Consider the following 70,576-nt stretch of genomic DNA (forward strand, 5'->3'; position numbering starts at 1 on the left):
GAGAATTTAACACCCTCTCCATATCGCAGTTGCGACCCTCCTCTCTCTCCCTCAAAACCATCGATTTTGAATAAACAAGACATCAAGCTACCTTCAACGTACTTTGGTGTCAAGGTTCCAAATAGCATCCAAAAGTAAATCAGAGTCCAAGGCAAAGCATTCCTCAAAGTTCCAATTTATTAAGAGAGCCATGTTGGCACATCTGGGAAAACCCGAATCTGAAAGCTTCCCGGTTTCCTCCACCTAACTGAAAGTTCACAAACTTGCCCCACATCCACCAGCCCATCATATGGTCTAACTTTCCACTGCCATGCTGGCAGTTCCACCTATCCAGTTCCGGTTAGGTGCAGAGGTGCAAAGACAAAGGCTGACCTTGGTTTTCTAGAAAGGAATTTTGTTTGGGCTACATAGCATCTAACTCCGTACAATTCCCCCCTCCCATTTTCCCACAATAGAAAAGGCATAGTAGAATAATAGAAAGTGTAGCAGGCCAAACATCCAAAAGGAATATGGCTGCAGGCCTGACATTTGGTACAATTGTCTAAGAAGCATGGAATTGTCCTCACAAATCCGGTAAAAGGTGGTTATTTTTATTGGAGAATTTTTAAAGCTGTGCTGATAAAGCTGGCATTACAACAGTGGGTGTAATTGCTGGGGCATGAGGGGCACAGCCAGGAGAGATTTAAACTAAGTTAACATAAGCAGTACATTAAGCAGAAGAGTTGGGTTGCCAGTTGCTTCATTCTCATAGCCCAAAGCCAGAATGTGGTTTTGTGAATTGCAGCAAATCCAGCCAGCCATGATTCATGGCTTAGTATATCGATTGTGATTTTGCAATCTTTGCCATAGCTAAGTGAGATATGAGATTTCAGCCTTTGGAATTGCTGAACTGTGGGTTTAGGCTGTTGTGTGAAGTCATCTAACAGTAACATATATAGCAAATATGGAGATTCTCAACCATCCAAGTCATGGCCGTCCCAAATGTGCTTTTCCAAAAGGCAATTGGACTTTCTTGGGGAGGGGGGGGGTTCCTTTGAAAATGTTTCATTTCTCATCTAAGAAGCCGTTGTGATCTTCCAGTGGCCAGCGGAGCTGGCAGCAGATTCGGACAGTGAGGAAGTTGGGGAGGAACCTGGGCCAGTCCTGGAGTCTGGGGAAGGCTCTGATGAGGGCTCTGTGTCGGAGGCAGAGAGGGGGCCAGGGCCATCTGACAGTTATCAGCTGCCTTCACAGTCAGACATCAGTGAGGCAGAAGAACAGCTGGAGCCTGTTCCCAGTGTCCGCATGCGCAGAGTTGCCAGACGAAGGGAACAGCTAAAGAACAAGGGTCGGCTTGGGAGTAAAGCCACAGGTGGATGATAAATAACCCCTCCCATAAAGGGGAGTGGAGTTTGCAGGGGACAATTAGTTTGCTTTATTGGTTCATGACTCTTCGAGACTCCTTGCCAAGTGTTGAAGATATCGGCCTGGCAGCTCTCCAAGCCAGGTAAGGTCTATGACTGTATAGTCACCCTTGAAAAACCTCGCTGGGTGTGAATGAAAGGAATTCACAGTAACTTAATAAAAATGGTTTGTTTGTCAGGAGTCTGTATCGTAGTTTGGGGAAACCTAGGTCAGAACAGAAGCAAAGAAGTTTCTTGGATGCAAAGCTAAACATTTTCAAAGAAAATAAAACTAAGGAAACCCAGTTGCCTTTTGGGATAGCAATTCACACTTAACAAATCCTCGTTTAGCTTAATGAGCAGCAAACTCACTCCCTGGCTTAGTCTTTCTTGATGGCAGAGCTGTAGAGTCTTGCGAAGTGCGTCCTCATATGGATGGTTTCCAGGCTGGACCTAAACAGGCCTTCACTCCATCTCCTGCTGCCGGACCCCTCCTTGTAAGGAGAGAAAGAAGATTTCCAGGCCACAGCAGACTCAGCTTCCAAGGGTGGGCTTTGAGGAGGGGTGAGGGGCTCATCAAGATTGAGGAAGGGAAGAGGATAATGTCCCCGGCTAGACCGTCTTTCTTGCAGCTTCTTGCTCTCGGGAGTAACAAGCTGGACACCATCTTGTTCTAGGCAAGGTTCTGGAAGACCCATCACCATTGTTTCCTCTTCTGTCATCACAACTCTTGGGAAGGAGAACTAGTGAGTGGAAAGTGGAAGAAAGAGAGGGAAGGGGGGGAGATCCCTGGTGATTCAAAGAATTATTTTCTCTTCCCCAAATCTATGTTTTCCACCCAACTCGAGGTCATACTATCAATAACAATGGCATTTCCGGGACTTCGATGCAATTCAAGGTTTTCGTCCTTCGGGAACATTGTTTTCTATTCTTGGTTGGAAGGGAGTTTGAAGAATGAGCGACCTATGTACATTTCTTTGTCTGGATTTCCCCTGAATGTTTCCTTTAAGAAAAGGAAGAAGAATAATGGCTGATTTTGTTCAATCTGCTTGGCGAAAATTATATACTTTGTGGGAACTTAACATAAGGCTGTGATGGTGAACCTCTGGCACGTGTGCCAGAGGTGGCATGCAGAGCCCTCTCTGTGGGCATGCGTGCCACCGCCAGCCCCTCTTCTGGTTTAAAAAACAGGGTGTTTTTCTGGCTGTTTTTCTGGCTGTTTTCAGAGCGTTTTTCTGGCTGTTTTCAGGCCCAAATAAGGCCCAAAAATGGCATGAAAAACGGCCTGAAAACAGCCCCAAACAGCCTGAAAACGACCCCAAATGGCCTGAAAATGGCCCAAAATGGCCTGAAAATGCCCAAAAAACAGGTATGCGCTGGTCTTTGGGTTTCCAGTGCTCCTGCATGCAGTGGTGGGTTGCAGGCGGGACGCCCCGGTACGGGCGTACCAGAGCCTTCCCGGAGCACCAGATACCGTTCCGGTATGGTGCTCTGGAGGGCCCGCCCAAGCTCCTTACCTATCTTTTAAGGCTTCCGCACTTCCGTGCAAGCGCATGGCACATAGAGCCTCTGCGCAATGCTCCGCAGAGCAGCTGGAGCTTCCCAGAGGCTCACAGAGGCGCTAAGACACATCTACGCACATGCGCGTGGACTGCACACATCCATGTGGACACCGCCAGGCCCGTTCCAACCAGTACGGTTGGAACGGGACCCGGAACCCACCACTGCCTGCGTGTGTGTTCCGGTTTGGGCAGCCGGTACCCAAAAGCTTCGCCATCAGTGCCATAAGGTATGTTACAGTGAGTCAAGCCATTGTGGTGAGCAATCACTTTGCCTAAGCCTCTTGGGTATAACACAGGCATTGTCCTTGGTTCCTCTTCAACAAAGAGGTAGCATGTGGTGTCAACTCAGCCACCAGCTGCCAAACTCAGTAAAAAAAGAAGAAGCTGTTATTAATAGTTGTTGGGGGGGGGGCGTCAACTGCTCAAGCTGACACCCCAACAGCTAACTTGCTTTTCCGCTATAGTCTAGGATCCTGATGGGCAAAGGGTAACGGTTGATTGCATGCATTTTTTTTATCAGGTTGGGGATACTCATGGCTTAATGGTTAGTTCCTGGATGAAAGTTACTTTGGACTAGATAAACATTAGGGATTAGAAACAGCTCGCAGCTGAGATGTAGGCATGCGTTGCTAGATTTAGTTCTCAGCAACCCAAGGTGGGACACTCCTGTCTGAAATGTTGAGAGTTGACAGCTGTGACTTAAATTCTATTCTATTCTATTCCATCTCAACCCATTCCATTCTTCTTTCCTCCTCTTCCTCCTCCTCCTCCTCCTCCTCCTCCTCCTCCTCCAGAGTTGAGTTGAGTTGAGCTCTACTCTACTCTACTCCATTCCATTCCATTCTCCTTCTATCCTCCTCCTCCTCCTCCTCCTCCTCCTCCTCCTCCTCCTCCTCCTCCTCCTCCTCCTCCTCCTCCTCCTCCTCCTCCTCCTCCTCCTCCTCCTCCAGAGTTGAGTTGAGTTGAGCTCTACTCTACTCTACTCCATTCCATTCCATTCTCCTTCTATCCTCCTCCTCCTCCTCCTCCTCCTCCTCCTCCTCCTCCTCCTCCAGTTGAGTTGAGTTCTACTCTACTCTACTCCATTCCATTCTCCTCCTCCTCCTCCTCCTCCTCCTCCTCCTCCTCCTCCTCCTCCTCCTCCTCCTCCTCCTCCTCCTCCTCCTCCTCCTCCTCCTCCTCCTCCTCCTCCTCCAGAGTTGAGTTGAGTTATATCCTATCCTATCCTATTTTCATTTCATTTCCAAGGTTTCATAAAGAGGATGCTAGAGGCTTCCCCGTTGAGCTACTGCCTCCTCCCACTTCAGAATGTAGGGAAGTTCTTCTTCACAGCAGGTTGGATTAGATTAGAATAAGAGTCCATCTTGTTCTGTATTCCTTGCCAGAAATGGCTGAGCAGACGCATCCAGGAAGTTCCTAAGCTGGAACTGGACAAGCTCTTCTCTTCCACTCTTCCCTTTTAGACACTGACACTAAGAACACAATGCCTACGATTCAGAAGGTGGCATTCAGCCATGCAAGCTGTTCCCTTTGCATCTGCTGAGTCCCTTTTTCAAGTCAGCCCCTTCAGTGGCCACATCTTACCATTAATTATGTGTTGATTAAAGTGACATCCTTTTAATTCAGTCTCAAAATATCTCGAGTTTTAGCTTCAATGGAGCAAATTCAAGAAACTCACTCATCTATTTTTCCTTCCTTCCTTTTCCTTCCGTCCCTCCCTCCCTCCCTCCTTCCTTCCTTCCTTCCTTCCTTCCCTCCCTCCTTCCTTCCTTTCTCTCTCACTCATCTATTTTTCCTTCCTTCCTTTTCCTTCCCTCCTTCCCTCTTTCCTTCCTTCCTTTCTCTCCCACTTGTCTGTTTTTCCTTCCTTCCTTTTCCTTCCCTCCCTCCCTCTCTCCTTCCTTCCTTTCTCTCTCACTTATATATTTTTCCTTCCTTCCTTTTCCTTCCCTCCCTCCCTCCTCCCTCCCTCCCTCCCTCCCTCCCTCCCTCCTTCCTTCCTTCCTTCCTTCCTTCCTTCCTTCCTTCCTTCCTTCCGGTCTCTCTCTCTTTGTGTGTGTTTACACATTTTATCTTCCTGTTTCAAATCAGTAGTCCCAATGGACTTTGAGAAAGATGTTAATCAAATCCATGAACTCCTATATAAAGCCAGTTAAAAATAAAACAGCCTTTTCACCTTCACCTCCAAATTAATGTCCCGGAGATGGAAAAGGGATCTTTACTAGAGATTAGACTCTCAAAACATGAGGCAGCTTGAGTTAGACTTTCTTCACCATGATTTTCCTTCAGAAAAGAATGTCAAACCTCTTTCTGCAGGGAAAACAAAACCTATAATGGGGAAAGAGCAGAAGTGGGCCTCCCATAACTTAACAATCAGTTTGCCTAGTGCAGAACCAAAAATGTGAGCACTGAGGCGCTTCGCTCGTGCACATCTTCTGCGCTTGCGTGGGGCTCAGTGGTGGGTTTCAAAATCTTTTAGAACCTCTTCTGTAGGTGTGGCCTGCTTTGTAGGAGTGGCTTGCTGGCCATGTGACCAAGTGGGAGTGGCTTGGCAGTCACGTGGCTGGGCGGGCGTGGCCAACTTGTAAAATGTGGTGAAACTCACTTAACAACGCTCTTGCTTAGCAACCAAAATGTTGGCTCAGGAACTCTGGCATTGAAGTGTGCAAGTCTTAAAGCTGTCAAGTTACAAGACCCTTGCACCCCTAACCCTTTAGGAAAAAACCCTCCGAGGTGTTCAAACTTGACAGCTTTAAGACTTTAAGGTTTAGATAGGACTCTTAGAGGTGGGCGGGGCGATTGGTGAGCCAGCCAATCAGTGAGCGCTGGGCGGGGCAAGTGTAGTGTGGACGGGTGGAGGGAGGGAGCTGGAACCGGTTCTAAACGGCACAGTAGATTTGTGGAACCTCTTCTATACAAGCGGTTAGAACTGGCAGGAACCCAACCCTGGTGCGGCTTCAAACACATGGCGATTTCATGTGCGTGGCTTCCAGCACACCTTCTCGGGCAGTGAGTAGAGCGGGTGAGGCATGGAAATCAGCTGGGCTGCATGGGTGGGGCGAGCGAGCCAGAGAGTGAGATATATAGGACAGGATAGCACTGGGGCGAGTGGTCGGATTTACCCGATCACCCAAATCTATCCAAACTGACAGCAACTCACCTCTAGGAAAGAGGCACATAGGACCTATCATTGGTTTCTAAGAGGTAGCTTTGTTAGCCAGGACTTTGTCCTGATTTCTGAACCAAGAATCCAGACTTATTTTGTCTGCCCAAATTCCGGATAGTGGCTCAGGAAATGGAATGCGGAGAATCTAGGAAATAGCTGAGCAAGGATTATTACGACATCAGAACCACCACCGACCTCCGCTCCTTCCGTCAAAAATTAAAGACTCACCTGTTTCAATCAGCTGGCCTGGCACTCTCTTAGTTTTGCCTCCCGGGGATATATTTTAATTGGGTTTGGGTATTTTAATTGGGGATGTTTTTTAGGGTTTCCATAGCATATTTATTTCTTGTACAGTCTTATCTCCTCCATCTAAATGTTTAGTATTTAATTGTTTTTACATTATTTATATTGTTATTCATGTATTTTATCTGCATTTTATCTGACTGTACACCGCCCCGAGTCCCTTTTTGGGAGAGGGGGCGGTTTAGAAATCCAAAGAAATAAATAAATAATAAATAATACGTTGTTCGTCAGCCAAAAAGGATCCAAACCTCACTAAAATCCTGGTTCGGCCTTCTTAGATAAATGCAAACTATTTTTTTTTAATTTGTTGAATTTGGATACTGCCCAACGTGCTTGCATTAAGTGCAACGTGTGCAATTAAAAACATACAAATTTTAAACCCATATAAAATATAGTACCTCCAAAAAAAAAAAGAGAGAGCCAGTTGAAAACAAGAATAAAATATGTGAAAAGTTAAAAGGTGAGGAGAAGGCTATCAAGGTGTCAATTGGACCCAGGGTTGCATCCTGCTCAGTGAGCTCCGTGCTGATTGGCAAAGCCAAGTCCTCAAAGACCAATGAAAGACCAGGAGATCAGAGGCCTCCTCACCTCATGGGGTGAGGGTGGGAGCCATAGCAGAGACCTGGACCCTGCCAGTTGAAATTCTGTCACCCAGGGGTCTTCAAACTTGGCAACTTTAAGACTTGTGGACTTCAACTTCCACAATTCCTCTGCCAACCCAGGGAATTCTGAGAGTTGACATCCACAAGTCTTAAAAAGTTGTCAGGCTTGGAGATCCCTGCTTTAACCGATGTGATCCATAGTATAAAGGTCTTAGAAGACTTAGGATAACTTTATTGTCACTTTGAATGTACGCTAATTGGCATATATTAAAATGAAATTTTGCTGCATACAGCTCTTCAAAGGGTCTCCACCTCTTATTTACACTACATAAACATGACTAAATAAATAAATAAATACAAAATGATGCATATACCCAGTGGTGGAATTCAGCCTGTTCGGGAGAATCGGTTGTTAACTTTCTAAGCAGTTCAGAGAACCGGTTGTTGGAAGAAATCTCATTTTGTCTTTTTCCCCACTTTACAGGGCTAATCCTGTAAGGAAGGCAGGAAGGAAACATTCTGGTGTTGCTTCTAGCCTCATCTTGATTGCCCTGCTTACAGAAACTGCCTCTCCGGTTAACCCTCATTCCATTGTAATAGCTAAGGTGAAGCGCCCATCATCGTGAGTGACATTGAGTTGGCCACGCCCATCCAGTCACATGACCACCGAGCCAAGCCTACCCAGCTGGTCATTAGGGTAGAGAACCGGTTGTTAAATTATTTGAATCCCACCACTGTATATACCCACATATATTATATGACCTTCCCTATTAATCGGATGAGATGGGATGACATAATCAGGATAAGATGGTTTCCAAGGTAACTTGTCCCCATGACATGTAGGACGTTGACCAACACCTTGAATGAGACTGGAAGCAAAATGTAGCTCCTATAGCCAAGGTGTTAAATGTTCCTTCAAGTCCTGAGAAATTCTCATTCAATATTCCAAACTACTGATGATAGATAGATAGATAGATAGATAGATAGATAGATAGATAGATAGATAGATAGATGATAGATAGATAGATAGATGATAGATAGATAGATAGATGATAGATAGATAGATAGATAGATAGATAGATAGATAGATAGATAGATAGATAGATAGATAGATAGATAGATGATAGAAAGAAGAGATGGGTGGGTGGGTGGCCGAATTACAGACGATCACCCTTGATGAAATGTAGGAGCAGCCATCAATCAACTGGAGTGTTTTAATAGTAACTTTCCAGGATGGGAACTCAATCTAAGACACAAAGTTCATTTATTTCTCCCACTTTTTTGTGCATTGATGTGTTAATATATGTACGCAGATAGATAGATAGATAGATAGATAGATAGATAGATAGATAGATAGATAGATAGATAGATAGATAGATAGATAATAGATAGATAGATAGATAGATAGATAGATAGATAGATAGATAGATAGATAGATAGATAGATAGAAGATAGATAGGTAGAAAGACAGACAGATACCGTTTTTCCTTGAAAATAAGACAGAGTCTTATTTTCTTTTGACCCCTGAAATAAGCACTTGGCCTTATTTTCGGGGAGGTCTTATTATTTTTTAGGTGCAGGAGGTGGCGAATGTGGTCACCTCATGGCTGCTGCTGTGTTGCAATATTTTCGGGGAGGGCTTATTTTCAGGGAAATAGAATAGATGGATGGAAAGAGAGAGAGAGAGAGAGAGGGAAGCTGCTTACTGCTAAGGTACTTCTTGGTCCAAAAACCATATGCAAATTTGTCAACCCAATGCTATGGCACTTACCAAATATGAGATCCACATAGCCAGTTTCAGTCCTGTGTTCTTGGTAACCTGGATGGCTTGGGATGTCTGTCTGAAAGCAAGCTGGGAAAATGCAGCAGCTAAAGATTTGATGCTTGCAAGGGCGCTGGAAGGAGGCATCTTTTCTGATGCACATCTCGCTGGAGACTTGTGGACTAAAAGCAAGACATTTGGAAAATTGTATAATTAATAAACCAGACCGTTGTTCTCCTATAGATTAAAATAAGTTAAACGATTCGATATGTTATCTGCCCATGGCGCTCAACCTGTGGTCTGTGGACATCTGGAGGGGCCATGATGTCATCACAGGAGGTCTGCAAAGGCTTGAAGAAATGTTAAATCTTAAGTCTTGGGGGGTCCATGGCCACAAAAAGTGTTTATAAAGTGTCCATGGTGAAGAAAGCATTGAGAACCGCTAATCTATGTCACTGGAACATCTCTGCCTATGAGTAGACTTCATTACAGACGATTGGGAAGGAGCAGATATTTTGGTATCTCAGGTAACATACATTTAATTTCATCTCTTTAAAGATCCCAGGCTTCTTCCAAGCAGCGTACCCCACACTGACCTCTCAAGCATTTTGAGTAGGATAGAATAACAGAGTTGGAAGAGACCTTGGAGGTCTTCTAGTCCACCCCCCTCTCACTCAGGCAGGAAGCCCTATATCATTTCAGACAAATGGTTGTCCAGTCTTTTCTTAAAAACTTCCAGTGTTGGAGCATTCACAACTTTTGGAGGGAAGTTCTTCCATTGATTAATTGTTCCAACTGTCAGGAAATTTCTCCTTAGTTCTAGGTTGCTTCTCTCCTTGATTAGTCTCCACCCATTGCTTCGTGTTCTACTCTCAGGTGCTTTGGAGAATATTTTTTAAGAATACATCCTAACAGTGAGGAATCAGAAGGAGACTACCTGGTGATTTTGGAATCCCGATACGGGATGTGGCTGCTTTTCCGGCGGGGGTCTCCCAGGGCACTGATGACGTTGCCCAAGGCCAACAGGCTGGCATTGATCTGGATGCTCTCCTTCAGCCTCTCCCCAGTACATAGTTTGACTCCCTCTTCTTTGTGGCAGCCCCTGAGATATTGGAGGACTCCTATCATGTCTCCCCTAGTCCTTCTTTTCATCAAACTAGACATACCCAGTTCCTGCAACCGTTCTTCATATGTTTCAGCCTCCAGTCCCCTTGTTATCTTTGTTGCTCTTCTCTGCACTCTTTCTAGAGCAGTGGTTCCCAACATGGGACCCATGCCCCACAGGGGGCAATTTGATTTTTAATGGGAGCAATTTGAACCTTGTTTAAACCAGGTTAATGGCCTTTAAGACTTCCTCCACATGAGTTCACTTTTTGAGTAAAGTAAGAATTATATGTCACAGAGGGGGCATCAGGATTTTAGAGATGCTCTGGTGGGGCATGGCCAAAAAAAGGTTGGGAACCACTGTTCTAGAATCTCAACATCTTTTTTTTGGGGGGGGGGGTCAGTGTCAATCCAGGAACAATGAAAGTATGGAACATCAGCTTTGCACTTCTGCAAAAATACAAAGCTCCTTCCACAATTCTTATAACTTGGATTTTGAAAACGTTGGCTGAGGTACGAGTTTGTGTGCGGTGTTGAAAAGGAATTCAGCAAGTTCTTTAACAGCCTCAAAGAAAGGGAGATAGGAATGTTTCTAGCACCATCTTGTGGAAGGAGGAGTACTGGAACGTCAGAAATTGCAACCATTTAATCTGACTTCGTTGACCAACCCGTTTAAAATTATAAGAAATGAGGACTACAACATTCTAATTCCGAAACCAGAAAGTACCCAGATTTAATTTCCAATAAACGAAATGAGTTTATGAAACTAACAAGACCAGCATCTCATAATAAGGGAAAACTCTGGCTGCCCAACAACATATGTTGTTTCTTTTTTCTTTTTTAAAGCAAAAATAAAAGATGTTCTCTCTCTCTTTATTTGGAGACAATATTTGGAGTGAAACCAAAACAACCAAGCACAAATGATGACAGATTATATCCTCAATCTGATTTGTGTCACTTTTTAGGTCAGACTTTGGCAGGGAGGCAAAACTGCCTAATTTACATTCCAGATACTCTCTTGTGTCAGGAACAACTAAGGACCGATCTACTTTTTTAAAGCATTATTTCTTTGCCGTCTGCCCAGTTCAAAGACAAAGAATATGAAGCTAGTAGAAGAGGATCTTGAAATGGTCTATTAGGAGGGCAAATGTGGCGTTATAATCTGTGCTGGCATGCTCCTTAGAACTATTAGGTGATGGAGCAAGCACTTTGAGATATTTATGGAGGCCCACCTAGGTTCAGCTAGACCAGGGGTCATCAACCTTAAACACTCAAAGAGCCATTTGGACCCGTTTCCCGCAGAAAAGGAAACCCTAACTGGAAGCCCCCCGTTCAATTCTGGAGCTGACCGGAAATTCCGGTCCCCTACCGTAGAGTCTCCTCCTAGTGCGACATCCTTTTTCCTCTACCTGTCATAACAGAAAGCCCTATCGGCTGTGGAGCCGACTGGAAAACCTGCCCCTTACCATTGAGTCTTATCCTGGCACATTGTGCTTCCCCTCCAAAAAACCAGAAGCTCCTCTCAAAATTGTGGCACTGACAAGCAACAGGGAGCCGCAGCAGAGGGATGAAAGAGCCGCATGTGGCTCCAGAGCCGCAAATTGCTGACCCCTGAGCTGGGCCAGCGATGGTTAATCTTTTTGTTGTCGCGTGCCGAAAGTAGGTCTGCCCACACCCATAATACAATGTGCGTGCCCCGCCTCCGTGTGTGCTCCCCATGCATACGCGCACGACCCCCCACAGATGTGTGTGTGAGACCCCCTCCCAGTGCTCCTGTGCCCCCCTTTCATGCCCCCTTCCCCCTCCCATTTTTGGCTTCCAGGTTGGGGCATGTCCAAAAAGGGGCACGTGGAGGGGGGGCGCTTCCCTGTTCCCTGTTTCCAGAATGGGACTGCAGGCCAGATCTAAGCACCCCCCCCCCCGAGGGCCACATGCAGCCTGTCAGGCCTTGAGTCTGACACCGTTAGAGCAGGGGTGGGAGACGACGACTCCTTTATGACCTGTGGCTCAAGGAATTCTGGGAGTCAAAGGCCACAGATGGTAAAGGAGCCATCTTCCCCCACCTCTGCTTTAGAGAGTAAATTCAAAATGCTAAATTGAAAACGGTGCTGCAGATCGCCTTCAACTTACAACTGGTTGCTTAATGACCATTCAAAGTTACTACGGACTTTCCCTCCCCCCAAAAAAAGCATTTACACCCTGCTTTTGAGATTTGGATGTTTGCCCTCCCCCTCAAGGTCACATGACTGCATTTTGGATGCTTGGCAACCAGCCCACATCCACACAATCCTTTTCGGTAACACTATTGGGTGTTTCCAGCACCAAACACCCTCTAGTAAACAATGGCTTTGCTTAAAAAAGCTACTGTCAGGCCTGTAGGATTTTTGGCCTGCCACACTTTTTATTAATTTCCTATGCTGTTTCATTAGTGTAGTAGTTGGGAGGGGGGATAGAAAGGAGTAGAATTGTGGAATGTATTGTTGTCATTCTTTTATAGAAGCTCAAGGTCATCTTTTGTCTCTGCACCTCGACACCTGACCGGAAGCAGAGGGGTGTAGATGCCAGCGTGGAAGATGATGATTGGAACATGTGATGGATTTGTGGGTGTGGGGATAGGATCATGAACTTTCAACTGGGTGGAATTCCAGGAAGAACATTAGAGTTGGAACTCCATAGACGTGCTAACTTGCCTGTATGATTAAATTGGAACTTTAAGGATGATTCTGCCTTGGACAATGATTTAATTCTGCATGGTATTTAGAACGCCTGACAGCTACATTCACTTTTTGACTGTCACGTTTGCTACTACTTCTACAGTTGTGTCACTTCCAGGTTGAAGGGATTAGCATCATCATTGCCCAGGGAATGTCCCCAGGGGAGGTCCCCCGTATGCATCCTTCCCCTTGCACCTGCGTGGCAGAGACCCAAAAGCCAGCTGGCTGACGGGAGGTGCGCATGCATGCGCGGTGGAAGCTGGGCTGGGGCGACGGCTGGCATACCTGCAGGGAGGACTCTTTAGAAATCAATAGGAATGACACTGCCAGGAAATTGCCATTGAGGAGCAAATACGACAGCCTTGAAATACCTTGCTAATCAGAAAACTGGGGTGCACAGGTGAGGTTTTTCAGCTCCAAGATGAGATTTTTTTTTACAATAGTTCAATGAAGCATTATATTCACCTGAATTGGGCTCCGTTTTCCGATCCACCACTTTCTCCAGCTTCCCAACTGCGGAGGTTTTAGCCACTTGACTGACTTTCGAATTTTCTGCCTTGATCTTCAGGCTGTTCTTGGGCTGCTCGTTATTTTCAGCAAACAGTCCTAAGACTTTGTCCAGGATGCTCCCGACAGAGCATATAGCATAGTGAAGGTGAGCGAGAACGGTGTCCTTCAAATCAGACGTAGCCTGAGGAAGAGGAGGAGATGACAGATTAACAGACTTGGAAGGGAATTTGTTGGTCATCTAGTCCAACCCACCCCCACTCAAGCAGGAGCCCCATACACCATTTCTGACAAATGACAGTCCAGTCTCTTCTTGAAAGCTTCCAGTGATGAAGTTCCCAGAACTTCTGAAGGCAATTTCTGATCCATGGGTTGATTGCTCTCACTGTCAGAAAATTCCTCCTTATTTCCTGGTTGAATCTCTCCTTGATCAGTTTCCATACATGATTCCTTGTCTGGCATTCCTTGGAAAACAGCTTATGGAAAATGGAGAAAGTGATTTATGACCATTTTACATTCTCAAGCAAGACAATAGATCTGTCTGATATATTTAGCAGAAAGGCAAATAGGAAGGAGGAGATGTCTAAAAGTTCACCAGGCTAGTATAGTCCTAATGGAAAGTTCAGCAGCTTCTAGTTGTTGTTGTTACTTGTGAAATCATGTCTAATCCATCTTTCACAGGATGAGGCTCTTCTCCAGTGAGCCCTTCATTCTCATTAGATGGCCAAAGTATTGGAGTTTCATCTTCAGGATCTGGCTTTCTAAATAGCAGTCAGGTTGATCTCCTCTAGGACTGACCGGTTGGCTCACCTTGCAGTCCAAGGGACTCACAGGAATCTTCTCCAGCACCATAGTTTAAAGGCCTCAATTCTTTGGCGCTCAGCCTTTCTTATGGTCCAACTTTTGCAGTTTCTAGACAGACCCCAAATTTAAGTCACGAAAGCCTACATTTTTGAGATGAAAGCTATACTTGGAACATGGGTCCAGGATGAAATAAATGCAGCTAGGTTATAAATCCTGATCCAATTCAGCAAGACAGTTTTCTTCTACTTTTTTTTTAAAAAAAACTTACTTCCTCCACCGGTTTTTGAAGGATAGGTATCTTCTTCTCCAAATGATCCAAACCCTGACAAGCCAAAACATTGGCTGCTGCAACTGAACGAGAGAGAGGGGGGTGGGGGGAGGGAGAATGTCAAAATAGTGATGGAACAAAAGGGATGGTCAGACACTGGACTACTTGATTCCCCTGTATCTTCACAAAAATTTCACCAAGATTCATAGACTATGTTTGGGTGGTGCATTAAAACCACAGTTGCAAGACATGCTGCCATGTTACAAATTGCATTCCTCATCTTATAGTGTAATTATGTGCCACCCTCAGTTTGGAGAATGGAGCATTTTGGAGAATTCGAACATGTGCCATCCCTCTTCTGGACTACAGTATGTCCTTCCAGAGGTTGTTTGAGGGTTATCCAGCAGTCAGGTTTGCAATTCTGGATATGGCATTCCACGGCATGAAACAGCTGGGCTGCTGCTAGAACACTTCAATATTATCAGTTTTGAGCTTCTTGACGAATGTATCATGTCTTTTTATGTACACTGAGAGCATATGCACCAAAGACAAAGTCCTTGTGTGTCCAATTACACTTGGCCAATAAAGAATTCTGTTCTGTTCTGTTCTGTTCTACTCTACTCTACTCTACTCTACTCTACTCTTGGCCAATAAAGAATTCTGTTCTGTTCTATTCTACTCTACTCTACTCTTGGCCAATAAAGAATTCTGTTCTGTTCTATTCTATTCTATTCTATTCTATTCTATTCTATTCTATTCTATTCTATTCTACTCTACTCTACTCTACTCTACTCTACTCTACTCTACTCTTGGCCAATAAAGAATTCTGTTCTGTTCTATTCTACTCTACTCTACTCTTGGCCAATAAAGAATTCTGTTCTGTTCTGTTCTATTCTATTCTATTCTATTCTATTCTATTCTACTCTACTCTACTCTACTCTACTCTACTCTACTCTACTCTACTCTACTCTACTCTTCTGGAAAATCTCTGAACTATCTTGGAGTGGTCCAGTAGAAGCATGGTTCAGAGAAAGAAGAGAACAATATGGAATATTGTATTTTCAACAATGTTTCCCAAATGTGCTTTTCCGGGAGGCAGCTGGACTTTCTTGTTTTTCTTTTTCTTTGAAGACATTTTGCTTCTTACCCAAGAAGCTTCTTGAGCTCTGACCAGATGGTGGAGAATGGAAGGATTTCTATTCCTTGCAGACAGCTGGTCATTTGCATCCTTTTAGAGAGTCATTGAGGCTATTTGGAGACTCAGCTGACCTCAGGATGACCTGAGTAGAAGCTGAAGAAGCTTCTTGGATGGAAAGTGAAGCATCTTCAAAGGAAAACAAGAAAGTCCAGTTTCCCACTGAAAAAGCACCGTTACGACAACCATGATCTGGATGACTGAGAATCCCCACAGACATTTTCCGCAACGCGTCTTACATAGCAATACTTCAAGCCATGATGGTTGGAATTCAAATGTACGAAAGAATTGTAGTCAAAGAAAACGAAAATTTTACTTAAGGAGTCACAGAAATAATAGACTGTAATTATTTAATTCTCCCCCAGAAAATCCAGAATACGTGTCAGTAATGCACCCACCTGGGGCACTACAGAGTGGACGTAAAGATTAAAGCAGCTGATACTGTAAGAAATGAAAATGTTTGTGTGTGTGTGTGTGTGTGTGTGTGTTTGGGTCTTTTCCAAAATGAAGCTTGTGCGACACTTACGTTGAGGCTCCAGCTTGTGTACCACAGGCTTCACACTCCACAGAGCCAAGGAGCTGGCATCCTGGAGAACTCGCTCATAGGTGGCACATATGGATGCCATCAAGGGGTGAATCTCTTTGGCACTGGCATAGGTCCTCTGGAGACTGGTGAGGGCTGAATTCACCGTGGGAAACTGCAGAACTCTCTGTAACACACTGCTTTGCTGTTCAAGGGAAAAAAAAAGTGGATGCGGATATAACCAGAGTTGCATTATAGTCATCATCTTCTTTTAAAGACCCCATCATCCCTTGCAGTCAAGAACTGCCTGTACATTACAACACGAAAAAGGCATATAAATATTCTTAGGGCTTGACATTTAAGCTAGGGAATCTTCTCTTTTGTCATTTCACCAGCAGAGGTAGAAGACCTGGCTCACATCCCATTTGATTGTTGCCTGTATAAGAGGGCGAGAGATCGGTACCTTGGTCTATGTACCAAAGGAAGGACCCATTGGGATCCCCATATCAAAACAACTTACCTTATGTGCACTCAGAACCAGAAAATAACATTTAACACAGCACAATATTTAAGCAAAATGGTTCGGTTGAGTTCAGCATATGTGGGACTGATTGGGGTAGATTGCAGGGGAGACACCGAAATACAATTTTATCACATTTTATCTATATCTTAAATTATTGCATTCTATTCCAATTTCATTTAAAATCATATTTTATTCCAATTTCATTTAAAATTATACTTAAATTCCATTTTAAATTGCTTTTATCAAATTTTAGTCATCAATTGTTTCTGGAACTTTGCGCTTTGATATGGCCCAAGGACTAATCAATAAAGACTCAATGCCGTTTCACATTATTTCCAATCCAAACTCTTTTCTGTAACAGGGGCCTGGATTGCGGTGTTTCCAATGAAATAATGATGAAACCCATCAATGGCTTTTTTAAAATAATAAATAGCAGACATAGCGTCTAATTCATCCAAAATTAAAATTTGCTTTAGCCTGCAGAACTGGATCAGGTCTCCTTAACCTGTTGACTAAATGACTTTTTAAAAAGACATTATTCACCAGTAGTATAAATGGTGTCTCACCAGACATTTGCTGATAATGAATTTTTTTTAGCCATTTTGAGAGTGATAATTATAGCTTTATTATAAAAAGGAGTTTCCCATGTTGGGACAACTTACCTTGCAGCTTCCATTCTGCATTACTGGTTTGCTTTTGTCTGACATGGTGGAGCATTAGTCTGCAACTAAATGGGATACATATAAAATGTTGCATAATAGAATAGAATAGAATAACAGCATTGGAAGGGACCTTGAAGGTCTTCTAGTCCAACCCCCTGCCTAGGCAGGAAACCCTACACCAGTTCAGACAAATGGATATCCAACATCTTATTAAAAATGTCCAGTGTTGGAGCATTCACAACTTCTGGAGGCAAGTCGTTCCACTGATTAATTGTTCTAACTGCTGGGAAATTTCTCCTTGGTTCTAAGTTGCTTCTCTCCATGATTAGTTTCCACCCATTGCTGCGTGTTCTACTCTCAGGTGCTTTGGAGAATAGTTTGACTTCCTTTTCTTTGTGGCAACCACTGAGATATTGGAACACTGCCATCATCTCTCCCCTAGTCTTTCTTTCTCTTAAGCTAGACATACCCAGTTCCTGCAACCATTCTTCATATGTTTTAGCCTCCGATTCCCTAATCATCCTTGTTGCTCTTCTCTGCACTCTTTCTAGAGTCTCCACATCTTTTCTACATCGTGGTGACCGAAACTGGATGCAGCATTTCAAGTGTGGCCTTACCAAGGCATTCTAAAGTGATATTAACACTTCCCCTGATCTTGATTCTATCCCTCTGTTTATGTAGCCTAGGACTGTGTTGGCTTTTTTGGCAGCTGCTGCAAATCTAAGGGTGATGTAGGGAAAAAAGTACACCCATTATCAATTAATGCTCAGAGTTATCCCACAAAGGAGAAAATGCAGGAGAGTTTCAATAACCAAAGACATTATATCTTCCCACAGCACTTAGGTAGGCTGTGACATTTGTGGCCACAACACACAACCAGTCCCCACCTTACAGCAACTATAAAAAGGAACAATACAACGGCCACACTTTTCCCTTCAAACTTTCCCATGATAGGGGTGAGTTCATAATGTGAGTTGTATTAAGGATATGAAACTTAATTAATTTTGCCATGAACAAAATGAAGAGGGGGCCAACCTAGTTTCCAAAACACCTGAAGGCAGGACAAGAAGCAATGGATGGAAACTTATCAAGGAGTGAAGCAACCTAGAACTAAGGAGAAATTTCCTCTGGCCCAAAGCTAATCCGTCTCAGATGGGTTCAGTCTGAACCTGTTCCTTCCCGTTCAGACACTCCAGCTAGAGGAAGCTGGCTACAAAAATTGTTCAGCCTCTGTAGGAAAGCCAGTTCTTTGCATGCATGACTGAATCCTGAGGATTTTAGCTAGGATGGGGAAAAGCAAGCTCCTACTACAAAACCTGCCTTTCAGCAGCCGATTCTAGCAGCCGATTTCAAAGACCATCTGCCAGTGTTACGAGACATCAACTGTACAGGGAAGGTACTCACAGGTTTCAGAAGTCAAGAAGTCCTGAACAGTGTGCCAGCAGCGCCGTCTTGACTGTGAAAGAAGAAACTCATGCCCCAGACTGTAATGCGATGAAGCCCCACCTTCCAGCTCAATAATTCTGCCAAGCTTCTTCGGGCATTAAGCAAGATGGCTCCCCTGGGCCCCTGAAACTCAAACAGATGTCTGAAATACCAGCCAAGTGGAACTCCAAACTATCAAAAGAATTGCCCAAGCAACATAACAAAATGTGAAAACTCTCGGGATCTTTGGAAAGTACCTAACCCAACTCTTTTTGAGGTGAGGTGGAGAATGTTAGGTGCTTTTACGGAATTCCTGGCTAGTCTTCCTAGTCTATTTAAAAAAGAGACTTGCCTGTTTAAGATGCCAGGGTGTCAAAGTAGGCAATCTGGTGCCCAGGCTTTATTTTCTACATTAGCTTGGCAATTCTTGGCATATACCTGGAGGTATACAAGCCTTTGGACTGTAGCAGAGAGAGAAATTCTGGTGAGAGAGAATTTCCCTGAGGATGGGCTCCAGCATGAGTCTGAGAGTTTATCAATAGCACTAGCAATAGCACTTAAACTTATATACCGCTTCACAGTGCTTTACAGCCAGGAATGGGCTGCAAACATTTCAGCAACGGGTTTGCTGCCTGGTTGCTGGGTGGACGTAGCCATGGTGGGCATGACCTAGTCGGCCTCTTGCTCCACAGAGGGGGGTGTTTTCTCCTACCCCAGGCTCTGGGGGCTTTCTGGGAGGGCAAAAACTGGCTCCCCTGGGCTCTAGAGGTCCTCCGGAAGCCAGAAATGGCATTTCCGGCCTTCCAGAACTTCCAGGAGGCTTGTTTTCCCCCGTCCTCAAACCTCTGCATGGGCTCAGCCCTTACCTGGCATCCAAAACAGGCTGCATGGAGACTCCTGGGAGGGGCGGTGTGGGGAGAGCCAGCCAGGGGTGGGATTTTTAGGTTCTCTGAACTGGACATAACGTTAGCTACGGGTTCTCACAAACTGTAGCAGCCTACCGCTGTTTACAGCCCTCTCTAAGCGGTTTACAGAGCCAGCCTCTTGCCCCCAACAATCTGGGTCCTCATTTGACCCACCTCGGAAGGACGGAAGGCTGAGCCAACCTTGAGCCTGGTGAGATTCGAACTGCCGAATTGCAGTCAGCAGAAGGAGCTTGCAGTACTGCACTCTAACCACTGCGCCACCGTGGCTCTTAGTCTTTAAAAGATTACACTTTTGTTCCTGGCGACTGAGCCAGATTGGATTCTATAACACTACCTCTGAGTTGTTAAAGACACATGCAACTTTCCCAGTCTAAGAATATAAATGTATTAGGCCAATGCTGTATGTGGAATCAGCTGCAGTGTTTGTCAGGGGAGTGTGCAAAGAGATACTGGGCCTGTCGAGAGTAAGATCCCCATATTGTGCACGGAAAAGCCAATGCAAATCAGCCATTCCTTCTCACCTTATTTAGCCTCGACACCATTACATTTCATGTTAATTTGTGCAAAGCCAGCAGCAGTCTTGTTGTCATGGGGTAGTATAGTTGTTTTTGGCAAAGTGGGGTCCTTTGTCCTCTCTGAGCTTAGTTGTTTTCTTGTCAAAGTTTCATTACTCAACTGCACTTTAACCTAGTTTGGGTCATGAAACATCTGCAAAAAAAAAAAAAAAAACCAACCAAGTTCAGAAAGCACCAAGGACCAGTTCAACCCTGACCTGCAAATATTCTCTTTGTCAGGCCTGAAGTTATATTCCTTTTAGGATTTTTGGCCTGCCACACTCTCTATTATTTTCCTATGCTGTTTCATTAGTGTAGTAATTGGGAGGGGGAATAGAAAGGAGTAGACTTGTGGAATGTGTTGTTGTCATTCCTTTCTAGAAGCCCAAGGTCATCTTTTGTCTTCGCACCTTTGCACCATACCGGAACCAGCTGGGTGGAGATGCCAGCGTGGCCGAAGAAGAGTGGACCATGTGATGGATTTATGGGTGTGGGGATAAGATCATGAACTTTCAATTGGGTGGAATTCCAGGAAGCTTTTAGATTTGGGATTCCACAGTTTCTTGCCAACATGTCTGTCTTATTAAATTGGAACTTTAAGGATAGCTCTGCCTTGGATTCTGATTTAATTCTGCATGATATATGGAACGCTGACACTCTTCCTTTGACAAAGTCCTGGGGCTATAGATCAAAGTATGTGATGGGCACCCTCATAAAACTGCTGCTAAGTCAAGGTCTATCCAAAAGCATCCATCTACCATCCATGACAATCTTTCTGGATGTTATACATCATATAAGGAAGACCTTTGTGAACCCATAAGCAAAATGTCAATAGGTGGCTCGGTGGCTAAGACGCTGAGCTTGTCGATCAGAAAGGTCGGCAGTTTGGCGGTTCAAATCCCTAGCTCTGTGTAACGGAGTGAGCTCCCGTTACTTGTCCCAGCTTCTGCCAACCTAGCAGTTCAAAAGCATATAAACAATGCAAATAGAAAAATAGGGACCACCTTTGGTGGGAAGGTAACAACGTTCCATGCGCCTTCAGTGTTTAGCCATGCCAGCCACATGACCACGGAGACGTCTTTGGACAGCGCTGGCTCTTCAGCTTTGAAACGGAGATGAGCACCCCCCCTAGAGTCGGGAACGACTAGCACATATGTACAAGGGGAACTTTTATCTTTACTTTTAAGCATAATGCCAGGGCTTGGTGGGATTTTTTTTGTGGCATCGAAACCACCTATTTCTTTCTTTATTTTTAATTTAAAAATATGTTTTGAGAGTCAGCTACAAGAAGTAGCCTGCCAAGCACCTAGGGAAATGCCTGCGATGTCTGTACTCAGATATTGCCAGCTACTCCTTTATAACCATGAAAAATCCTTCAGTGAATTCCCCAGTTTTCAATATGTTTCATTTTCATGCTAAAATAAATAACATTTATTTTCGTTGCACTACCCCTTCCCCCTTTGCATGTTCAATGCTTTTCACCCTAATCCGTTACTCCATGATGTAGGCAAAAAAGCAAGAGAGGTTATGTAAACTTGAAATTCTTCCCTTAAGCCTGGCAAAGAGTCACCGAAGCACAAAGAGCAGCTGCCCTTCCAAAATGAAATATTTGGCAACAACCAATAAAGACCCAGCATATGCAGAGAAATTTAACCAGCCTCTTAGGACATGGAGATGTTGGTAGAGAAACTAGAAACTTCATTTAAATTCCACCTCCAGTTCTTCTCGTTTACTCTCTCATGTGGCTCTCATTTACAAATGTCCTCTTAGTTTCTCATGCACTTCGATAATGCAACTTCAGGGTCCACAAAATGCACACGGCTTCTTCAGAAAGAGCATTAAGAAAAGCCAATGACTCCCATATCAAAATGGTGCCTGAGTTTAGTTCTGTTACCAATCAAATTTTCCTATAAGAAAGTATTCTCCTCCTTCTTTTCTTTCCTTCCTTTCCCTTTTCCCTTCCCTTCCTTCTTCTGTTTCCTTTCCTTTCCTTCCCTTCATTCTTCCCTTCCCTTCCCATCCCATCTCATCCCATCAATTTTAGTTTTGATTTTCTACTTTGTGGGTGTGTGCAGCCTTCTATTTATTCTATTACCTTATTTATTAAATTTACTTGCTGCCCATCCCACCGTGGGGCTAACCAATTTCGTTGTATTTATTTTGTACAATGACAATAAAGGCTATGCTATAATGTAGGTGGCTTTTTAGTTTAGTTTTTACCTTTTTTTTTTTTACTAATTACAGTTTGTCTTGTATTCTTTGAAAAAGTATTGAAAATAACCTTCCCCAACTAGCTGCTTTCAAATAGCTGAAGGGAATAAAATATGGCTAAACAGCGCTCCTTCTTTTGCCAAAGGGACACTTAACCAACTACAGGTAGTCCTTGATTTATGACCACAACTGAGCCCAACATTTCTGTTATCAGGTGAAACATTTGTTGTGAGTTTTGCCCCCTTTCTTGGCACGGTTGTTAAGTGGATCACTGCAGCTGATATTACTAACCTGGTTGTTAAGTGAATCTGACTATCCTGTTGACTTTGCTTGTCAGAAGTTCGCAAAAGGGGACCACATGACCCCGGGACACTGCGACCGTCATAAATATAAGTCAGTTGCCAAGGGTCTGAATTTTGATCATGGGACCATGGGAAAGCTGCAAAGGTCGTAACTCTGAAAAAACGGACACGTCCCTTTTTCAGTGCTGTGGAACTTTGAACGGTCAATAAGTGTAAGTCAAGGACTACCTGTATACATCTTACTATCTTCTTCTATATATATAAAAAACGGCTGTGTTTGCGTGCGTGCCTGTGTATTCCAGCATAACTCTGGAGCGCCTCGAGCAATTTCAACCAAACATGGTACACAGATGACTTACTCTCTGGAAACAAATACTGTGGGGGTAAGACACCCCTAACCCCCTTCGGTGTGTGTGTTCTGTTAAGATACAGCCTGTTGTGCCTTAAAATGGCTTCTATAGTACAGCGCAGTGGAATTGCCGAGGTAACAGCTTCACAGTAGGGGAAGGGGGTGGGGGAATCCAACATTAGAAATTACATTTCTGGGGGCACAGGGAAAACATTTTTAACTAATTGTTGCTGAAATCAGGACTCAGGAAGTTGCTTTTGTAGGCTTTACAGTACGAAGGCGCTCCCTCTGGTAAGGGAGAAAATCAAACATTAGAAATTATGTTTGGTCTGGACATTTTCCCCGTATAAATAAATACCCGGACAATACTGAATTATTGGCTAGTACATTATAAACAAATTGTGGACTCGTTTGCAATGTGAAAGGTTTAGATATTCTTTTATTTACATTTTTTTCTCAGCCAAATACAATTGCACTTATTTCAGAGAGAATCAGAATGCTGAAGAAAAAGGCACAATACTGCTTCTTAGTCCCAACTGCCAACTGAGGTAAACAGTTTCATTTCTAGTAATGCATAGTTTAAGTACAAACACACACACAAAAAAAACACTTCTCCCTCACCTCCACTGCACATTTAGCACCTGAAAACAATGCTCCGTACAGTATACCCATTTTTTTCGGAGGGGATCAAATGTGTTTTTGGGTGAACAAATGCTCACCTTGATTGCATAGGCAAAAGAATGAACCTGGCATAAAAACTAAAATCATACAAAAACAACAACTTCACAGTCTGACCAGAAACAAGAATACCATATTTTTCAGACTATAAGACACACCGGTGTATAAGACGCACCAAGATTTCGAAGAGGTAAGTAAGAAAAAATAGTTTTTGTCCTCCCTGGTCCCCAGGAACGCTCTGCAGGCTTCAGCAGGGCTGGGAAGGCAAGAACGCCCCAATTTCTGTAAAAAAACAGATGGAAAATGGGCCTTTTTTTGCAAAAATGGGGACATTTTTGCCTTCCTCCAGCCCTGCTGAAGCCTGCTTCTGGGAGCTGGAGGAAGGCAAAAACGCCAGTTTTTGCAAAAATGGAATTCGAGGGTGGGGCTTCGGGAGGCCAAAAATGGCTGCATTCAGTGTATAAGACACACCAACATTTCCACGCTCTTTTGGGGGAGGAGGTGTGTCTTATACTCCGAAAAATACGGGAGCTAAAAGTTAGCTAGAGACAGCAATTTGGCTGCCTGTGAACATGTAGTCTAATGTTTCTGGTTAAAGAGGGTTTGTTAAGGTCCAGAATTCATCCCAGATAACAGCAATAAACTCTTTAACAACCAATGCTGGGAGTGGGGAGGGAAGGAATTACATAAACTAAAAGGCAGTTCTATTCCAAATTCACTTCGAATATGCTGTTTTCTTTCCCAGGATAAAAGACTGACCGGCTCTTCACCAAAGCTTGATACTATCCCATCTTGAGTAGTGACAGTTTTCCTGGTTCTGTTGCATAGAAGGAGAAAAATCTTCAATCGAGAGCCATTATCCCTCTCCAAACATATCCCAGGTCATTGGGCTGCCCAATGTGACAGCACAAAGAAAGAAGAATTGAACTAGGGGTAAAGATAAAGATTCCCCTCGCACATATGTGCTAGTCGCTTCCGACTCTAGGGGGCAGTGCTAATCTCCGCTTCGAAGCTGAAGAGCCAGCACTGTCCAAAGACGTCTCCGTGGTCATGTGGCCAGCATGACTAAACCCCGAAGGCGCACAGAACGCTGTTACCTTCCCATCAAAGGTGGTTCCTATTTTCCTACTTGCATTTTTTACATGCTTTCGAAGTGCTAGGTTGGCAGAAGCTGGGACAAGTAACGGGAGCTCACTCCGTTACGCGGCGCTAGGGATTCGAACCGCCGAACTGCCAATCTTTCTGATCGACAGGTTCAGCATCTTAGCCACTGAGCCACCCTTGCTACTAGGGGTAGGGAGGACCAAACTCCATCATCAAAGAGGGGAAGCCAATATGCACCAAGCGTGAAATGCCGCCGTGCCAAAGGGAAGCCCTGAGAGAACCTCAGTGTTTCAACCGTAAGTGCGGCCTCATCACAGTAAGGATTCCCACCAGGGAGGAGATAAGACCACACAACCCTATAACTCCAGGGTTGGTCTTGTAGATGCCCAGACGGTCCAACGGGCTGAAGATGTCGCAAAGGTTCTTCACTGTATCCAGCAAGAGGGGTGGATAGTCCTTTAATGTGAAGAACACAAGCAGGAGGAAAGTCTGTAGCTCACCGTTGGTAAGGAATTGGAACTTCTTCTTGCCAGGAGTCAAGGCCTTTTCAGGCTTCTGGCTGCACGCTGTCTGCTTCATGCGCCAGCAGAGCTCATAAAAATCCTTGATCAGGTTTATCACCAGGGAATAGTAGTAGCACTTGGTCGCCCAGTTGCGCCACTTCTTCTGGTTGATCTCCGAGAGGAGCCCAATGCTCTTCACCCACAAGACGGTGTCACAGGCGAAGTACATCACACGGTTCACATTGGAGGCCGTCAGGCAGAAGCGAGGAATGGCGTAGGGCAACTGGGAAGCTTGATGGGCAGCCACCAAGGCATGTACAACATTGCCAAGTCGAAACACTGCAAGAGAAACCAGAGATGAAACATGCTAGGGGGGGAAAAGACCCGGAATCTTATGGTGCCACTCATTCATTCCTTGCAACGATGGACTCCATCAGCTTTGGACCATAATTCAAGATCTCTTTTTTGGGCTACCTTGCCTAGGCATGACTGTAGCTCAGCCAATAATGGTAGTGTGTGTGTGTGTGACCGCACGCACGCAAAATGATCTCCCCCAGAATGTTCCAATCACAGTGTGGTTTGAGTTTCTGGTGCCACTTCTGGAACACTCAGAATGGCCGATTTCCCACAATATAACCTTTTGTGCATCCTTATTTCTGCCTGTCTAGCTCATAAGTATACGGGTAGATCCTTGAGAACATCCTACGGTTTTAACCAAGAGCAACTTTAAGTCCACCCCAATGGGCAGGGACTCTGAGAGTCCTGGTCCAATATCTGAGGTCTCCAAATTGCCAATCCATAGGGAGTTCTTATAATCCTTTGCTTGATCTCTAAAAGTGGAATGCTGCTCCTCCACCTGGGGCTTTGCCAACCCACAAAAGACAACCCACACAGAGTCTTCTTTTGGTAAGCCCAGGTCATAATTAAATGTGCGATCCTTAAATGCCCTTTAGAAAAGAGCTGATAAGGATAAAAATGTCTCATTGCAGCATACAAATGTTAACACATCAACGGACAAAAAAGTGGGGGAAATAAATGAACTTTGTGTCTTAGATTGAGTTCCAGTCCTGGAAAGCTATTACTAAAACACTCCATTGATGGCTACTCCTACATTTCATCAAGGGTGATCTTCTGTAATTAGGCCATCCACTCACCCACCCATCCATCTGTCATCTATCCATCTGTCATCTATCTATCTATCTATCTATCTATCTATCTATCTATCTATCTATCTATCTATCTATCTATCTATCTATCATCTATCTATCATCTATCTATCTATCTATCTATCTATCATCTATCTGTCTATCTATCATCTATCCATCCATCCATCCATCCATCCATCCATCCATCCATCCATATGTAATATCTATCTATCATCTATCTATCTATCATCTATCTATCTATCTATCTATCTATCTATCTATCTATCTATCTATCATCTATCATCTATCTATCATCTATCTATCATCTATCTATCTATCTATCTATCTATCATCTATCAATCTATCATCTATCTATCTATCTATCTATCTATCTATCTATCTATCTATCTATCATCTATCCATCCATCCATCCATCCATCCATCCATCCATCCATATGTAATATCTATCTATCTATATCTATCTATCATCTATCTATCTATCTATCTATCTATCTATCCATCCATCTATCTATCTATCTATCTATCATCTATCTATTATCTATCTATCTATCTATCTATCTATCTATCTATCTATCTATCTATCTATCTATCATCTATCCATCCATCCATCCATCCATATGTAATATCTATCTATCTATCTATCTATCTATCTATCTATCTATCATCTATCTATCTATCTATCATCTATCATCTATCATCTATCTATCTATCATCTATCTATCTATCATCTATCTATCTATCTATCTATCTATCTATCTATCTATCTATCTATCTATCTATCATCTATCTATCCATCCATCCATCCATCCATCCATCCATCCATCCATATGTAATATCTATCTATCTATATCTATCTATCATCTATCTATCTATCTATCTATCTATCTATCTATCTATCTATCTATCATCTATCTATCTATCTATCTATCTATCTATCTATCTATCTATCTATCTAATTTCTATCATCTCGCACTCTCTCCATCTTCTGCAGGACATCTGCCATTAAAAAGAGAAAATATGATACTTAAAATTAGTATGATAATCTAAATAGAGAAAACTTTCAGTAACTATGTAAAGAATATGAAAATTTAAACACACAAGGAATTTAAAGCATGCATGCGACATTCTATAGCATTTGAGGTCCAGAAAGTAGGTCTGAAGAGCTTTATCATTGCCAGGAGCAAATTGTCCATTGTAAAGGTTCCATCAGGGTTGCGGCATATCAATAAATGTTCATATCATATAAATTAGGCCTCTAAGGGTAACTTTAGGGCATGGGAAGTACTTACAGGAAGATTGCTTAATGAGCTGGGAGTAGAAAGTGGTTAGACCAGCCACAGAAAGAAAAAAAAAATGATCTAAAGGGGGAAAAAATGTTTTGGACCAAGCTACAGTGATGGGATCCCTCACCATTCCTGCAATTAAGTCCCACCATTAAAGGAAAGGCTGGGGGGGGGCATATACCAAGCCCCCAAGCAAGGACATTTATCATGGCAAAACCCAACATACATATACTAGCTCCCTGGCTTCTGGTTAAATGCCCTGAATGGGGATGATTTTAAATGGAAATAAAAAGATTGCTGTGCTTAAAAATGCAAACACCCCATTGGGAAAGGATCAGGCCAGTCAAACAGGCTATTCCCTCCCCAGCCCAAAATAAATAAATAAATAAATAAATAGCAATAGCACATTTCTCATGCATGCGAATGGGTGAAATGTAGATTAGGACACAAACAATCCAGGTCATGGGAATGCAATAATCATGAAGTGACATGCTAATTGGAGAATTTTGATTAATAAGCAAAGCAGACTTTCCCATTCAGGTGCAAGGAATGAAGATCAGCAGGTAGGAATCAGCAGTTCCTATTTGGAGAAAGCCATAATGTCAATCATCCCCCCTCCCCCCCCCCCAAGGCCATCAAGAGAACAGCCTAAAGTCTATTGACTCAGGAAAGCAGGAGGAGAAAAATATAGAATTTAAGCCTCTGAGCATAGATCTATTTAAAGGGCTTTGCTACCAATATTCCTGCAGTGGACAAATCTGGATGTATTAGGTTATTCCAACCAAAGGGCTCATAGGAGCTACAATCCTTTAAGGCAGGGGTGTCCAAACTTGGGAACTTTAAGACTTGTGGACTGGCTGGGGAATTCTGGGAGTTGAAGTCCACAAGTCTTAAAGTTCCCAAGTTTGGACACCCCTGCTTTAAGGTAAAGGTAAAGGTTCCCCTCACACATATGTGCTAGTTGTTCCCGACTCTAGGGGGCAGTGCTCATCTCCGTTTCAAAGCCAAAAAGCCAGCGCTTTCTGAAGACTTCTCTGTGGTCATGTGGCCGGCATGACTAAACGCCAAAGGTGCACGGAGCGCTGTTACCTTCCCACCGAAGGTGGTTCCTATTTTTTCTACTTGCATTTTTTACATGCTTTCGAACTGCTAGGTTGGCAGAAGCTGGGATAAGTAATGGGAACTCACCCCGTTGCGCACCGCTAGGGATTCGAACCACTGAACTGCTGGCCTTTCTGATTGACAAGTTCAGCGTCTTAGTCACTGAGCCACCACATCCCTGCTTGGGCAACATTACAAAATTCCTAATCTGTAATCCAATTCTGGTACTCAGTATTTCTCTCTCTCTCTCCCTCTCTCTCTCTCTCTCTCTCTCTCTCTCTCTCTCTCTCTCTCTCTCTCCTTCTCTGTCTCTGTCTGTCTCTCTTTCTCTCTCTCTCTCTCTCTCTCTCTCTCTCTCTCTTTGGTTCTGTCCCGCCCACCTCTCCCTTATTTTGAGACGATCAGCAATCCATTTCTTTTTCTTTCTTCAATAGGCAGTATCTAAAACTGACATACTCACTCTTGCGTCCTGAGTTCATGCTCGATTCCAGAAGTCTGAGCTTCATAACCACTTTCTCTCGGTGAGTCTTACGCTCTAAAATATAGCTAAGCAGCATGCATGAGTACTGAGTTGCTCTGGAAAGGGAAGGAAAGAGAGGCGCATCGCTGGTCACACATCCCAGGCAAAGCACAGGCTGTGTCCTCCCACAATGAAACCGAGACGTATATAGTTATAATATAGGAGTGCAGGTCCCACCCTATGCAAAAGATGCTACAGGACTGTTTTGCTCTAAGGCAAACGCTCTAATATATGGTTTTGCACAGGGTAACGTTGCTCAATCAGAGGAGACACTGCAAGTGGCACATGAGAATCTATTATAGTCAATTATTCTATTTCCAAAAGCATTTGCTTGTTAAAAAAAAAAAGGAAAAACATTTGCCTCCTTCCAAATGTCTACCCCTGTGATGGCAAACTTACATGTGCCAGAGGTGTAACGCACAGCCCACTCTGTGGGAACACGTGCCATCGCCACCTGTTTGGGGCCTTTTTCAGGCTGTTTTTCAGGCTGTTTTGGCCCAAAAAACCACCTTAAAATGGCCTGAAAAACCACCTTAAAATGGCCCAAAAAACCACCTTAAAATGGCCTGAAAAAGGCTAGAAAATGGCCTGAAAAAGGCTAGAAAATGGCCTGAAAAAGGCTAGAAAATGGCCTGGAAAATGGCCAAAGCAGGTATGCACACGCTGGCCAGCTGGTCATCAGATTTCCGGTGCTCGGACGTGTGCAAATGCACACACATGCATGCATGCTCGGGTTTGGGAGCTCAGTGCCAAAAAAAGTTTGCCCAGTGCTGGCTTATCAGGAGAATAATGGTGGTGCAAGTGTTAGCCCAATGGGATAACACTTTGAACCCTACGCAAAAGGTATCCTAATGGAATGGGATGAATCAACCAATAGCCAATTCCTTGGATCTATAGACAGACCTATCATCAATGATAGGTCGCAATGCTATATTTCCTCCTTTTTCCTTCCTACCTGAACATCCGTGGAACTGAACCAGGGAGCTTCACACCACCTTTTCCTGTGCTACACATCAAGCTGCCGCTTGGGATAACCGGTCAACGGTTGGAGTAGGACTTTTGAGATTGGGGTTCAGTTTCATTCAAAACTGATCCGTTCAGCCTAGAGCTCACATCCAGTATGATTTATCGCACAGATGTTTGTACTGTTGCAAAGATAAAATTGGAGGAGTGATTGCTACCCACACACACTGCCTTGAGGGGATGAAGTGAGGTGGGTGGTGAAGCGGTCCAACCAATGGCAATCCCTTGGAAAGCAGCAGGCGATGTTGAAAGATAAGTTTACATAACACCAGGAAATAAAAACACGAAGCAGGTAAGGTTGAGACAATGCATGCATCGGCAACTCTTTGGAATGGTTACCCCCCATCCCCCCCCGCTCAACAACTTTGGGGGAAAGAGATGGGGGGAAATTACTACATAGAGGTATATGTGCTGTTTGTGATTCTCACACCTATAAGGTAAAGGTTCCCCTCGCACATATGTGCTAGTTGTTTCTGGTGCTCATCTCCGTTTTTTGAAATGATGCTCATCTCCGTTTCAAAGCCGAAGAGCCAGCACTATCCGAAGATGTCTCCATGGTCATGTGGCTGGCATGATTAAATGCCGAAGGCGCACGGAACGCTGTTACCTTTCCACGAAAGGTGGTTCCTATTTTTCTACTTGCATTTTTAACATGCTTTTGAACTGCTAGGTTGGCAGAAGTTGGGACAAGTAATGGGAGCTCACTCTGTTACGTGGCACTAGGGATTTGAACTGCTGAACTGCTGACCTTTTCTGATCGACAAGCTCAGCGTCTTAGCCATGAGCCACCGCGCCCCAGGTTCTCACACCTACACAAGGCAGTAAGACCATCATGCTCACATTCTTTTCTTTATTCAAAAGTCTTCCCCTATGGAATGATCAGGCAAGTCTGTTTCTCCTACTGGGTTTTCTTTTACATTTTATTGATATTTTGAGGGATGGTGCCGGGATCGTTTCCCCTTCGTGATCTGATTTCCATCAAATGGGATCTCCTTCAATCTTCTACCACCCTGTCCAAAAGCTTCCTTGGCTGGGAATCCAGGGAATTGTGATCCCAAAACATCTGGAGGGCACATCTGGAGGGCACCAGGTTTGGGAATTTTTGCCTGTCTAGGGAAGTAGTTTATGGTTGTGTACAATCCACAAGGTTAACAGTGCTCCAGAACATCAAGCTGGCCACATGACCACAGAAATGTCTTCGGACAGCGCAGGCTCAATGTCTTTGGAGATGAGCACTGTCTCCTATAGCTGAGTTAAAAGGGACTTCTTCACCTTTACAATCCACAAGAGAAGGTAACTTTGACCCCCGACACCTGTTAAATCTCAGCAATTCTCCACTCTCTTTCATTGCTGACAAGCATTATCATTATTATTTTTTGTTAGTTGCGAAGTTGTGTCCGACCCATCGCAACCCCATGGACAACATTCCTCCAGGCCTTCCTGTCCTCTGCCATCCTCTGGAGTCCAGTTAAGCTCATGCCTACTGCTTCGGTGACTCCATCCAGCCGCCTCATTCTCTGTCGGCTCCTTCTGCTTTTGCCATCAATCTTTCCCAGCATGAGGCTCTTCTCCATTAAGCATTATTTTTACATTGTGTAATTTCCATAATAGGAGTAGAGCCATGTTTGCAAATACACTCAGGAGTGAAGAGCAATGAAGAAATATGTCAAATATAAATTAAGGATATCAGACCTACTGATGCCTCTGTTGAAGCAAGCCTCAATGCAAGCATTCCTACAATTCCTTCAAGTTATCAGATTTGTGACTGTCATCACACAATGGCCAACCATGATGCATATGAGCCTTAACATGTTGCACAAACTCAGTATGCATGAACCGGAGTCTTGCATAACACCAGGGAACAGGTTGTTTCAAGGAAGCAGATGACCGGGTTGTGCAAAGATACCTGTAGCCCACATTCACACATCCTGATTCATGGAGTCTGATGAAGTCCAAGGGTGTGCAGGAATACCTTGCCTTACACCTGATTGGTTGGTTTTTCCTGTGGACTTCGACTAAAATCCAGAACCCACGAGTCCCGTGGACTTGAAACTTGCCAAATTTTCGAAAACATTTTACAGCAAAAATTATCACGAAGGCATCTCACGATGTTAATATAAAATGTCATAAAACATTTCCTGAGATCCACTGCTGAAGTTTGAGACTGCTATACAGCTCCATGCGGGCTGCTCTGTGCTAAATATCTCTCAGAACTTCTAAAAACTTTTCCAGTGAAGGCGTGGAGGAATCTCATAAGGTCAACCTACTTTCCAAAGCACCTGAGGGCAGGACAAGAAGTACTTAGGTGTAAGATCATTCAAGACAGACCGAACCTAGAACTATGGAGACATTTCCTGACAGGGAGAACAATTCATCAGCAGAATGGTTTGTCTCTGGAAGTTGTAGATGCACCATCACTGGAGTCCCAAAGATGCTTTTTTTTTTTCAAGAGGCAACTGGACTTTCTGGTTTTTCTTTGAAGATGTTTTGCTTCCAAGAAGCTTCTTCAGCTCTGACTGGATTCCATTCCACACCATTGGGTCAGAGCTGAAGAAGCTTCTTGGATTAGAAGCGAAAAGTCTTCAAAGGACAACCATGACCTGAATGACTGAGAATCTCCATAGACATCCATCACTGGAAGCTTTCAAAAAGAGACTGGACAGCCACTTATTTGGCATGGTATAGGGTCTCCTACTCGAGCCGGGGGGCTGGACTAGAAGACCCCCAAGATCCCTTCCAACCCAAAAAAAGGAATTGAAGTGGGGAGGGTTGTGGCAACCAGGATGATTAGGGGACTGGACACTAAAACATACGAAGAACGGTTGCAGGAACTGGGCATGGCTAGTCTAGTGAAGAGAAGGACCAGGGGAGACATGATAGCAGTGTTCCAATATTTGAGGGGCTGCCACAGAGAAGAGGGGGGCGGGTCAGGCTATTTTTGAAAGCACCTGAAGGCCAGACAAGGAATAACGGATGGAAGCTGACCAAGGAGAGATTCAACCAGCAAATAAGGAGGAACTTTCAGACAGGGAGAACAATCAATCCATGGAACAGAAGTTGCCTTCGGAAGTTGTGGGAGCTTCATCACTTGAGACTTCCAAGAAGAGGTTGGACTGCCATTTGTTGGGGATGATTTAGGGCAGGGGTCTCCAAAAAGTTGGCAACTTTAAAGTCTTAAAGTCTCCAAGTTTGAAGACCTCTGGTTTAGGGTCTCCTGCTTGAGGTGGGTGGGGGGGGGGAAGTGAGGAGGGGGGATTTGGACTATGAGGTCCCTTCCAACTCTGTTCATCTGATCAGATCTTAATTCGATCTGAACCCAACCAGATGGGTGCCCTAGCCCAGAGGTCTTCAAACTTGGCAACTTGGGGTCTTCAACTCCCAGAATTTCTCTGCCTTAGCCCAAGGGGGAGCATGGGGAGGAAGGGGTCTGCAAGTTCCTTGCAAAGGAAGGAGGGTCCCGCCACCCCCTTACCGGTATTCTCCCCCCTCCCCTTGCGCTGCTCCCCTCTCACCGAAAGAGTCTCTCCCGACCCTGCGTCTGGTTGGTGAAGTGCACAAAAGCCTCCATCATGCCACCTGCAAGCCCCCCGGACCGCTCCGAACTCTGGACAGGAATCAGCTGTTTCTCCCGGGGCGGGGGCGGGGCTGAACCGTGGCCACGCCCCCGGCGTTCCATGGTCTTTCCCTTCCTTCCCCTTCCGCCGGGGGGGTTGCCATAGCAACGCGTCAACTTCCGTAGACAGGTGTGCGCTGGTGGCCGGTGGACAGGTGTGCGCGGAGGCAGGCGGAAGCCAAGAAGAGGAGTTTGGGAGCTTTGATTTGGGCTCCTCTGCCTGCCTGTGTGAATCATTTTTTCCCCTTGAATTTTTTCCCCTTCCTTCTTTCCCAAGCGGGAGAACTGTAGCACCCATCATCCCCAGCTTTGATGGGCTTTGCAGTTGGACGCCTCTAAAAGCCTCCCCAGGTGCTTACCTAGAATGAGGGGGAGGCCTTATGCGAAAGAAAGCACAAGATTTCTGGTTGAGGTTGCTGCTTTCGGGATGCCCTGGAATCTGTTTTGTTTTGTTCTGTTTCGGTTGTGTTTCGTTTCGTTTTGTGTTTCATTTTGTCTTTTGTGTTGATTTGTTTTTCCTTTGGTGGTTTTCATTTTATTGGGTTGTTTTTTTTGGGGGGGGTTGTTTCTGTTTTGGTTCCTTTTGTTTGTGTTTTGTATTGTTTGCTTTTATTTTTTGTTTCAGTTTGTTTCTGTTTTGTTTGTTTCTGTTTGGGTTCCTTCTCTTTGTGTTTTGTATTATTCGTTTTGACTTTTTGTTTCAGTTTGTTTCTGTTTTGCTTGTTTAGGTTTTGGTTCCTTCTCTTTGTGTTTTGTATTGTTCGTTTTGACTTTTTGTTTCAGTTTGTTCCTGCTTTGCTTGTTTCGGTTGGTTTTGGTTACTTTCCTTTTTTGTTTTGTTTTGTTTTTGTTTAGTTTGTTTCGCTTTTGTTTCTGGGTCTGTCCAAACCTAAGGGACTTTGGACAGTGTACAAAAAGTACCTCCCTCCAAGAGAAAAAACAAAATAGTCCGATATTGCACAACAGTATTATGCTACGTGGAGAGCTGGCAAGAGTGTATTTAGGATTGCAGTAAAGTAATCAATTGGTGCAATGGTTAAGGCACCTGGCTAGAAACCAGGATGTTGTGAGTTCTAGTCTCACCTTAGGTATGAAAGCCAGCTGGGTAACTTTGGGCCAGTCGCTCTCTCTCAGTCCAATCCATTTTACAGGATTGTGATTGTGGGGAAAATAGGAGGAGAAAAGAATATGAATATTTGGTGCTGTGAGTTATTTATGAGAAATAAAAGTGGGTTTTTAAAAAGAAATCTTTAAAAAAACCTTGAGGATGATCTTTGCTTCTCTCTTTTTTTAATCAAATTCCATCCACCCTGATTAATAATTGGATTGAATTTTATTGTAGAACTCAGTCGAGTGCAAGGCAAGAGCACTGAAGAAAAAGAAGGATGCCTTTCTATCTTCGGAAGCAGCATTTTGACATTCCTCCGCCCACCGAGAAAGACTGGATTAAAAAAGACGAAGAAGAAAATTTCTTCCTCAATGACCCTGACCAGCTCCTAGACTCCTTGCCTCAGCCTTTCTGCATGATCAATAAAATATTGAAAGACTTGTTTGAAAGAGCCTGGGATCGAATAGAAGAAAGGCGGCCGTTACAAGAGACAAAGCAGCAAAGTTTCACACCCGTACTCTGTCACCCTACAAATAAATTCATGGTAATCTAAAGCTCTTCCAGATAAATAATCCAAGGAAACCTTCGATTATGTGACATTGGCACCATATTTTATTTTCCTCCACGGTGTCATCCCCTTGGACAATCAAACTGGTTTTATTTTGACTTAACTAGGGTATAATTTCAGTGAGATATGAATTGGACGTTACCACAAAGACATAAATCTAAATATTTCTAGATTATCCCTTCGCCTCAGAGATCCCTTATGTATAATTCCATCAAAACCATTAAAATTACCAAAGGTTTATTAAACATATTTTAATGAGCCAAAGATGTTAAAAGCATGGAACCATTTAAAAATCAGATGAAGTAAAAAAATATCACCCCCACATATAAAGACATTGTAGTATAGAGGGATTGGAATTATGATGGCATTCATGTTGTATGATCACTTTTTTGAGGTAGACATCATGTTCTCTTCTTTTGAATCTTCACATTTCTGAGGTAGACTTCATGTTTTCTTCTTTTGAATCTTCACGTTTCTGAGGTAGACATGTTCTCTTCTTTTGAATCTTCACGTTTCTGAGGTAGACATGTTCTCTTCTTTTGAATTGTCTTGTTTCTGAGGTAGACATGCTCTCTTCTTTTGAATCTTCACGTTTCTGAGGTAGACATGTTCTCTTCTTTTGAATTGTCTTGTTTCTGAGGTAGACATGCTCTCTTCTTTTGAATCTTCCCAGGTTTCAGGAAGGGTAAACTGCCTGTCAGCTTCCGAAGGGTACATCTTTATCGGGCATTCCACCGGGATTTCTGTCTTCAGCGCAACCACCTGTGAGAACCTGTGTACTTGGGAAGCCACCAAACTTGAAATTTGCACCATTCAGCTGTCAGTCCTCGGTGGGGTCTCCCATGTTCTTGGAACAGTGGATGAGATGGGTAGGTAGCTATGCATTTATATTCTTTAAGAATGAGTGATTAATTTGCAGATTGGTTCCACAATTTATTATGACTGTCTTCAGCAAAGTCTTGCAAAATGAGTTTCAAGTTTTTCCTTTTGAGTAGCCAGAAGGAATAAATTCTGTTTTCTTCAAACAGAAGAGAATGTATATGATTTTCATTTATGGTAGCATTCTCAGCCAATCAAAGTATGGTTACTGAATAAATAAAGGCACCATTTGGGGTTTGGCTAATGAACATGAAGGAAAAATTGTCGTCCCCTAGAATCATTCTTGTTTTGTTTTCCAGGTTTTGCACGTCTTTTTTGCTTTGTCAGGGAAAACCTCTTGCATATAAGATCCATAAATGAAGTGGTGAGTTTGTATCATATTAAACTGCTTGGTGCTTATCTTTATCTACCTGTCAATTTTCACTTGTCTACCTGAAGGCAGAACAAGAAGCAATGGGTGGAAACCAATCAAGGAGAGAAGCAACTTAGAACTGAGGAGAAATTTCCTGACAGAACTATTAATCAGTGGAACAGCTTGCCTCCAGAAGTTGTGAATGCCCCAACACTGGAAGTTTTTAAGAAGATGTTGGATAACCATTTGTCTGAAGTGGTGTAGGGTTTCCTGCCTAGGTAGGGGTTGGGTCTAGAAGACCTCCAAGGTCCCTTCCAACCCTGCTATTCTATTCTATTGTGGGACATCCATGTTGCTGTAATCTTTAAAAAATGTTTTTAATTGAATGTCTATCGCCAGTTTAAAATCTAAGCAGAATTGGGTCTGGTTAGTACTTAAAAGAGGAGACTATAGAGAGAGAATATAGATTAGATTTAGAAGGGGAATAAAATCTAGGAGAAAGCTGTGTCAAACCACTTGCGCACTGCAGCCAAGAATGCAGCATGGACACTTCAACTTGAAGATTTCCCTTTTTTCTTTATTAATTTGGACACATGTCCTCTGAGTGCACTTTTATGACCCATCTGGTTAATCACTATGGGAAAGAAGTACAAGTGGTCCTCGGTTTACAACAGTTCATTTTGTGACCGTTCAAATTTACAAGATAAATTTATAACATTAAAAAAAGTGACTTACGACCATTTGACGCCCTGAACAACAGTTGCAGATTATCAAAATCCAGACCTTTAGCAACTGTTTCCTCTTTTTGATGGGTGCAGTGCCCCCAGAGTCACGTGGTCCCCTTTTGAGAACTTCTGACAAGGAAAGTCAGTCGGAAAGCCAGGTTCGCTTAACAACTGCAGTCATTCATTGAACGACGGTGGCAAGAAAGGGGGTAAAACGGGGGCACAAATAATGCTTTTCTCACTTAGCCACGGAAATGTTGGGCTCAGTTGTGGTTGTTAAGTCGAGGATTTACCTGTACCGGGCTGATTTTTTTTTTAACCTTCTGACCTTCTCCGATAAAGACTTTTGCTCTTCTGTCAGATTCCTCAGGGAATCAGCTCTGCAGCCAAAATAATGTAGTATTAGACTCCTTCCTTTCCTGGTTCAACAGGCCTAGCCTGATCTCATATTTTGTATTCTCCTGTTTGTCAGGAAGATATCAGCAAACGGAACATCTGCGTGGCACTGGAGCTTTCGCAGGAGTGTGACTATGCAGGATTCCTGCTACAAGGCAAGTCTGAGCCTCCCTTAACCATATGATGGGCTTGAAGTCCAGATCCACAGTTGGGTGGGGTTCTGACCCAGGATTCCTTAAAAAGCACGAAGCAGAGTCTTGGTTCCGGCAAAACCTCTTTTATTTACACAACTGTGAATTCCTTTCATTCGCAGTCAGCAAGGCTTTAGCAAACAGTCTTTCAGGGGAATATTTATCAACACGAACCTTATCTTGCTTGGAAAGCTGCCATATAACTAGTTTCCAAATGCAGGGCAAGGCACAGAGTCTCTTATAGTCACAAACAGAACTTTCCACTCTTGAAACGGCTGAAGGAACGAATTGTTTCCTGCAAAAGCCCCCTCCCCATTTGCTCCTCTTTTGTGTCCTATCACTTCCAAGGTGTGGCTTTATACTACGTTGACCCTGCTTTCTTAGTTGTTCTTGTCTTCTGGCAGCTCTGCGCATGCACATACTTGGAATAGGCTCCAGCTGTTCCTCTGCCTCACTGCTGTCTAGCTCCTTCTCTGCCTCTGACGCACAGCCCTCGTCTGAGCTTTCCTCAGCCCCCAGGACTGGCCCATGTTCCTCCCCAACCTCCTCGCTGTCTCACTGTGCTGCCAGTTTTGCTGGCCGCCTCCAGGCCACAACAGGTGGTTTTGATATTAAAAAAGTCTTCAAAACTATCCCTTCTTACTGGCATACTTAATATGTCCTACTGATGATGAAATTTGAGTCCAAATCCTGGAGGCACACCATTAATTTTTTAAATCTATTCATAGATTTCATAACCTTGGCTAGGTTTGGTTATTTTCCTTTTATATGGAGATGTGGAATACATTTGGATATCTGTATAATTCATACATACATACATACATACATACATACATACATACATACATACATACATATATACATATATATATATATACCAACAACAGTAATTTGCATCATAAAGAGCCAGCTTGTTTTTTTTCCCCCCTTTTTCTAAAACTTGATTTGTAATGGGCTGTTACTTTGTTTAGAACAGTTGTGTTGAAATCCAAGCTGCATTATTAAGACAGGAACTTTCCAAACAGTATTTAATAGTTCAGGTTTGGAGAAAACGGATACTTTTGAATGTATGTTTCTCCTCCTCCTCCTCCTCCTCCTCCTCCCCCTCCCCCTCCCCCCTCCCCCTCCCCCTCCCCCTCCTCCTCCTTCTTCTTCTGCCATATCCGTCATCGGACATTGGCATTCATGTTGGCAATCCTATTTTTGTCAACAGCCGCATGAAAAAATGCTGACGAGTTTTGTCCAAACCAGTCCCTTAGGTTTTGAAGCCATGATCTTGTTCTTCTTCAGCCTGGACCTCGTTTGCCTTCAATCTTTCCTTGGAGGATTAAGTGAAGGGTGCCGTATTTTTCTGGATGTCGCATCACATGTTCAAAATATTCTAACGTTCGCTTTTTAATGACTTTGATGATTTGCCTTGGCTTATCACCTCCTCATTTCTGATTTTGTCAACCCAGCTTCTACATAACAGCCACCTATAAATCTACATTTCAAATGCTTCTAGTTTCTTCAAGTTTTTTTTTTTTGTCAGAGACCAACTCTCTACTCCGTACAGCAGGATAGAAAAGATGTAACATCCGACAAGCCTGATTTTCAGTCTTAGGCTTATGTTGTGACTGCAGAAGGCCTTTTTTCATTTTGAATGTATGGTGGTTTTTTTTTTTTTTTTTTTTTTTGCACTTTGGAAATCCGTCTCGAGCAGTTCTTCTGCCAGTGACTTCCCTTTTATATATACTCAGAAGTTTAAGGAATTTCCATTAGAAATTTCCTGAAAGTCACCTGGGCCGCTTGAACAGTGGTGGACAACTGGCAGCCTCTAAAATCTTTCTTTTCTTTTCTTTTTTCAGTCTGAGCCCGTTCCAACTGCAGAATTACCTTTTGGGTCATTTTAAAGTGGAAAATAATAAAATAACTTTGGTATCAGCATATATACACTGCCCAGACTAGTTTTTGGTGAAACAGGCAGCTGTAACAGAAAACCTCAGCTCAACTTGTATACGTCCCACTTGTCTCATCCCCTGAATTGGTCCTGTCACCCATCTAAACTGGACAACATTTACAGCTGCTATTTGTCCATCTTTGACTTGTCCCAGAATTCACAGTTCGTGAGCAGGGGCAAAATACTGTGAACCTGGTCTTGTTGTTATGGGACACCATTAATAATAAGGGCCCTTGTGCATTTTAAAGGACTGTGAGACCTTTCTCCTCCTTCCTGATTGCTTAATGTGCTTTCTTCTGATTTCTCAATAAAGGCAGCTCCGAGACTTGGCTGGAGATTTATCGATTGCCTAAGGATGCCTGGCAGAAAGAGACCGAACATCTCCTTGCGATTGCTCTCCCAGGTTCAGCATCTGCCAAGGACACGGGACTCAGCCAGCTGCCAGCGCAAGAGAAATCTATGGTAAAACCCACTTTTTTAGAGGTCCAAATGGTTAGCAGCTCTAAACGTTTTCCATCTAGCTAAAGAAATATCACTAATGTTCTCAAGGCACCTTCTTGCTAAACTACCTGGATTCTTAACCCAGCATTTAAACCATATAATCTGCTGTCGATAATGTTGTTGCTATGTACTATAATATAGGTATGGCTGGGGAATGAGCCCGTATCTCTTTAATTGTGTTAAAAGTGCCTAAAACAGTTCAGTTGTTTATGGGGCTCTTCCTGGGAATTAACCTTAATTCTGGATTATTTTCTTAAAATTTGTATCTGGTGATGCCAGATAGAAGCACCTTGGCATTTTCTTCTGACATAATACTTCTTATCTCTAGAGCACAGGGGTCACCAACTTTTCGGACCTCAGGAACCACTAAATTCATAATTTATAATTTCATAATCCCGCGGATCACTAATATGATTTTTTTTAAAAGATACATAATATTTAGGTAAAGGTAAAGGTTCCCCTTGCGCATATGTGCTAGTCATTCCCGACTCTAGGGGGCGGTGCTCATCTCCGTTTCAAAGCCGAAGAGCCAGCTCTGTCCAAAGACATTTCCGTGGTCATGTGGCCGGCATGACTAAATGCCGAAGGCGCACGGAATGCTGTTACCTTCCTACCAAAGGTGGTTCCTATTTTCAACTTGTATTTTTACATGCTTTCGAACTGCTAGGTTGGCAGAAGCTGGGACAAGTAACAGGAGCTCATTCAAATACGTGGCGCTAGGGATTTGAACCACAGAACTGCCAATCTTTCTGATCGACAAGCTCACATTTTAGCCTCTGAGCCACCGCATCTCAAATAATATTTAGTGCAATATAAAAAATGCAAATAATTTTTCTGTGGACTACCAAAATTTTCACAGACCACCAGTTAGTTGGTGACCTCTAGGATGTCTCTCCACATTTAGAAATTAATGAGTGGATCTTCTTTTATTAAAATGAGCCAAGATGATAGAATCCTTTTCCAATAAGAATCAGAACCTCCTTGGGTTTCTGGTGTCAACTGTTGTTTGGTTTGAGGGTGCTAAGAGCTGAACTAATTCCATATGAGTGTAGTTTTACTGTAGGTCGAGTCGGAATATCTATCTAAGCCCTTCTAGTGTTGTTCTATGTATTTCTGAACCATGGATGTTTTTGTATTTCTACAGCACAAGAATGTTGATATTCAAGGAGCTGAAGATGTGGTAAGCAATCCTGTCTTTGAACTCTATGAGGTTGTTAAAGGGCTGAAGCAGCCTTGGCCAGACAACTGGATTGTCAAGAAGTCTGCTTTGAGAAGGAATTTGTAAAGTGGGCACCATGGGTATATTTTTAATTCTGTATATGTTACTCCCATGTGACACACGAGATAGCAATGTGTTTACAGTTTTACAATTCAGTAGCAGAGTTGGAAGGGACCTTGGAGGTCTTCTAGTCCAACCCCCTGCCTAGTTGCCCCCATTTGTTTCAGACAGATGGCTATCCAACATCTTCTTAAAGACTTCCAGTGTTGGGGCATTCACAACTTCTGGAGGCAAGCTGTTCCACTGGTTAATTGTTCTAACTGTCAGGAAATTTCTCCTTAGTTCTAAGTTGCTTCTCTCCTTGATTAGTTTCCAACCATTGCTTCTTGTTCTAACCTCAGTGCTTTGAAGAATAGCTTGACTCCCTCTTGTTTGGGGCAACCCCTGAGGTATTGGAAGACTGCTATAATGTCTCCCCTAGTCCTTTTTTCATTAAACTAGACATACCCAGTTCCTGCAACCGTTCTTCATATGTTTTAGTCTCCAGTCCCCTAATCATCTTTGTTGCTCTTCTCTGCACTCTTTCTAGAGTCTCCACATCTTTTCTACATTGTGGCGACCAAAACTGGATGCAGTATTCCAAGTGTGGCCTTACCAAGGCATTATAAAGTGGTACTAACACTTCACATGATTCTATCCCTCTGTTGATGCAGCCTAGAACTGTGTTGGCTTTTTTGGCAGCTGCTGCACACTGCTGGCTCATATTTAAATGGTTGTCCACTAGGACTCCAAGATCCCTTTCACAGTTACTACTGTTGAGCAAGGTACCACCTATATTGTACCTGTGCATTTTGTTTTTGTTGTCTCTATTGATCCATGTCTCTATTGATCCTTGGAAGCTTTTGTCCCACTTTGAATACGTACATTGGAAAGAGGACATTTTAACAACAACAACAAACATTGGATTGGTGGGGTGCTCCAAAACAGAGGGACAGTCGTGGCATCCCTTTTATTTCCAAGACTGCCTGTCGGGTTTCATAAACATTCATGGAAAATGAAAATGGTAGATAGACACTGCAGCGCAGTGATTCCTTGCGCCAGAAGAAGAGAAAAAAGAGAATTGGGGGATTATAGGCAAAATCCTGGGTCAAAGAAATCTAGATGACAAAAAGGAACATTCTGATAAATTGATAGAGGGAATTGGTTGTGTGCAACATTTATGTGACTGCCCACAATGCATTTGCAAAAAAAATCTACAGGCATTCACCCAACCCCCAAAAGGTTGAATAGTCCTGATCTAGTAGATCCCGTTTCTTGATATCTTTCATGACTGCCTTGCCAGTCATGAATGGTGGTGAGTGAGAAGTCTTCTAGGGCTTGTTTCCTCCGCCAAACTTCAAAGAAAGCCACTAAGTTTTGACTTTAAAACTGAAATGGCACTCTGGGATTATGAAGTACCCAACCAGTCTTCAGAATCTAGTTGATTGAGTACAGCACCATGCTAAGCATCTGGTACCAGATGTTGACAGATGAAACATTGCGACATGACAACTTAGACACACACACACACACACACGCCTTTCAAACTTGCACCCTGATTCTTGACACAAAGACATAGGTCATGGGATTCTCATTGGGATGTTGCAACACATGTTTCACGGTTTAACCCTTTCGCCACTCCTCACCCCACCCCACCCCTCACGCTCACCTATGAGCTCTGAGGAAAGTCTGCAAAGTCTTAGCCTGATAGATTAACTATGTCTGAAGAGGAAAGTTTTTAGGACAGGGCAACATTGTCATCCAGAGGTCTGCAGTCTCCTTTAGACTGTTGGACATATTTGGAATATTTCAAATTTAACATTGGGCTCTTAAATTTCAGCCACTTTCTAAGACTGGGCACCTTAGAAGATGCTTATTGGTAGAGAAAGGACAGTAGTAATAGCACTTAGACTTACATACCGCTTCATAGTGCTTTTACAGCCCTCTCTAAGCGGTTTACAGAGTCAGCCTCTTGCCCCCAACAATCTGGGTCCTCATTTTACCCACCTCAGAAGGATAGAAGGCTGAGTCAAATCTTGAGCCTGGTGAGATTTGAACTGCCGAACTGCAGCTAGCAGTCAGCTGAAGAAGCCTGCAGTGCTGCACTCTAACCATTGCGCCACCTCGGCTCTATAAAGTCATTGATACTGTCTGCAGCCAATCACAAAACACCTATTTACAATTTATGATGTTGCTGTGCTCCTCCTCCTCCTCCTCCTCCTCCTCCTCCTCCTCCTCCTCCTCCTCCTCCTCCTCCTCCTCCTCCTCCATCTTTAAGAAAGTCACATGAAGCTGGATCTCTGATAGTCATCACATAAAATGACATTAGTGCCCACATGCTGTCCATTGATAGTCTAACCAGAAACCTCCCCACTCCTAAAATCCTGATTTTTATCAAGGAGCAGCAATAACACATTGTTCAGAATTGCCCTTTTGATTCTTTGTAGGATTTGCAACAGCTACTAACCAAAATTGAATCGAAGCTGCTTCCCCCGGTTCTACTGTTGAAGGTCAGACCACCCAAACCTCTTTCAGGTTAGAACCTACTCAACTCCTTTCTGCTTTCTCAACGTTTGTGCTTCGTTGTGCTGGGGCAAACAAGCAAGAAAAATCGAACTATGGAAAGCAATAGGTTCCTGCCCTTTGGACAAGGGTGGGCTTCAAAAATTGCAACAAAGGGTTCGCTGCCCCGTTGCTGGGTGGGCACGGGCATGGTAGGCGTGGCCTAGTTGGCCTCCTGCACCATGTGTGTGTGTGTGGGGGGGGCATTTTTCACCCTCCCCAGGCTCCAGAGGCTTTCCTTGAGCCTCCTGGAGGGCAAAAACCGCTGCCCCCAGGCTCCAGAGGCCCCCTGGAGGTTGGAAACAGGCCAGGAACAGTTGAAGTTCACACATCTTAAAGATGCCAAGGTCGAGAAACACTGCCTTAAGAAATAAGCCTCACGGTATTCCTTGAGATTTGCTCCCAGGCTTTCAACCTGAGCCTCTTACTTAATCAGTTCACCTATTTCTTTTCTCTCTCTCTCTAAAAGTCCAAGAGATTATAGCTTCCCAAAATTAAAGACGAATAAACAAAACGAGCAGAAGCAGGTTTCAAGGGAATTGGACTGATGGAAAGGGTTTTTTTTAAACACTGTTTTGTTGACATTCAGCAAGTGCATTTAAGAGTCCGTTTGAAGCTTTAATGAAGAGTGACGAAGGACATGTGATCGGCCTGGGCTACAACAACTTGATCAGAGAGTGCCAGATGGAATGGCTGGAAGAGATTTTTAACAGCAAGTTCCAGCAGTACCTGGAGATAGAGGAGGATGTGGAGAGCAAAGAGGAAACACCTAGGTAAGAGGAGAGGATTTGCTCGATTTCCAGTTGCATTGTTGAGAAAATATGATGCAGTGGCTCAGTGGTTAAGACGCTGAGCTTGTCGATCAGAAAGGTTGGCTGTTCGATGGTTCGAATCCCTAGCGCCGTGTAACGGAGTGAGCTCCTGTTACTTGTCCCAGCTTCTGCCAACCTAGCAGTTCGAAAGCACGCAAAAATGCAAGTAGAAAAATAGGAACCACCTTTGGTGGAAAGGTAACAGCATTCCATGCACCTTTGGCGTTTAGTCATGCCGGCCGCATGACCACAGAGACGCCTTCTGACAGCGCTGGCTCTTCGGCTTTGAAACGGAGATGAGCACTGCCCCCTAGAATCGGGAACGACTAGCACATATGTGCAAGGGGGACCTTTACCTTTAACTATGTAATTCTGTTGCTGAGATAAAACTGGTAAGGTGCAGGGACCTTCACCTGGTTTCCTAAGATGATCTGAAAACGTTTTTCTGATTTTTCTAATAGCCTTCCCATAGTTTTTCCAGTTGTTTTGGCCATCAGGATTTGAAACCATAATCGATTTTGAGGGAGACACTTTACAGAAATACATACGTGCATTTTAATTGGAAGATAGGAATAGCAATAACACTTCATAGTGCTTTACAGCCCTCTCTAAGCAGTTTATAGAGTCAACATATTTCCCCCAACAATCTGGGTCTTTTACCAACCTCAGAAAAAATGGAAAGTTGAGTCACCCTTGAGCCAGTGAGGATCGAACTGCTGGCAGTGGGCAGTGAATTAGCCTGCGATACTGAATTCTTACTGCTGCACCACCACAGCTCCTCCTCCTTTTGGGGAAAATGTGAGCGACGTACAAATAACCCTGATAAATAACGCTCCTCCAAACCAGTGCTTATTGGCTCCCTTTAATCTCTTGATAATATGTGTGTTTACACGAATTGTTGTCTCTGTCTATTTCAGTTGTGCAAAATTCCATTTTCACTTAGCTGGCCGCACCTTTCAAACTGGAACTGAATTAAAACCTGAGACAGGTAATTTCCCATGCTGGGCAGCAGTTGTGGGATTGAAACACTTTTACTACCGGTCCTGTGGGTGTGGTGTGGCTTGGTGAGCGTGGCTGGGGAAGGATACTGCAAAATCTCCATTCCTTTCCCACCCCACTCCAGGGCAAGGATACTGTATAATCTCCATTTCCACCCCACCCCACTACCCTGCTTTTCAGTTCCGTTCTTCTATGCAGGGCAACGTAAGAAGACCCAGCTGGGACTTGGGACGCAGCAAATAGATGGGACGGAGCCAGCCAGAAGTGGTATTTGCCGGTTCTCCGAACTACTCAAAATTTCCGCTACCGGTTCGGCTGAACCAATCAGAACTGGGTGAATACCACCTCTGCTGGGCAGGACTTTTAATAGTCCTGATGAAACTCTTCAGCAGAATTATAGTTTGAATATGAACACAGTCAACATGTTCAGGCCAGGAGTCTGCCCTCTCTGGTGGGATTTCAACTTGCACATTTGTTTCCTGATTTTTGGTTTTCCCAGGCTCCTTCCAAAAGAAAGAACAAGGGGGATGGGAAAACAAAATCTTTTGCCTTTCAAATCTTTCTCATGGCCTTATCTCTGAGTGCCTTTTGTTTTGTTTACGTTTTCTAGACATGCCTGTCGCGTTCAGTGTTCACTGGAGCAATAGTCACAATCTTTGCTTCTATTTCCTGAGTCGTCCACCCAAGGAAAGACCTGGTAATGCGACTGTGGAGTCTCCTTACAAGAATGTTCTGAAGTTTTATGTGCATTTCAGAGTTTCTGGCGATATATTTCAGACGCCTCAAGGCATAGTCCTCTGTGCAGACTGTTTTATTGGGGGGGGGGGCAGGGGATGGGGGACTTGAAATTCAACAGCCAAATCTTGGTATCAGATCATATTTCATAAAATAGAACAAAAAACAACAGTAAAGAATATTTGAATCACAAGAATTTGGCGCTAGGAGTTGCCCCATGATTTTAGCTCCATTTATTAGCAGAAAAACAAGAAAAGCAAAAGTCTAGTTTTCCGTTTTGAAGAGTAGCTTTAGAAAATTAGCCACCTGAAAAATTCTCTTTTGCAAAACATATTTTGAGATTACGTGTTTTGCTAAAGTGTAGTTTGTTTTTACCATTGTTGTGCTGAACATGCTAAAATTGATTACATTCGTGCAAGATTGGTAGCCATAAATTGCACTGGAACAACTAACACATATGTGTGAAAGGGAACCTTTACCTAAGTTTACATAACATGTTAAGATGAAACCAGAAATGAAAATCACTTCATGAGAGTTATCACAATGTTGGCATTGAGTCTTTATTGATTAGCCCTTGGGCCATATCAATGTGCAAAGTTCCGGAAACAAATGATTACTAAAATTTGATAAAAGCAATTTAAAATGGAATTTGATCAACTACAATTTAAAATGCAATTGCAATTAGAGATGATTTAAGATGAAATTGGAATAAAATGCAGCCTAAAATGAAATTGGAATAGAATAGAATAATTTAAGATCTAAATAAAATAGGATAAAATTACACAGCTTGACACAATGGTCAGATATGGGAGATTCCATTTAATACCCTACAATTAGCATCTCTGCATTTATGGAGCGGGGGAGGTAGAAGCCCTGGCTCACATCCTATTTGATTCTTGCTTGTATAAGGTGGTGAGAGACAAGTACCTTGGTCCATACACCAAAGGAAGGACCCATTGGGATCCCCATATCAAAACAACTCACCTTATGTGTAGCCAGAACCTAAAAATAACATTTAACACAGTGCAGTACTTAAGTAACCAAAATGGTTTGGTTTAGTACAATGTAATTATTTAGGTTCTGGGTTACACAGTTGGCCCATCTCATTCAAAGCTCATAAATGCTAAAACACATAATCCAGCACCGCCATGGGCCCCTGGATTGCCAGTTTCTGTACTAAGTGGCTAATAAGGTGGATTCTGCTTACTCCTATGTGTAGCTGTATGAATTGTAAAGAGAGAGGTGGAGAATCTAAAGTGGTTCTAAGCAGAAGATGATGTTCTTTTCCTTACTGTGAGGCCCATCTCTCATAGGATCTTCTGTTCCTTCCAGATTCTGATCCCAAACCAGATATTATTTGGCCATGCGCTGCTCCGATTGTATATTCAACTGTCAGCTCTTGCTCGTCTTACTTTGCTTTTGCCTGTGAAGACAGGGTCATTACTTTGTGGGACACATCAGTTGGTGAGCTTATTTTTTATTTATTTGATTTGTCAATCGTTTACAAGATAATAGGCGTAAGAATAAACACAGGTATGAATGAAATGGGGACAGTAGGACAGGGACGGTAGGCATGATGGTGCGCTTATGCATGCCCCATTTACGTACCTCTTAGGAATGGGGTGAGGTCAATAGTAGCCAGTTTAAGGTTAAAGTTATGGGGATTTGAAGATGTAACAATAGAGTCAGGCAGAGTCACCTCCATATAATCAAGCGTCTTATTTTATCACATGCGCACCCCAAATTAAATTTTGTTGGAAACCTCGTGGGGGAGTTTGGACTTCAAATGTATATAAAAGAAAAAACCACTCACACCAGATCACGAAATCTCCAGAACCGTAAAGCCTACAAGGTTGAAATGTGACACGTACATTCCTCTTGGCTTCTAGGTGCTCGCTTAGAAAGGATTTTTCAAAATGACCTTCAGATCATTAGAATTTGTTATATTATTCTTAACATGCTCTGATGCTAAGGAGTTCTACTCCCCCCCTCCCCACCTGAAAAGATTTCTGTTCAAACTGCCACTTGAGCACATGACTCATCCGACCTACTGGCTGGGAGTTTGGAGAGGAGCCTGAGGCAGAGAAGGAGATAAGATAGGAGAGCTGTCTGTGGGGCAAGCCTGAGGGAGAGAAGGGGATAAGATAGGGGAGGTTTCTGTGGGGCAAGCCTGAGGGAGAGAAGGGGATAGGATAGAAGACGTTTCTGTGGGGCAAGCCTGAGGGAGAGAAGGGGATAGGATAGAAGACGTTTCTGTGGGGCAAGCCTGAGGGAAAGAAGGGGATAGGATAGGGGAGGCTTCTGTGGGGCAACCTGAGGGAGAGACGGGGATAGAAAAGGGGAGGTTTCTGTGAGGCAAGGCTGAGGGAGAGAAGGGGATAGGATAGAAGACGTTTCTGTGGGGCAAGCCTGAGGGAAAGAAGGGGATAGGATAGGGGAGGCTTCTGTGGGGCAACCTGAGGGAGAGACGGGGATAGAAAAGGGGAGGTTTCTGTGGGGCAAGCCTGAGGGAGAGAAGGGGATAGGATAGAAGACGTTTCTGTGGGGCAAGCCTGAGGGAGAGAAGGGGATAAGATAGGGGAGGCTTCTGTGGGGCAACCTGAGGGAGAGATGGGGATAGAAAAAGGGAGGTTTCTGTGGGGCAAGCCTGAGGGAGAGAAGGGGATAGGATAGAAGACGTTTCTGTGGGGCAAGCCTGAGGGAGAGAAGGGGATAAGATAGGGGAGGCTTCTGTGGGGCAAGCCTGAGGGAGAGAAGGGGAGAGAAGAGACTGATCTGTAACTACTCATTAATTTTCAAGCTGTGTCAATTTATTAAGCCCGATCACATAGTTTTGTAGCGGAGCATGGATATCCAGCTAGTACTTTAAATGTTTAGGAGATTGTCCAATTCTAGAAGACTTTGGACAGTATGCAAAATGGGCTGGGCTTGTAATCCAGTTTGTAAGAAGAAACCTAATGGCAATTTTGGGTAGCTTAGGCTAGTATCCACTCTGTACTAATTTCTTCAGAAAGCTGACTCTGGCATAGTGAAACAAACTATTACTCCTCTACTGATGAAGAGGAGCCTGCTACCCTACGTCTTCGTTTGTGCTCTCCCAGGGTTTCCCTTCTGTGCCATGGTGCTTCAAGAAAACTACGCCGCACGAAGCATCCAATTCATGCCACGTTTGCTGCCATCCAGAGAGAAAACATCTTGCTGCAGTAAGGATCCTGCCCACACCATGGTGCAGCTTTTGGTGCTCTGCACAGATGGATCACTTCACCTGCTCACATCAGGGACCAAAGAATTTAAGTCCAAGTTATTGGGAATTAGGTGAGGCATCCCACATTTGGGGAAATTGGGAGGATGCTCATTCTCTGGCCCTGATTTCCCCTGTGAGAAGAAATACACCCCATCTTGCCAACTCCCGTGCCATGACTGTGTTTATGAGGAAAAGGCATTGCATTTTATTGCTGTTGGGGGATGTCCATTGGTATGACAAGCCAAGATTAAAGGAAAAGGTAAAGTTCCCCTCACACATATGAGCTAGTGGTTCCTGATTCTAGGGGGTGGTGCTCATGTCCGTTTGAAAGCCGAAAAGCCAGCGCTGTCCAAAGACGTCTCCGTGGTCATGTGGCTGGCATGACTAAATGCCGAAGGTGCATGGAACGCTGTGACCTTCCCATCAAAGGTGGTCCCTATTTTTCTACTTGCATTTTTACGTGCTTTCAAACTGCTAGGTTGGCAGAAGCTGGGACAAGTCACGGGAGCTCACTCCGTTATGTGGCGCTAGGGATTCGAACCGCCGAACTGTCGACCTTTCTGATCGACAAGCTCGGCGTCTTAGCCACTGAGCCACCGTGCCCCTTAAGCCAAGATTAGTAATGTCCTTATTTGAAAAGAGTGCTGGGAATTGGAATCCACTCTCGTTGCAAAGCGAGGGTGTGTCTTAAAACAATTTCAAAATGTTGTTCATTGTTCCAGAAAACAAATCAGAATTTAAAAGAGCGGATTGAGAAAACAATGTAATAACTATGACGGGGCAGATGCATGAGAGTCATAAACATGCCAAGAAAAGAATTTCTCCATTGAAGAATATAAATGTGTAAAAACCCAGTTCAACTGGTTTAGATTTTTTTTTTTAACTTTTCTTCCACCCTTTTCCATGATCGGTTTTCCATAATTTCACTATTTATTGACACATGTTCAATGGTACTGTAACATTTCATTTTTCTTAATAAAGGCCAGATGGATTTGGGTTGGTGTTTTCTCATGTCCAACATGACTGCTATTGTTTTTCCCTGAAGGACAGAAATTTAATCTTTGTAGATTTTTTTTTTAAAGTTTAGTGGGAACGTCTGCTGCCCATCCTAGAATGTTATCCTGGTAGCATGAGGGCTAATAGCATATTCTGTGTAGAAAAAATGGAATTCTGAGAAGCATTTTTACGACACCCGCACACAGTCTCTAGACTGATTGACTGAATTAACTGAATGCACAATGATTCCTCTACGTCTTTATGGTCCTTTTTAGATCAGAATCGAAGAAATACTGAAAACATTTCTCTTAAATAGTTATATGACTTATACCTCTCTTGGCCATGGAATATGCTTTCCTCAAGATGCCAAGGGGAAAAAGTACATAACGTCTCTTTTTTTAAAATAGGCCTGAGGTTCCTGATCAGACAATCAGCGCTGTGGCCACCATCCCAACTTTGCCCGATGCTGTGAGTGCCATCTTGTTACTTACTTAAAATGTCTTGTCTCTCCAAATCCAAGAAACCTGAAGGTTTCAGGGAGATCAGGGAGGGATGCTCAGCGATGAAATTCGAGATGAAATATCCGAGTATAAAATAATCAGTTGTGATGCTGGATTTCTTGTGTGTTGATATGGCAGAGATGGCTGAATGATAAATGCCGTACCCTACCAAGATCCATGTTAATGGTGGTGGTGGCATTTTTTTAAAAAAAATTATTTGTATCCTGCCTATATACTGTATATATAAATGGCTCTGTGTGTGTGTGTGTGTGTGTGTGTGTGTGTGTGTGTGTGTGTGTGTTCCAGCATAACTCTGGAACGCCTTGAGCAATTTCAACCAAACTTGGTACACAGATTACTTACTCTCTAGGAAAAAATACTGTGGGGGTAAGACACCCTTAACACCACTCAGTGTGTGTGTTCTGTTAAGATACAGCCTGTTGTGCCTTAAAATGGCTTCTATCGTACTGCCGCAAAATGGCTTTTACTGTACAGCGCAGTGGAGTTGCCATGGTAACGACTTCACAGTACTCCATAAGGGGGCTCCCTCTGGTAAGGGGGAAAATCCAACATTAGAAATTACGTTTGGTTCTGACATTCCCCCCCCCCCCCTAAATAAATACCCGGCCAACGCCGGGTTATCAACTAGTTACAAATAATTCAAAGTGGCAAACATATCCAACAAACCTTCCTTCTGCTATTGTCCCCACAATAATAATCCTGTGAGTAACTTGGGCTGAGAGAGAGGGAATGGCCCAAGGTCCCCCAGCTGCCTTTCATGGCTAAGGTATGACTAGAACTCCCTATCTCCCAGTGAGTGGCCCAAGGTCATCCGGGCAGCTTCAATGTGTAATATGGGACTAGAACTCACAGTCTCCTGGTGATTGGCCCAAAGACACCCAGCTGGCTTTAATGCCTGAGCCAGGACTGGAACTCACAGTCTCCTCTTTCTAGTCTGGTTCCTTAACCACTAGATCAACTGGCTCTTTGTAAATGGTAGCTGTTGGCTTAACATATAGAAGTCATTGGGTTGTGGGGCGGCTGCTACAAAACGACACCCTTGTGTGTGTGTGTGTGTGTGTGTGTGTGTGTGTGTGTGTGTGTTTAAGATCTGCATGTCATTCTTCATTTGTGCCATTGTGCCAGGTACTAATTTTCTTCTGGATTGGCGTCATTAATCTGATGGACACCACGACAGATGAGATCATTTGCCAATTCACAATGCCCTCTTCATACAAAGTTGCATCACCCTGGCAGCCGGTTTTTTCCATGGATACGAATGGCAGCTGGTTAGCCGCCCAAGGTAAGGAGTTCTGGAAACGGACGTACACCACAAACACACCTAAGGAGAGGCAAGGGTATATTTCCTTTCTTGAAGCATGTCTTGAATTTCTTCAACTTGCTTTCTCAGCTCTCCAGTGCTGGCTCAGCTTCAGCTTTTCTTTCTGTTTCTACTTCAGAAGAGGGGATGTTAGATCCTGCTAGTATCCTCCTTGAAGCACTTCCACATTTGTGCCATCATTTTATAAAGCGTTTTGAAGGTGATCAACAATTGTTTCCATGTTTGTTGGTCTCAGAGCACTCAGGAGGACAGGAAGCTCAGTTTCTGACCGAGGCTTCCCAAGAGCATGAAGCAAACTCCTTGCCCCAACAAAATCCCCTTTCATTAATTGACTGTGAATTCTGCTCATTCACATCCAGCAAAGTCTTTCAAGGGAGGATTTACAGTCACAGACCTTATCTGGCTTGGAAAGCTTGCCAGGCCGATATCTGCAAAACTTGGCCAGGAGTCTCAGAGAGTCACAAACCAATTAAGCGAACTGATTGTCTCCTGCAAACTCCACTCCTCTTTTATTTCCTCGGGGGGGGGGGGCATTCATTGTCCACCTGTGGCCTTACTCCCAAGTCGATCCCTGTTCTTTAGCTGTTCCCTTCGTCTGGCAACTCTGCACATGCGCACACTGGGAACAGGCTCCAGCTGTTCATCTGCCTCACTGATGTCTGACTCCGAAGGCAGCTGATAACTGGCATACGGCTCTGGCCCTATCTCTGCCTCCGACACAGAGCCCTCATCAGAGCCTTCTCCAGACTCCAGGACTGGCCCATTTCCCTCCCCAACCTCCTCACTTTCCGAATCTGCCGCCAGTTCCTCTGGCTGCTGGCGGACCACAACATCTTGTTTGATTTCTCTGTTATTATCATTCTTGATTAATCAATCCAAAGTGGACCTTCTAAAATAGCATTTGCATCGCTAACTCTAACATTGCAATTATACAGGGGAGTCAAAGGCTGGTAAAACAGAAATGGAGACCATCTTTATTTATGACTTCAAGACATATTCTTTCATGGAAACGTTTGCTGCAAAAGCTCAGAATCTACCTGCTGCTTTCCCAGAATTGACCTGGGACAAACGTTGTGATCTTTTTTTAAATAACAAGTAAGTTGACAAGCCATATTCTCCTTTGGGACATTCTTAAGCAATGAAACTTTTTTCCATGTATGACTTCTCTTTTTAAAAAAATAAATAAATAGCAAAATCACTATCCTAAAGTCCTGACATATTATCATTCTGAAAGGCAGAATGAAATTTATTGTAAGATGGCATATTAACTGTATTTAGTTTCTTCAATCTCATTAGATATGAGGGGTTTCTTTTTTTGTTGTCGTTTTGCCCACAGTTTAGTTTGGTCCATTTTAGTCTTTCTGGAACGTAGGCCCTGGCCAAAATCAGTCCTTCCATTCAAAGAGCTTCTTTAAATCTTAAAAAAAAGATCTTTACCCTTTCTGTCTGAACTCTTCTTCCAGTTATTCTAGTTATTCCAGGACAAAAAAAAAAAAAAAACCCTACAATTTCCACAGTATTTTCCTGAAATGTGCACTTTATCCATAAAATCACTAGATGGCAATATGACATGTGTAATGAATGTATGACTGGCTAGCTAAATTATACTTTGAAGATGAATAGGAGATAGGTGCTGCTTCAAACAAACGAGGTTAACTTTTAATTATTATGCAAGCTGCATAATAACTGCATAATAACTTGGGGCTTATTTGGTTTCATCTTAGCTTGTTATGTTTAATTGAAGTTTAATAGAATAAAACTGGAAGGGACCTTGGAGGTCTTCTAGTCCAGCCCCCTGCTCAAGCAGGAGAACCGATACCATTTCTGATAAGGGACTGTCCAGTCTCTTCTTAAAAGCCTCCAGTGATGGAGCACTCATGATTTCTGAATCCGACGGGTGGTGGGTTCAGCCCAAGGAGCTGGAATCTCTCGTTTGTGTCTCCTGGCTAGTTTGCAGAGGCTGTCCACAATTAGCCAACAGATGCCAGAATGCTGGAGCCAGCTGCAGGAATATGCAGCTACCTTGAAAAGGAAGATGTTTGGGGAAGCGAACCTATATAAGGAGTCAAGGTTGGTTCTCTTCTTCGTTGTCGTCATACCTCTTCCCCCCCTCCCCTCCCCCGAGACAGATGCTGAACCATAATTGCTTTGACCAACCCAGAACAGATGTTGCTCTTTGTGTTTCCTGTAGCGAAGATATTTTGCATATCAACTCAGGCCTAATATCAGGCAATACAGAATTAAAGCACTCCAAAATATGGGCATGGTAACAGAGTTCTCTATTTTTATACTCCTCCCCTTCATTAGCTGGGTGCCCATGTTTTCCTTCGCCCACCACTTTCGACAATGTTAGCCACGTGTCACCTTGAAAAGCATGTAACTGAAGAAGTTTTTTCCCCCACCCCAGAAGCGAAATGAAAAAAAGATTAATTAACCTAACCACTTGGTGAATTTTAACGCCCAGAATCCTCAGCGATGGCGATGCTGAGGGAGGCATTTTGGGAGGTAACCTCCACTCGTTTGAAAGGCGTTCCAGGCCGAGCAGAAACATTTTAGTTATAATTAGACAGGTTTTGAAACAGGGCAGTTCTTTTGATGATTATTTGCAAAAGTCCTATTGTGTTGATCCTGTATATTTGCTGTGATACGTTAAGGAGTTACCATTGATGTGGCAAGACTCCGTTTCAAAAGCTGACTCTGACATGTTCCTTTAAATCAGGGATCGGCACTCAAAGAGCCATTTGGACCTGTTTCCCACTTAAAAGAAAACACCGGGAGCCCCAAACCCTGACTATTTCCTGAGCGGCCACAGAACTAGCATATGTAGTTGAATTCAACGTTCTCCTGTGCGCTGCATGGAGAGTCCAAGCATGGGTTAAATTCAGTCTATCTGCCCTAGGACTGAGTAGATTTTTCTTTAGCCACGCCTCCTGTGCCTCATTGAGGTCAGTTTAAAAACTCAGTCCGCCCGTTTGGACTAAATTTGGTGAGTTCCTCAGTTCTGAGCAGACAGACTGGGACTCTCCAAATAGTTTACAGGTGTTTTGGTGTTTGTTTAGTAGAAGTAATTGGTAGAATAGCTTAGTGTCGGTTTGTCTTGAGTTCTTACATTGCTGAGAGGTCTGTCGGGGCTCATTGGCGCTTGCGACGCATATTTTGAGCGACGGAGCCCCAGCAGAGGGATGAAAGAGCCACATGAGGCCCCAGAGCCATGGACTGCTGACCCCTGCTTTAAATCAAACATTGTCCAGTGAGAAGGGAAATCTAAGAGTGTATTTTCCACTCAAGCCTATTACTCTTGTTGTGCAAAGACTGGATTCAGATATTTCAGTTAAAGGCAGCTTGAACAAATCAGCTTTGTTTTTGAATTCATACAGATTTTTAAAAAATGCCTCTAAATAAGTCCAGCAACTTTATGATTTCTTGGGCATACATACCAAGGTACTTTTCCCAAGTCGGACTTGCCTTTCTGAAGCAGTTAAGGCAGACGCTGGTTTTGTTTTATCCCTCAGTTTTTAAGGGATGGAGAATGAGGTGTCCCAGATCAACATGAGCCTCCAAAGTTTCCGTCAATTGTACTGCAGAATTCTGGAGTGGATTCTGAGGGCCTCAAAAATGGGTTAGGGAGCAGATTATCTACCCTAGTAATAATCTGTTCATACCTCTTGATAGGCCTTCTGTTGAAGGGCAGACAATCACTGGACAATGGAAAAGTAAAAATGTAGTTATGGAACATTTGATTCACTAGCCACTAGGAATCCTGACTAGTGATGTCTAGAATCTTGTGCCTTTTGGTACAAAAACTTTTACTTTATGTTGTTTCCAACTTTATAAAAATGACCGCGCTTATATCAGTTCTTTTCTGTTTTAGCTTTTTCCCCGGGACTAGCGAAGAAATAATACATGTTGACCCGGTACCTGAAATACCATCAACCTAAGCAGCAACTTTGCCATCTGATTCCATTTTTGGACGTTTTTGAATAACATCTGGTTTCTTGCAAATCATCACATCATTTAAAAGGAAGGAACAAGATCAGAAACCAGTTGTGGAAGAATTCAACACGAGAACAGAGCCTCCAGTTGCCTTTAGAGGCCCAAGGAGTAATCTCTGTTATACAGTTCAAAGTGCAGGAGATAGGGACCAAATGCCCAGGAAATTAAGTTCTAAGGTGCTAAGGAACACACAAGAAATCTCTACCAATATACTTGTTTTTCCTCCTTTTTGCATCCGCTCAGACAGATCTTAAGCCTGCAGATAAAGCCTCCATTTGGTTAATTTTTATGGACCTGAGCAATAGATGTCGTTAGTACTCTTTTTACAAATGAACATAGCTGTTACTGTCATAATATTGGAACTTTCAGAAAATGAAATAATCTGGTGCGATCTGATTCCAATTCCAATTTACTTGGACTTCAGTAAGGCATTTGATAAGGTAGACCATAACCTACTACTAGATAAAGTAGAAGAATGTGGGTTAGACAGCATCACCACCAGATGGATTCGTAACTGGCTGACCAACCTCACTCAACGTGTAGTCCTCAATGGAACTGCATCTACATGGAGGGACGTATGCAGTGGAGTACCCCAAGGCTCTGTTTTGGGCCCAGTACTCTTCAACATCTTCATCAATAATTTGGATGAGGGGATAAATGGGGAACTTATCAAATTTGCAGATGACACCAAGCTGGCAGGAATAGCTAACACTCCAGAAGATAGGCTTAAGATACAGAAGGATCTTGACAAACGTGAACATTGGCCGCTATCTAACAAAATGGAATTCAATGGTGAAAAAAGTAAGGTTCTATATTTAGGCAAGAAAAACAAAATGCACAGGTACAGTATAGGTGGTACCTTGCTCAATAGTAGTAACTGTGAGAGGGATCTTGGGGTCCTAGTGGACAACCATTTAAATATGAGCCAGCAGTGTGCAGCAGCTGCCAAAAAAGCCAACACAATTCTAGGCTGCATCAACAGAGGGATAGAATGAAGATCAGTTTATAATGCCTTGCTAAGGCCACACTTGGAATACTGCATTCTAATTAGTTTTGCAGTCTTTTGGAAAGCTGGGTCTTGTCAATTCGGATAACTTGCTGCTGGAACCATTAGAATTAGAAGCTAGAATTAGAAAACAAAAGGCCTTTATTTATTTATTTCATTGTCACCACACGACAGCGCAAGCTAAAAACCATTCTAAGTGATGTTCCACCTCCCAAGAAGGCCATCTGGCACTTACAAAGCACCAGCAGAAATGATTGATGAGACGTGAACAAAGGGCACTCCGGCATACTTGCCAGTGACAAGACCAGCAGGACAGAATGTTAGTGTTGATTCAAAAAAAAAACCATTCTTCCCTGCTCTACGGTGAGAATGGCATATTTACAAAGGCTGTGTTTTCCTCTTTTTTAAAACCCTATAATTTGGCTACCAGAGAAGATAGAAATGTTTCCAAAGAAAAAGGGAACAAAGCAGGCCTTTTATGTTTCGTTAAGGTCTAGTTTTGAAATAACCCAACACCCCCCACTCCTCCGAGTAAGTAGGGGGAAACAATAGGGGGATTATGGGTGTCAGACCAGCCACTTTACTGCCACTGTCCTTGCAATTACTTTCATCATCAGTAACAAATAGATTATTGAAAAGGCTCATGATTAACAGTGGATTTGTTTTGATAGTTGACAATTCTTTCTGAAAGCTGTCCAGATCAACAGTACTGTCTGAAACTTGCACAATCTTTTCTTAAGATCTGTTGTAGGTGGAGGAGAAGGAGCAGCAGAGCCCAGGGGTGGAGTCAAGAGAGAAATTAGCTTAGAATCTCTACATAGCCACAAACTCCAACCCCTCTTGAATTCTGTTAGCCTTTATCCAGTGCCAAAACAGTGCTTGCCATTAGTTGACTACGTTCCCATGCATAGCCATGGGCAAAACCTCAGTTTAATTGGAACTTAATGTATGGCTTCAGTAGCTAAGACTCTGAGCTTGTTGATCAGAAAGGTCGGCAGTTTGAATCCCTAGCGCCATGTAACGGAGTGAGCTCCCATTACTTGTCCCAGTTTCTGCCAACCTAGCCGTTCAAAAGGATGTAAAAAAATGCAAGTAGAAAAACTGGGAACCACCTTTGGTGGGAAGGTAACAGCGTTCCGTGCACCTTCAATGTTTAGTGGCCACATGATCACGGAGACGTCTTCGGACAGCGCTGGTTCTTCGGCTTTGAAATGGAGATGAGCACCACCCCCTAGAGTCGGGAACGACTAGCACATATGTACAAGGGGAACCTTTACCTTTTAAATGTATGGTTCTCGTCTTTTGTGTCTGGCATTAGGCTAGTTTTTAACCTCTTGTGCTGCCTCATTCATGCGATTGACTTATTTTACTTGCTGTTGTCGAAATTTTGTCCTCTCCGAAGCCCACTGAAATAGATCCTGGGCTGTGCATGGGTTGCTTGAATATTAACAATGGTGCTATGCTCTATCTTTGCAAGTTATGCCACAAAGGGCTTATCCTTCTGTTCTGGTAAGCACTGTTCTACTTCAACACTTTTGTTTGTTTGTTTGTATGTTGTTTGTTTGTTTGTTTATTGGATTTATATGCCACCCTTCTCCCAAAGGACTCAGGGCGGCGTACAACATTAAAAAAAACACCACATATTACAAAAGTTTAAAAGGAAATTAGATAAGAGTATCCAAAAACAAACCCAATTAATATGAACAATATTATTTTAAAAATTAGATTAAAATTAACAATTAAATCAATCATTTATTTTATTTTGTTCAGGCCAGGCCGGCTTGCTGAAAAAGCCAACTTTTTAGGGCGCGTCGGAAGGACCGGAGGTCGGGGATTATGCGAAGCTCCGGGGGGAGCTCATTCCAGAGGGAAGACGCTCCCACAGAGAAGGCTCTCCCACTGGGGATCGCTAGCCGACACTGGCCGACGGCACCCTGAGGAGGCCAACTCTGTGGGATCGCACTGGACGGTGGGCGGCTACTGGTGGCAGTAGGTGGTCTTGCAGGTACCCTGAGCCTAAGCCATGGAGCGCTTTAAAGGTCATAATTAGTACCTTGAATTGCACCCGGAAAACAACCGGCAACCAGTGCAGGCCGCCTAAATGAGGTGTAACATGGGAGCACCTAGGTACCCCCATGATAACCTGTGCGGCCACATTCTGGACTAGCTGAAGCCTCCGGGGGCTCTTCAAGGGGAGCCCCATATAGCGAGCGTTGCAGTAGTCCAGGCTTTTCTCCAAGCTGACTTATTCCAAATGTTCTTGGACTCCAATTTCCAGAATTCTCACCAATCATGAGCTTGCCTTCTCTGCCTCAGTGGCCACATAGATGGAAACAAGCTACCCTGCCAAGAGTCCAATCCCTCCGTACACATTCCCAAGATAATTGGGTTTATTTCCATCGTCTTTAGCATCACTTTATTTGTTGGAGGTTAAAAAAAATAATAATCCTGTTCTTTTCCCACCTTCCCAGCATTTTCTAACAGCAATTTAAATCTTACAAGTGGTTTGTAGGTCACTATTTCCCAAGGAGCATTATCTTACATTGTTCTTTTCTACACTAGTCAAATGATTTTGTTCTCTCAGGCTTTTTGAAGTCCCGGGTTTTCTAAGAAATTTTTTAATTGAAAAGATAAAAAAATATTGATCCGTCCGAAAGGATTTTTAGATCATGAAAAACAGGTTTCCTACCTCGTGGAACCTACAAAGACAGATCAGAAAAAAAGAAGCAGAGAAGCGTTTCTCCTAGAGCCGCGATGGCCGCCTTATGTCACGTGTGCCACAGGTGGCATGGGTTACCCTCTCTTCAGGCACATGAAACGTTGCCCACTTCAGCTTCACTGCCCATGTGCGCACCTCCCACCAGCCAGCTGATTTTTGGGTCTCTTGCACATGGTGAAGACGTGCATGCATGTGTGGAGGGCAGGGGGGGGTCACACTTGCATGCGGGAGTGCCCCCTACGCCCTGTCTTTGGTTCAGGGAGGCTGGCATGCGCATGCATGGGGGGAACGCAGTGGGGTTCACTCGTGCATGCACACATTGCATTATGGACAAAAAGATTAACCATCACTGTCCTAGAGCGAGAAGTTCTAATGGAGGATGTTGTTGGGAATCGCCCCGTCCTTTTATGTGATTCCAACCGCAACAGCGCGAGGAGGTTTTGGAGCGGGAATTCCTGATGGGGAAGTACCTCTACTACTCCCTGGTAGATGGGCAGCTGCCTCGCCGACCTCCCCCCGGTGTGTCCCCTGTTCCCAGAGAGCTCTGTGTGCCACCTGTGGCATGCGTGCCATTAGTTCACTATCACGGTTCTAGTTTATAGGAGTAAGAGGAACTGTATGTCTTGATCCATAAATTCTGAACTTTCAAAATATTCAAGATTATATGGACACACTGTCATTTGAATACCCCCCCCCCTTTTTTTTTTTTATGCTGGCTGGGGAATTCTGGGAGTTGGATCAAATGAAGGTTTGAAAAACAAAGTTGGACATCCCTACTCTATAAAGAGGCACGTGAAAATAAAAGCTACATGCTCCACTCCCTAACTTTCATCACGAACAAGGTGTGATGCTCCTGCTTTATCTTCTGCCCATGTTACTCAAACTGGAAAGACAAAAGGGTTGGCTGTGCCTTTTATCATTAGTGACCTAGTTTGCCACTGAAAAATGCAAGGGCAGCATTTTTGAGTGTGAAGTCACTGTTGTAGCCGTGGCTGCATTCATGTCCTCCCACCCACCTGCAGCGAGCCAGGTCTCAAGGCTTGTATCATTTATTTGCAATTCTCACTTCCCACCCCCTCACTTCTGAAAATGAGAAATTCCACCATAAACTTGCTAGCATTTGTTTCCTGCCCTCAATCAGCATCTATCTACAGAATACTAACTCACTGTCCCAATCCTCTAAGCCTTTGCTGATCCCTTTAAAAGTGATGAGTTACTTCCTCCAAGGACGGAAAAACTATATTCAATACAATACAATACAATACAATACAATACAATGCGATACAATGCGATACAATACAATACAATATAATAGTAGAGTTGGAAGGGACCTTGGAGGTCTTCTAGTCCAACCCCCTGCCTAGGCAGGAAACCCTATACCATTTCAGACAAATAGCTATCCAACATCATCTTAAAGACTTCCAGTGTTGGGGCATTCACAACTTCTGGAGGCAACTTCTGTTCCACTGATTAATTGTTCTAACTGTCAGGAAATTTCTCCTCAGTTCTAAGTTGCTTCTCTCCTTGATTAGTTTCTACCCATTACTTCTTGTTCTACCCTCAGGTGTTTTGGAGAACAGTTTGACCCCCTCTTCTTTGTGGCAACCCCTGAGATATTGGAACAATGCTATCATGTCTCCCCTAGTCCTTCTTTCTCTTAAGCTAAACATACCTAGTTCCTGCAACCGTTCTTCATATGTTTTAGTCTCCAGTCCCCTAATCATCTTTGTTGCTCTTCTCTGCACTCTTTCTAGAGTCTCCACATCTTTTTTACATCGTGGCGACCAGAACTGAATGCAGTATTCCAAGTGTGGCCTTACCAAGGCATTATAAAGTGGTATTAACACTTCATGTGATCTTGATTCTATCCCTCTATAGGGGTAGGCAAAGTATGTACGTATGTATGTACGTACGTACGTACGTACGTACGTACGTACGTACGTAATACTATTCAGGGATTGCTGATCACTGTGACAGAAAGCAGTTTCCTTAAGGCTTCTTGAAGAATTTTGTCTGTAATAGCACTCTGTATACCAGGAAGTGATAAGGTTATGGGTGGCCAGGGGAATAATCTCTTGCAATTATTCTTAGATGCTGGCATAATGAAGAGGAAAGTCCTGAAAATTTGTGGCTTCTAAAATGTGTGCACTTGCATTAATGTATCAGTTTTATTCTTACCCGGGTTGGTTGCTCTGTGATTTTTTTTTTTATTATTTATTTGCAGCGAACAGAGCTCCCATTCCAAAACAAAATGCAAGGCTAAAGATCCAGCGTCATAAATGTTCTTCAGTTCTTTGCTGAATAATGACCAAATCACCTCCTGCAGGGGTGGGTTCTGGCCCCCATTACTACCAATTGGGCGCCCCAAAAAATTTAAGTGCGAATGCATGCTCATTTGCACTTAAAACAATCTGCGCATGCGCGCAACATTAAAAAAGGAATAAAAAATGCATTCTTTTCAATGAAGATTGTTCTGCGCATGTGCGAAACAGAAAATCAAGATGGCGCCGCTGAGGATGGAACCGGTAGGGTCACGTGTCCGCCAGAGTTACTATCTATTTGGCCGAATCGGACCGAATAGGTAGGAACCTACCTCTGACCTTCTGGAATTCTTTATACGATTTTGTGGGAGAAAAATGAGAACATTTTCAGAAAAAAAGTGAAATTGTATAACTGCATTTTAGGCCTGGAGCTCCTATTCCTCAAGCTGTTTTTCCCCCATTTCTATAACTGTTACACAACAGTAACTATAATTTATGAGCCCAGATTATGGTCATAAATTGTGGGGATCATTAAGCAGGTAACCACGTGACTTTGACCCATTGTACAATCTTTTTTTGCAACAATTATTAAGCAAACCATATCAACTTTTTTGATCCATTTAATTTTTTTTTCATCCCTCTGATACCAGTTTTTAGCCCATGGCGGATTTGAGTTAGATCCGTTGAATATAGAGATCCACTTGAATATAACTGGGGTAATCCAGGTTAAGGAAAGGTGATCACGATCAAAGCTAAAATCTCAAAAGACCAGGAGAAAAAAAAAGGGCTACAGCTCAATTATTTCAACCACTTGGGCTTTGATATCGATTTGGCAACTAAACATATTGTTGAAGCCAAACGCCTATTAGAATTCGTTTTCCAGTTAAAGGTCAAAACAACAAATTCAAACCAGCTGCAGCCTATAATTTCTATCCACATTGTAATTGGGGCGTGATTGCATTATTACACTTCCACCAAACGGATACGTCTCTGGTGGAATTTTGCTCCATATGCCGGAACGGCGATTAGCAATTCAATTAATTAAGAAGCATTTCACAACGTTAATTATTAAAATAGTTTTTTTTTTTAAAAAAGCAATGGATTCTATATGAAGGTATCAAAATTCATATGGTTTTCGGCCTAATTAGAAGGACTTTGGCTTTTGAGCCCCTCTTACCCTCAAAGGACAAGCAACCCATAAATCCCACCCTTGCGTTGTTGTTGTTTTTTTCATCAGAAATATTAAGATGTTTCCTAGTTTGGTTTTATTTTTCCCTGTATTTTGATTTCAAACCCACCATCCTGGGCCCAACGTTTGGGAAGCCAGGCTCTGCCTGTCCCAAGCCAGGACAAAGGATCCTCCTTAAAAAACCTTGGTCCAGCTGGCCTGGCTGGTAGCCCCTCGTAAGGGCCCATTTCCAGGGTTGCAGGAGAAGACGGTCAACGGTTTTGAAGGCGGAAGAGGGCTCTATGCCCCAACGGCAGATAAAGCGGCAGAGCCATCTTCTAGGAGAAGGAAAACTCTGATTACAAACCTCTATTGCCTTGGGGCTACATCCATTCCTGGAAAAGGCTTCAGGAGTCAACCTCGAGGCAAAATCCGGAGCTGGAGTCCTGGAAGCAGTTCGTGACTGTATACAACCACGTTCTGGTAATTCCTGCGATGCTGCTAGAACTAAGCGTATCAGCTCTGCCGTTCTATTGGACTATTTCAGTGACGTGGAGAGGGGAGGATCTGCTGCTTGGGTAACAGTCCATCCTCCATATTAATCTACCCAGGTCTCGTGCTCTGGAGAGGACACTCCACCTTTGACCTCTTCCCAGAGCACGATACCATTGTCTTTTGAGACTGAAGGATGCCAATGATTTTGGTTTCACAGCACTCATGAGAATTTTGCTGTACTTAGAAAATAACAGCCTTTGAATCCAGAGTAAGCACCCTGAGTCATAAAATACCCGCGAAGGGGGGTAAAGACAGCCCATCCTTCTAATGATTTTAGAGTTTAATGCTAACAGTAGTTGAAATGAATATGGAAATATTCATGCAACAATCCCCTTCCCAAAAACTCCAAGCGCAAATTGAAACTGACTTCTGCATATATACTAAGTTGGTTGAATGGTGCGGTGGCCTAGAGGTTGAGCTCTCGCCTCACAATCAGGAGACTTTGAGTTTGATCCTAGGTAGAGGCAGATATTTCTCTCTCTCTCTCTCGGCACGATGAGAATATATCTGCTGTACAAAGCTCCACATTGGCGACAGGAAGGGCATCCGGCCATTAAAACACTCAGGTCCATTCAGTTGCCCAGACTCCAACCTGCAAGGGATTATGGGGTTGTTAAAAAAAAGATACATACTAAGTTGGAAAAGCAAACTTTACTACGGTCGTTCCTGAGCACAGACATCCAGTAGATGTCTCAGTGATATCATGTACAGGTAGTCCTCAACGTGCGACCACAATTGAGCCCCAAACGTCTGTTGTTAAGTGAGACATTTGTGAAGTGCGTTTTGCCCCGTTTGACAACCCTTCTTGCCACAGTTATTAAGTGAATCCCTGCAGTGGTTAAATTAGTCACTTGGTTATTAAGTGAAACTGGGTTCCCCGTTGACTTTGCTTTTCAGACGGTCGCAAAAGGGGATGATATGACTTCAGGGCCCAGCAACCGTCACAAATATGAGTCAGCTGCCAAGCGTCTGAATTTGGATCAGCTGAATTTGGATGAGCCGCGGTGGCACAGTGGTGAGAGTGCGGTACTGCAGGCTCCTTCTGCTGACTGCCGGCTGACTGCAATGTGGCAGTTCGAATCGCACCAGGCTCAAGGTTGACTCAGCCTCCCGTCCTTCCAAGGTGCCCCCAGGTTGTTGGGGGCAAGAGGCTGACTCTGTAAATTGCTTAGAGAGGACTGTAAAGCACTGCGAAGCAGTATATAATCTAAGTGCTATTGCTATTTAATATCTATATTATGGAATTGAGACGATTTGTGCCAAAAAGTAAATCTCCCTTTGTCTGGAATAGCTGTTTTGAATGCAAGGGGGGGCGGGAATGCACCCCAGCCACACCCACCTCACTCCCGGCCCTCTGAGCTCAAACACAACCCCGATGCGGCCCTCAATGAAATTGAGTTTGACACCCCAGTTCTAATAACTTCAAACTTATTCACTGAGTCGTCACTTTGGACTGATTCATCACTATTGTCCCAAATAAATAACCTGCCTTCCTGCCTGGCTGCTCTCACCTCTTTCCATAGTTAAAATTTGTGCCTTTCAACATCTGCACACTGGGCAAAAAATGTCGAGGAGAAGCTATTTCCATCACCGCATCTCCATGATGAGAGAATAATTAGGTAGCTTCTGCCTGTTATTTGCAGATGTGAAAAGCACTGAATTTACTGATTTAAACAAGCACATAATCACGGCACCAACTCTGTCTTGAGAGATGTCTATTACCATCCTTTGCACAGTTCCAAAGGATTTTATTTATTTTTTTAAAAAAAGAATAATCTTCAGTCCGGAAAAAGCAACAATTTGCCAAAACAATCAGGATGAGTGCGTCAGGGTTCCACGTAACACTCCCAACAGAATCAAAACTCAGAAGCAATAATAATAATAAAGCAATAATTAATTAGATATGTCATTGTCAGTGCTCCAAATAGCATCCAAAATTAGATCAGAGTCCAAGGCAAAGCATTCCTCAAAGTTCCCATTGATTAAGGGAGCCATGTTGGCACATCTGGGAAAACCCGAATCTGAAAGCTTCCCAGTTTTCCCCACCTAGTTGAAAGTTCAAGATCTTGCCCCCACACCCACAAGTCCATCACATGGTCCAATCTTCCACTGCCATGCTGGCAGCTTCCACCCATCTAGTTCCGGTCAGGTGCAGAGGTGCAAAGACAAAAGATGACCTTGGCTTTCTAGAATGAATTTTGTTATGGCTGCATATCATCTAACTCTGTATAATCCCCCCTCCCATTTCCCCACAATAGAAAATGCATAGTAGAATAATAGAAAGCATGGCAGGCCAAAGATCCAAAAGAAAAGATGGCTGCAGGCCTGACAGTCATATTGACATATCTGGGGGAAACCTGAATCTGAGGTCCCCATGTTTTCCCCACCTAAAACCAAAATCAAAGATCCATCCCCTTCCATTCCCAACTGCATCACATGGCCCAATCAGGTCACTGTCTCAAGTTCAGCCAAAGTCCAGTGACTCCTCCCCAGGTGCTGTTGAGTCCTTGAGTCCCAAGGTCAAGAATGTTGTTTATGATTACATCCCACATCATTCTACCCTCCCCCCTCCCATTCCCACAGCCTGCTCAACCGTTGATGTGGCAGCCCTGAAGGCTCTCATCAAAGGTGGCTCCAGGGCTGACAGGGCATTTGTATGTGCACATGTGTATCCACACACATTTGACAAATGGTGGCTCAATGGCTAAGACACTGAGCTTGTCAATCAGAAAGATCAGCAGTTTGGCGGTTCGAATCCCTAGCGCCGCGTAATGGAGTGAGGTCCTGTTACTTGTCCCAGCTTCTGCCAACCTAGCAGTTCGAAAGCACGTACAAATGTAAGTAGAAAAATAGGAACCACCTTTGGTGGGAAGGTCACAGCGTTCCGTGCGCCTTCGGCGTTGAGTCCTGCCGGCCACATGACCATGGAGACGTCTTCGAACAGCACTGGCTCTTTAGCTTTGAAACGGAGATGAGCACTGCCCCCTAGAGTTGGGAATTACAAGCGTGCATGTGCAAGGGGAACCTTTACCTTTATCTAAAGTTATATTCATACAGGTTTCAAAGTTAAAAATGGCAATTTACATAGAAACTTGCATAGAAATACAGAATAGGATTCTGTTACGGAGGGATTTGTATCTCTTTCTAACTTGCAAATATAGAGTGCCTATGAATGATTTCCAAATTCTGTTCTATCTCTTAATGATTCTTTATTGTTTAATTGTGTCCTGAGAGATTTTCCCCTTTACTTGACTGAATCATAGTTGATTAAATCACGGGTTCTATATTGCTTGTTAAATCAACAATAACGGTAGCATGAACCTTGACTACAAAAAGGTGGCATATTCTCGAAGCAGATCAACATAGTGGCTTGTAGTTTTTGGATTCTCCTTCAAAGTTTAGTGGTGAAAGTGATCCTCAGTCAACGCCCCGTGCTCCAAAAATCACTATTATTCCATTGCTACTGTAAAAGCATTGCTCCAATCCATCACTTGTCATTTTTGTTGTTTCACTACTGCTATCTTCCAGTGTTCCAATTCTAGGCATGCTTCATTCAGATCCATCTTTCCTTACCCTTCGGTAACTCTCCATAGGTAGGGATGGTGCCGTATACATTATTAGATGTGTTATTGTGCCATTTTTGGAGTTTGGACCAAAATTTGCAGCCAGCAGCCTGGGGAGAGGATACTGTGATACAGATGGATGAGAGAGTGAATTTGAAATAGCAAATTTCATCAGCTGTCCTTAGTCATTTCTGCAGTTGGGGGGGGGGGTGCAGGATGGAATGGATGCCAAGCTGAGTATTTAGGAGAGGAGAAAATATAAATTGGCTTTCTAGGCAGAAGAGAAACAATGCATTCTCATACCGAATTCCAATTTTAGCTTGCAACTGTTTTTGTCAAGTTGCGGTTTCATCTGGATGTACTGTAGGTTTGGCTTAGGCTGATAACAAGCAGTTAAGTGGTATAACACCCCTCTTCAATCTGACAATGTATTGTCAGTTTTGATAAGGATGTTAGTACAATGTCTTCCCCAAGACTTTCTAAGGGGTCTAAATTTTCATCCACTTCTGCTTTGGTTAACTATGAGAGATCTATAGAGATCTATAGTCCTTCTATAGACAGTGTCTATGAATGGCTACATCCCAACTGGGGCCAGCTGGACTCGAAGGCCGTATGAAATCTCTATCCTGGAATTTCGTCCTCCTACTTGTGGTGTGCAGAGCTTCGAACGCAGTTATTGCAGGCAAAGTCTGCCCACAGTCAGGAGTTCAATCCTGATCAGCTCAAGGTTGACTCAGCCTTCCAACCTTCTGAGAGTCAACTTGCAAAGCAGTCATGGTCTGCTCTCGAGTTGCCATGGGCAGGAAGTGGGGAGAACTGATGGAGCCATGTTCAGAAGCACATTCCATGAATGCCTTTCTCAAGGTTGGATCTCAGATTACCAGGTGTGTTTTTTTACAGCCCGTGAAAGTGCCTCGTTGGACAATGTGATTAATGACACACTCTGGGAGGAGGGGGAAAACAGGATCACAGTTGAACCATAAATCACGTGCGGCAGAGTTGACTTCACTTGGGAAGAGTGCTGACATGTTGCTCCTAATAAATAACTGGATTTCTTTTGAAATTTGGCTTGAGGCTCATGAGTTAATCAGGGCATTTGTCAGAACCCTGACACCAAGGTCAGTAAAATAAGGGCCCAGATTGTTGGGGGCAATAGGCTGACTCTGTAAATCGCTCGGAGAGGGCTGTAAAGCACTGTGAAGTGGCATACAAGTCTAAGTGTCTCCCAGAAAACCTCCCCTGCCAATCTCAGCCTTAATATCAATTGACAGCTTCTTTCCCTGATAAATCAACTGTCACAAGGGCTCTTTCATAGCTCAGATAGTATGCCAGAAGGTGTCTTAGTGGCATCACTGGCTACCCTGCTTAGAAATGCAACCATTCTTATTGGACCTCACCTGTAGACCATCTACTGGGCCACCTCCATAAACTCCCAATGAGTCATTATGGCCTAAATGCTGCTTTTGTTTTTGTTAGAGCATGTCTGTAAAGTCAGTGAACTGGTACAATTCTAAATGAAAATGCTCATTTCCTGTTCTCTTGTGTTTTCATTTCCTAAATCCCATGTGCTTTCCATCCCAATATTGAAAAGATTGGTCAATTCTGAAAGTTCTTTTTTCTTTTAATAAAGAAAATGACATTCTCATGTTCCATCAGCCAAATTCAATTGACACAGGGCATTTTCAGCACTCAGAGAGATAGACCTCACCTTCTGCCTACATAACTCTTAATATAAAGAGAGTTTTTTAAAAAAAACAGAAATAAAGTGAAAATCCTCAATCATTATCCAGCTTGGGATTCAATCCAGGTAGTCCTTGACTTACAACGGTTCTTTTAGTGACCATTCAAAATTACTACAGCACTGAAAAAAGTGACGTAGGACCCTTCTTCACACTTATGACCATTGTGACATCACCATGGTCTTATGATCACAATTCAGATGCTTGGCATTGCATTGGCATCCATCAGTCTCAAAAGACGATGGTATCGTGCTCTGGAAAGAGGTAAAGCTGGAGTGTCCTCTCCAGAGCACGAGGCCTGGGTAGATTAATATGGAGGATAGACTGTTACCAAGCAGCAGATCCTCCCCTCTCCATGTCATTGAAATAGTCCAATGGAACGGCAGAGCCAATATGATTGGTTCCAGCTGCATGCAGGAGTTACCAGAACGTGGTTGTACACAGTCACGAACTGCTTCCGGGACTCCGGCTCCAGATTTTGCCTCGAGGTTGACTCCTGAAGCTTTTTCCAGGAGCGGATAGAGCCCACAAGGTAGTGGAGGTTTGTCATCAGAGTTTCCCTTCTCCTAGAAGATGGTTCTGCCGCTTTATCTGCCGTTGGTGTGTAAAGCCCTCTTCCGCCTTCAAAAC

General features: G+C 43.6%; 3 protein-coding genes across 7 annotated transcripts; 1 reads left to right on the plus strand and 2 right to left on the minus strand.

The window, feature by feature from the left end:
• Positions 1-611: 611 nt before the first annotated feature.
• PLIN1 (perilipin 1) lies at positions 612-18,567 on the minus strand. Of its 2 annotated transcripts, none has more exons than XM_081965284.1 (7): positions 18,482-18,567; positions 17,078-17,142; positions 15,896-16,097; positions 14,175-14,257; positions 13,061-13,286; positions 8,787-8,959; positions 612-2,125 (listed from the first exon to the last, which is right to left on the minus strand). In XM_081965284.1, the coding sequence occupies exons 2-7, from the start codon at positions 17,120-17,122 to the stop codon at positions 1,763-1,765; spliced, it is 1,092 nt and encodes a 363-aa protein (XP_081821410.1). In that variant the 5' UTR covers positions 17,123-17,142; positions 18,482-18,567; the 3' UTR covers positions 612-1,762. The 2 variants fall into 2 exon arrangements, with proteins under 2 accessions (XP_081821410.1, XP_081821411.1); XM_081965285.1 differs by having other exon boundaries at positions 18,398-18,506.
• A 4,709-nt stretch (positions 18,568-23,276) lies between these two features.
• PEX11A (peroxisomal biogenesis factor 11 alpha) lies at positions 23,277-33,847 on the minus strand. The gene is made up of 3 exons (XM_081965114.1): positions 33,735-33,847; positions 29,140-29,255; positions 23,277-25,468 (listed from the first exon to the last, which is right to left on the minus strand). Exons 1-3 carry the CDS (start codon positions 33,791-33,793, stop codon positions 24,909-24,911), a joined length of 735 nt encoding a protein of 244 aa, XP_081821240.1. The 5' UTR covers positions 33,794-33,847; the 3' UTR covers positions 23,277-24,908.
• A 100-nt stretch (positions 33,848-33,947) lies between these two features.
• Positions 33,948-57,291, plus strand: WDR93 (WD repeat domain 93). Of its 4 annotated transcripts, none has more exons than XM_081964733.1 (18): positions 33,948-34,186; positions 35,178-35,487; positions 36,185-36,380; positions 36,690-36,754; positions 37,940-38,022; positions 40,311-40,455; positions 41,639-41,674; positions 44,200-44,287; positions 44,904-45,087; positions 46,044-46,114; positions 46,736-46,822; positions 48,193-48,324; positions 49,962-50,175; positions 51,508-51,568; positions 52,747-52,903; positions 53,878-54,037; positions 54,893-55,012; positions 56,814-57,291. In XM_081964733.1, the coding sequence occupies exons 2-18, from the start codon at positions 35,221-35,223 to the stop codon at positions 56,878-56,880; spliced, it is 2,133 nt and encodes a 710-aa protein (XP_081820859.1). In that variant the 5' UTR covers positions 33,948-34,186; positions 35,178-35,220; the 3' UTR covers positions 56,881-57,291. The 4 variants fall into 4 exon arrangements, with proteins under 4 accessions (XP_081820859.1, XP_081820862.1, XP_081820861.1 ...); XM_081964735.1 differs by having other exon boundaries at positions 33,963-33,990; XM_081964734.1 differs by having other exon boundaries at positions 33,980-34,063.
• Positions 57,292-70,576: the final 13,285 nt, after the last annotated feature.

The sequence above is a fragment of the Natrix helvetica genome, assembly GCF_964273705.1.
Source record: "Natrix helvetica genome assembly, chromosome: 12".
NCBI lineage: Eukaryota > Metazoa > Chordata > Lepidosauria > Squamata > Natricidae > Natrix > Natrix helvetica.

Excerpts from the sequence above, each read along its gene's own strand:
- WDR93 (XM_081964733.1), top strand. The coding sequence starts at position 35,221 with ATGCCTTTCTATCTTCGGAAGCAGCATTTTGACATTCCTCCGCCCACC. Across the intron at positions 35,488-36,184 it reads ACCCTACAAATAAATTCATG|GTTTCAGGAAGGGTAAACTG; the intron begins GTAATCTAAAGC and ends GAATCTTCCCAG. Across the intron at positions 38,023-40,310 it reads GGATTCCTGCTACAAGGCAA|CTCCGAGACTTGGCTGGAGA; the intron begins GTCTGAGCCTCC and ends CAATAAAGGCAG.
- PLIN1 (XM_081965284.1), bottom strand. The coding sequence starts at position 17,122 with ATGTCAGACAAAAGCAAACCAGTAATGCAGAATGGAAGCTGCAAG. Across the intron at positions 14,258-15,895 it reads ACACAAGCTGGAGCCTCAAC|TTGCAGCAGCCAATGTTTTG; the intron begins GTAAGTGTCGCA and ends TCTCTCGTTCAG. Across the intron at positions 8,960-13,060 it reads GAAAACGGAGCCCAATTCAG|TCCACAAGTCTCCAGCGAGA; the intron begins GTGAATATAATG and ends TCTTGCTTTTAG.
- PEX11A (XM_081965114.1), bottom strand. The coding sequence starts at position 33,793 with ATGATGGAGGCTTTTGTGCACTTCACCAACCAGACGCAGGGTCGGGAG. Across the intron at positions 29,256-33,734 it reads GGTCGGGAGAGACTCTTTCG|AGCAACTCAGTACTCATGCA; the intron begins GTGAGAGGGGAG and ends TTCCCTTTCCAG. Across the intron at positions 25,469-29,139 it reads CATGAACTCAGGACGCAAGA|TGTTTCGACTTGGCAATGTT; the intron begins GTGAGTATGTCA and ends TTTCTCTTGCAG.